Source organism: Thunnus thynnus, chromosome 9, assembly GCF_963924715.1.
Source record: "Thunnus thynnus chromosome 9, fThuThy2.1, whole genome shotgun sequence".
Lineage (NCBI taxonomy): Eukaryota > Metazoa > Chordata > Actinopteri > Scombriformes > Scombridae > Thunnus > Thunnus thynnus.
In genome coordinates, this window is record NC_089525.1 from 25,175,096 (window position 1) to 25,227,415 (window position 52,320).

The 52,320-nt window shown below is 39.7% G+C and overlaps 2 protein-coding genes across 6 annotated transcripts; one reads left to right on the plus strand and one right to left on the minus strand.

The window, feature by feature from the left end:
- Positions 1-1,183: 1,183 nt before the first annotated feature.
- On the minus strand, positions 1,184-38,509 carry LOC137189788 (C-terminal-binding protein 1). 4 transcript variants are annotated; one of them, XM_067599851.1, is made up of 14 exons: positions 38,409-38,509; positions 36,298-36,385; positions 35,920-35,953; positions 34,724-34,920; positions 14,895-15,049; positions 12,558-12,702; positions 9,665-9,768; positions 9,144-9,246; positions 8,470-8,594; positions 7,401-7,490; positions 6,659-6,789; positions 5,923-6,050; positions 5,233-5,347; positions 1,184-4,246 (listed from the first exon to the last, which is right to left on the minus strand). In XM_067599851.1, exons 4-14 carry the CDS (start codon positions 34,728-34,730, stop codon positions 4,051-4,053), a joined length of 1,299 nt encoding a protein of 432 aa, XP_067455952.1. In that variant the 5' UTR covers positions 34,731-34,920; positions 35,920-35,953; positions 36,298-36,385; positions 38,409-38,509; the 3' UTR covers positions 1,184-4,050. The 4 variants fall into 4 exon arrangements, with proteins under 4 accessions (XP_067455952.1, XP_067455953.1, XP_067455951.1 ...); XM_067599852.1 differs by lacking the exon at positions 36,298-36,385 and having other exon boundaries at positions 38,409-38,504; XM_067599853.1 differs by lacking the exons at positions 34,724-34,920; positions 35,920-35,953; positions 36,298-36,385; positions 38,409-38,509 and adding exons at positions 4,936-4,988; positions 26,327-26,587 and having other exon boundaries at positions 4,110-4,246.
- Positions 37,577-52,076, plus strand: maea (macrophage erythroblast attacher, E3 ubiquitin ligase). Of its 2 annotated transcripts, none has more exons than XM_067599854.1 (9): positions 37,577-37,708; positions 43,127-43,309; positions 45,641-45,844; positions 46,059-46,181; positions 47,011-47,087; positions 47,265-47,373; positions 49,281-49,414; positions 49,747-49,942; positions 50,071-52,076. In XM_067599854.1, the coding sequence occupies exons 1-9, from the start codon at positions 37,640-37,642 to the stop codon at positions 50,164-50,166; spliced, it is 1,191 nt and encodes a 396-aa protein (XP_067455955.1). In that variant the 5' UTR covers positions 37,577-37,639; the 3' UTR covers positions 50,167-52,076. The 2 variants fall into 2 exon arrangements, with proteins under 2 accessions (XP_067455955.1, XP_067455956.1); XM_067599855.1 differs by lacking the exon at positions 37,577-37,708 and adding an exon at positions 38,603-38,745.
- Positions 52,077-52,320: the final 244 nt, after the last annotated feature.

Below are 52,320 nucleotides of genomic sequence, written 5' to 3' on the forward strand. Positions count from 1 at the left end.
ATAAATTGGAAGAAAACCTGAGTTCTCAGTTGCTCAGTCCAACTACTTGAGTGTTTTGGATTACCTTTGATTCATCTTAATGGCTTTAAATCAGTGCCAAAGTCAGCACAGTACTGGTATTGTTTCTGATGTTCAGCTCTACTGTGCATAATCCACAGCACAAACATAGAAGACAAAAACAGTGTAAAAGGTGTTTCGCACATTATAATTGCATTCCACACTTTATGAATTTATATTCTAGATTAATTCAGTATGAATATTTTGCTTATTGTATGAGATTGGATACATGTGGTCTTATTTAACAGATAAATTAAACCAGAAAATAGATACAAGTAGCAGAGCCATTGTAGATTCAGATGTTACAGCTGGGTTGCAGTAACTGTTTCCACAGTATCAGAGTCACAGCTGTGCTAGTGACATCTAGTGGAATTAAGTGGTAACTTCACATCCAATGTTAAGGGATTCAAACTTTGGGCAAAAGGACTTCAATCAATTGATCTCAAGTAAATGTGGAGCACATCATTTTTTCACAGACAAAGATTTGGGATCTTTAGTAGTCCGTCTAATAAGTAATAGAATAAGAGAGCATTTAGAGCGGTTTCACACTGAGAAATGAACAGCCTGCCAACCGTTTTAAACTCTTATGTTAGTGTGAGCCCAGAATGTGAAACAAGACTATTGCTCAAAAATTACTTAAATGTTTAATTGCTGATCAAAATAGCTGCAGATTAATTTTGTGCAAACTTCCAATCAATTAATTTCAGCTCTATTATTCACAGCTAGAAAAAAAACATAAACAAATTGCGGACAATGGTGAAACAGGAACATAAGCAAAACCTGCATAGAGAAATATCTTGTTTTGTCTTTGTTAAATTTCCAATGTTTAAATTTGCTGTAGTCACAGTTTGATATTTGTGTGCTTATGTCTTGTATCATTTTCTGTTAGTACAAAACCGTTTCCTGTATACTAATTACCAAAATAGTATGCAGTATTATAAGGATTAATACACAGTGCATACACACTGTGTATTAATCCTCAGTGCATAGAATGATTTTATAGTGTGCAAATTGACATACAGCACATTAACCTCTGGTAAAAGAGAGATATCACTGAAGCCGTATTGTTCGAAACTAAACATCTACAACAAACTAATCAAGATGACAGATGAAAAAGACACAAAAATCACCTTTCCACAGTTTATTTCCTTTTAAAATAATTCATACAAATGCATACAGTCACAAACATATCTTTGTCAGGTTGTCAGTTTTGACCAAAAATAATGATATTTACTGTAGAATATAGAATATGTGTACTGTATATTGCTACGCCTACTACTTTACCATAAAGGGGACCAAGGTAGGCAACAGTGGACTGTGTGTTACTACCAGGGATGGAATTTCAAGGAGCACCTCAATACTTAAAAAGCTGTTTCTTCTTGTGGCACCCATCTGTTTGACTGAGGAATGCTTACAGTTTATATTAAGTTGCTCTGGAGATATCAGCAAAGTGTTTCCCCCCCACGTGGCGACAGGCATCTTGTGAGGAAAGCTTAAGAGTAAAGTTCAAAATATTCCAGCATTCCTTTAAGGATTTTGGGGCTCTAGCCTGACAGTGATATTTAAATGTCACCTCAGTACCATTTGTACCAGACACCCCATTAAGATTCTGGCCAGTGAGAACTTGGCACAAGCTCAGGTTGTAAAATACTCACCAGTGGCTAGTGAAATTTCCATCCCTGATTGCTACGCTTACTACCTCACCATGAATAAGAACAGGTAGGCAACAGTGAACTGTTTTTACTACTCAGCTGCTGGTAGAAGGGGATCCAGAAAGCACCGTCACTTAGCTGGCCTGCTAACATCAACAACACATGAACTGGAATCAGTAATTAATCTTCCAGAGAGAAAAAGAGTCTCGGATATTTTAACACTGGTATAAATATATCAGCATCTTGTTTACATTGTGAGAGTGTGGCCAGTAAGTCTAGTCTCAAGTTTGGTTCCACACGTTTTTTTGTTTTTAGCTTGTGCGTAGTGTTTTGTTGTGTATTTAGATGGCAGTCTTTGTAATGATGCCTTGTGGAGAGTACTAGCCACCACCCCTCCTCCCAGTGCTGCTTTTTTAGACACAGATACAACCAAGTCACATTGACACAGGCAGGCAGAACACCATATGTACACATAGACACGGAGGCCATGGAGGGTGGCTAAATGGTATACTCGGGAAGGACCCATCATGAAATGTTAAAGGGATACTAGACTGGAGAACAAATCAGCACATTCTGACATGCTACCATGTACGTCGAACATCTTTATGTTATTGTGCATATATGCTGTCCCTCACACTAGTAAAACACCATAGTTTTAGCTCTCAGTTGCAGGTTGTTCCTCTTTCGGAAAGCTGATCTAACTGAGCATTCTTATCTATAGTATTAAAAACAGATTAAAAGTTGCAATATGGGAGGCGATCTGAAATATGAAAGATCTGTTTGGCTTGACTTGAAGCATAGAAGTATTCCTCATCTGTCCTTAACTTGATGTCACATCTGCACAAGTGAGTTAAACTTCAACTAGGAGTCTAAAATGGTTTTGGTAGGCACTAAAGAGTTGATTAACTGATCGGATCATTTCAGGGGTCTGTAGGCTGATTTGGCAAATCATTTGCTATAAGTGAAGTGACACACTTTTTCATCAGTGCTGTGCATCATTTGTAAACCTTGGTGTGCTGAACTGTTCATGCTCCACAACTATACAGTTACTATATGTAATAGTGGAAGCAATGGATCATGAAGACATGAAGGAAATGAAGATATTTTCCTTTTATGAGACAGTTTCCTAAACCGTAAGCTGCTGCAGTACAAACTCTCAGTGCATCACCTTGTGGACAACCTGCTTCGTCTTTCAGATAAATAATCCCAACATCTTTATTTTGTAATAAAAACAATCAGGACTAGCGATGAAGTCCATCATCCCAGCCAACCATACCATTTTGCCACCTCCCTACAGCCTTCCCTCCCACAACCCCCTCGATTTGGGTCAAACATTTACACACAAGTCCCAAGAGCAAAATCACATGCCCCTTAAACATAACAAACAAAAGCAAACATTAGATCAACTTTAGCTCTTGTTAAAGTTCTTCTTCTAATGTAGCGGGACACGAAAAGGCAAGCAGGTAGAAAAACAAAAGCACTAAGTGGCATAAAAAGGAATTTTTAAAATAAAAATTTAAAAAATAATATACCAACTGCGGAAACTTAATTTCCTGAGATGGTGTGCAAAAAGCTGCCTCTTTTTTTTTTTTTTTCTTTTTTTAGGGGGCTTGTTAATTTGGGAACACAAAAAAAACAGATATTGTATTCTCAAACCAGTTCAGCTACATAGAGAGATCACATAACCCTTGTTCTGTTAAGACTGGAATACAAATATCAGTATCTTCTTGCCGTAACTCTAAAAACTGTACACAGACAGGTTACATTCATTTCATAACCTACTACTTTTGCTTGTACATCAAACTAAGGAAAGGACACAGAAAAAGAGACATGAAACCCGCCCCTCTAACTTTGGACACACTACAGTCTAAGACAGCAGAATTTGAATCAGTATTTTTTCTTCCCAAATCAACAGATAGTTATTGTTATTTTTTCAATGTCTGGCAGAGAAAACAGTTTAAAACTCAACTATAGTTGTTATGAAGATCAACCTGCGGACTCTTGAGCTCAACAGTCTTTCTCAGGACTTCTAGTTGGAGCAGAGGACAACTGTCTTGCTCTTTGATTAGAGCATCCAACAGCTATCCACTCCTCCTCCTCCTCTTTATCATCATCATCATCATCCTCTTCTTCTTCCTCTTTGGAGTGTGAACTGGCTGCCGGGAACCAACTGCCAGCGAGTTGTGAATCGATTGTTATTGGGACCTCAACCTGTCGATCTGACACTCTGTGAACCTGTCTGATAACAACTTGTCACTAGGGGACTTATCGCTATGACACTGGTTGTCACGCCAACCGCCTCCGGTCACCAGACAACTCGTGCGTTTGTGTGTGTGTGTTGCTACAGTTGGTCATTCGGATGCTGCTCTCTGTCGCCCTCTGGTGGCTTCACTGTGTTTTGTCCAGGCGATGGGGCATGTGGAGGGTGTGTGACAGCGGGCGGGAGGGTGTGTGTGATGGGCACGGCGCTGGGCACTATGCCTTCAATTGGAGGCGGAAGGCCGCCGGCTGGCAAGCTCACCACTCCTTGCGGGTACCTGTATGGGAGGGAAATAAACATGAGTCATCAAAGTAGGATTGAAAATATGTGACCTTGTTTAGTAGTAATTGTTACTCAACACCTGCAAAGCAGTAGAACTCCATTAAAATGAGTAAAATCCAATTAAACTTTGATATTTTTAAAAACTAAATAGTTATATTAAAAGAGTACTTGAGTGACTTAGTAGTGCACATTCATAAAGTCAGGAGAGAGAGAGAGAGAGATACTGACTTAAATTCCCTTATATGGGTCAAGTTCCAAAAATGCCAGATCCTACACCTCCCATAATTCATCACAATAACATGCCTGCCTGGTAAATGCTGACATCTTTCAAACCCACTGGCCCCCAGTTTGTATCACAGGGTTTCCAATCCAAGGCTGATATAACCCTGATGATATCAGGTTATTTCTTCAGACTTGACAAAGCCTCTCCACAGTTGTAGAAAATGTTATACAACTATTTCCACATGATGAACTACACCTCATAGCAACTAAACTAATCTCGATGTGTAAAATTAGAGCACTACCCCGTTAAGAAAAATGGGTTTACATATAGTTTCATTGTTATAGCAGAGTGCAGTGGAGCTTTTCTGACAGTTGGCACCTGGAACACAATAAGTTAGAATAAACAAATGATCAGCAATGTATCAGGTTTCATTTCACCAATACTGATTTATTAGAAAATACCTTGAACAGCCCTCATACTGGCCCTGCAGATATGGTGTTGGCATCCCTAGTGACTGATTGAGGGATGAAAGAACAAATAGTTTATGCAAGCTTTGTTTTCTATTTTAGCCATTGAGGTATCGGTAGATGCTAGCAGGTTGTATCCCAGCCCACTGTTCCAATGATATTCGACAATCTACCTAATAGTTACATTTGAGAAAGAAATGTCATTTGTACATTTCTAACCCTGGAAGTTCAAATTCTATATTTTCAAGATATTTGGCAAACATTTGTTTTTATCCTGATGTCAGTTATTACCTATAAGCCCCGTTGAGTTCAGGGTGGACGGTAGCTGGGTCAACTCCTGTCCAGTGGTTGTTCTGGGTGAGGAACTCCTTATTCACACAATTCTTCAGACTGTCTGGTATGCGACCTGGAAAACAAAGTGATGGAGCAAGAGAAAAAAGAAACGGAGACAGAGATAAATATAAAGTGCTAAGATTTTTCAAAAAAAATAAAAAAGATTTTAAAAAAGACAAGATTTAAAAAACACAACTCAAATTAATAGTCCACTGACACAATTTACACAGGAAAACAAGTTTTCAAAGCAGGTTTTTTTCAAAATCTCACTAACCTACTTTCTGTACAGACACACAAAGTTGGACAACACTGTTATAGAGGAAGATTAATAAACAGGCCAATGGAAAAAAGACTGAGCCCAAAGGGGAAACCACAAGGCGACAGAGACGGAAAGAGAGAAAGAATAACATGAAAGAGAGAGAGAAAGAAAGGGTGGGAGAGGAAAAAGAAGAGACCTTTAAATATCTCTTTGATGAAAGAGTGGGAAAGATGCTTTACGCTTGACTGCAGCAGAAAACCTAAAAGTATCTCTTTTTAGACTTTTTGTTTACATTTTTCAGCAGGGGGAATGTTTTGTGTCTGCATAACTGTGTGTATCTGTGTGTGTGTGTGTGTGTGTGTGTGTGTGTGTGTGTGTGTGTGTATTACCTGTGATAGCCCTTCGAATCTCCCTGGCTGCCTCCTCTCTCATCTCCAGCGAGGCTTGTTCGCTGTACCAGGCAGCATGTGGAGTGCAGATCAGATTGGGTGCATCCTTCAGTGGGCCCTGACTGAAACTGATACATGTACACACAGTAATCAGTTAGGACTGCAACAAATAATTCTACTTATCAGTTAATCTCTAATTAAGTTTTAGATGAATAGATTAATTGCTCAGTCTATAAAAGTGTCAAAAAAAATCCCATTTCAAATCCAATTTACTCAAATTACTTGTTTAGTCTGTTCAATGGTCCAAAACAGATATTTTACAATTATATAAAACACGCAAAAGAAAAGCAGCAATGGAACCGCTGAATGTTTACATTTTTACTTGATAAAATCTAAGCAGTTGATGGATTTTGTTGTCATTTAATCTTCCGTCTTCCATTTGTTTATCAGTAAACTTTATTGTGTTTGAGTATACCATTATTTAAAATTAAAATCAAACTGAAACTGTTCAGTCCCCTCTAATTCACATTTTATTTAGCAACAATAAATTAGAAAGAAAGTAATATAGTAATTTATATAGTAATGGAGAAACAACATTTTTATTTTCTAACCGCAAAAACTGGAATTAAATGTCAAATGTTATGTCATCTATATGCTCAACATTCACATGCACTGACAGTTATAATGACCAGATACTTGTCGGTGGTGTCACAACAGAAGAATGTTTGTGTTTTACCTGAAAGGCTCCGTCTCATGAACGTCCAGAGCAGCTCCGCGTATCCTCCCCTCCTTCAGGGCCTGAGCGAGGGCCTTCTCATCCACCAAACCCCCCCTGGCTGTGTTCACCAGAAACGCACCCTGACGCATCTTTAACACACAAACACACACAAACACACACACACACACACACACACACACACACACACGTACAGTCAGTTTTTTATATTGGTCTACTAAGATAAAGCTTTACACCAGATTCTAATTTTAGATTGGTCCGACTTGGTTCACGTCATTAGCTAATCCCCTTAAAACAAACAACAGTGACAAGAAATGCAGCTGTAGACACACACACACTCATCCACTGACAAACAAATGTTAACAAATCAAAACTAAGATTTAAAAATTACACACAGGGATTACTTCTGCATACATTTACCTCATTATTTGACACTTTTAACATGAACAACTGACATTATAACATTATATATATGTCTGAAAATAAATAAAAGCATAATAGGCCCCCTTTAATAAATATGTGAAGCTCAGAATTACTTAATAGCTAAAGTCCTTTGTGTCTCAGGATGAATATTAGTTTTAGGCTGTACTGTTGTCATATGCGGCGCACGCAGCAGAGAAACTCATTTATCTGTAGGCAGTGGGCTCCCCCGGGTATTCGCCTCTTTAATATTTATGGTCATGTGATGTAGTAGTTGATGTAGGGATAAATAAATCATTCAAGCGTGCAGCTGTCTGTCCACCTGTTTGATGGTGAAGTCGTTGATCAGGTGGTGGTTGTGTTCGTTCAGGCTGCAGTGCAGAGACACGCAGTCAGAGTGGAAGAGCAGGTCCTGCGTAGAAAGAGACAAAGAGATGAGTGTTTATGCTGCTGCACATAATAGATTCAACTCTTATTGATTTCCAACAAAATCACGTTTAAAATCGTCTGTATACCAAGAATAAGCATTTGTTTGTTTGTCAATAACTGGTATGAATTATATATCTTTAGAAAGAACACTGATTTTACTGTATATTTTCGTTTTTTTTATTACAGATATTGTCACATTATCTGGTAGTGAGCACTAGAGGGCGCTCTCCTTTCTCCATACATTTTGAGTAGGAACCGCAGAGAAATGTAAATACACATTTGTCATGGTGGAGGGTGAAGAAGGCAGTGTTTTGTCAGCAGAGGGAAAAGGAGACAATGGATTTTTTTTTTACCACATTACAAAGTAGATTTGGTCCAAATTGGTTTAAATGCTAAGCTAGTGTTGTGTTCTTATTGGCCAAAATCCTAATGGGAATCTACTGGCAGCGATACTGAAGTGGAAAATATCACTGTCATGGTTTTGGATTCGCTGATATTTGCATTATTTGCAGAGCAACAACATATAAACTGTCAGCATCCGTGACTCGGTCAACCAGTGAGTGTCAGGAGGAAAATCAGCTGACTGGCTTTTAAAATGTCAAAGTGCTCCTTGAACATCCATTCCTGGTTGTAATACACAGTTCACTGTTGCCTGCATCTGTCAGCTTTATGATAAAATAGAGCTGTTCATAAAAACCAACTATTGAAATCAGTAAACTTTCAGGTCTTATTTGGTCTCATATTCATGTTAGTATTTGTTAGCTATGTGTGTGCGTGAAAGTCAGTGGAAATTATCACTCTGCAAACTGGACTTGAAGGTATGAAAGGGCTGCTTGTGAGTTAAAAGTGTTTTTTCAACACACATAAGTGCTGGAAACCATCCGTAGCTTTCCAACATCTCAACAAAATGGCCCCAGTCATAACCCACTGTATGTGTGTGTGTGTGTGTGTGTGTGTGCTACCTGTAGTGTGGTGACCCTTTGTAGTCCCAGGGATCTCTCTACGCCGTCAGCCAAATAAGGGTCATAGAAAATCACATTAAAGCCAAAGGCCTTGGCTCGCAGGGCTACAGCCTGGCCAACCCGACCTGGAAATACACAAATACACACAGACATGGAGACACACACACACACACACACACACACACACACACACGCAAGCATGAAGACAAACTCCACACACGTGAAAACACATTCAAACGGAGCACAAAAAACACAATAGTTAACATTTTCGTACGCCTCAAATTCCCTTTTTTCAACTTCTTACTTTCACAAATTGCATAATGCTCTGGCTACACACGTCCGCTCATTAAGACTGAAAAAGTTCCCAGACTGAACAGAGAGGAGATTTGCATTCTGCCTCTGGTTAATCCTCTTATATTTTATTGGCAGTAACTCCTTGGGAAGCCAATTTAGCTGAGCTAAGGACAAAACTTCCCAAAATGAAAATGGAAAAGAGAAGAGAAAAATGCTGGATGATTAAATACTCTGGCAGTATTCCTCAGCGGCGACCTTGCCGACAGTAAATCAGTCTGACCACCACTCAACTGCTGGCTCCATACGAGTTCAAATTAAAACAGTAAAAAGCTTGACTCTAGAGGCGTAATGTCCTGTATACTATATGTGTGTTTACTCACCGAGCCCTATGAGTCCCAGCGTCTCTCCTCTGATCCTCGCGGCTCCTGATGCCACTTCCCTGATCTGCTCCACGCTCTGAACCCGCGTGCCTTCCCGGAGAGCCTAGCGTGAATAGCGATACATTCTTATATGCAAATATCACACAGACAACAACAAAAACAGTCCAACATGATCCATCACTAAGGTTTATCACATATTATCAGGACTTCAAACGTAGCTAAAGTCTAAATCCTGATTAGTTCATTAGATACTGTGATCGTGATTGTTACTAATAACTGATTTGAGGAACAAATCATTTACTGTACCTTCTACATCTTACATCAACGTCTCGACTATTTTCAAATACAGCGACATTCTAAAGAAAATGAAATGTTTTAATATTGCTGATATGCCAGTAGTCCAATAATTAGTAATCGTGGAAACTAAAATCATGATAACCGAATGTACACGTCTAACCATTAGTTCATTTCAATCCAGTTTTATTAAAGTCACTTTTTATCAGCCATACAAGGCTACAAACCTGGTGCAGCCAGGTGGTACGTCGGTACAAGGTGAGGATGTGACACAGCGTGGAGTCCGCCGTCTCCTCCACTGAGGCGGCTGGCATATTACACACAGCTATGCCTGTTAGACCACAGAGCAGATAAGGATTAGTAATTGCTTTTGTGCCCATTTGAGGAGGAAGATGAAGATTGTTGAAAGCTATTTTGGTGGAGAAGCACGAGCCGAAAGTGTGATGTCAGCGCTTTTAGACACCGCTGTCGAGCTTTAAATAGCAGAGACTCTCTTGGTGGAAGGAGATAGGGGATGTTAGGAAAGCTCTGGCTGTTGCAGGAGGGAGATGAGGTTTTACTGACTTCACTTTTTTTTTCTAAAAATATTACAGACTTGTTGCAAACATGGAGATGCCTTTTTGGTTGCTAGGAAAATATTTTTGTGAGGGTGGCTGTTTCCTTTTCTTTGTCAGCTTATGAAACCTATGTTATATCATAAATGATACTACTGAGAAACTATCATTATTAAAAGAGTTAGAATATGAGAACTGTTGGCAGCTGAGAAATTGAAAATACATTTAATTCATTATTAATTCATACATGGGTGTTCACATAAAATAGTGCTGAGTTTAAACATGATGACGAAACCTGGATTTAGTTAATATTGTCATTTTTTCTCTTACTTTTGAATCCGTAGGCCACACAATAAAAACATGTATATTCTGGTAACCCATCACTTACTGTGTACACTACGGCTGCGTTCAGACAGACAACAGCACATCATGAAAAAATGCATCCCTCTCATCATTTGAGCAGAACAGAGAGCTCAGACAAAAAAACAACCCATCACCGTCCGACAACACAATGCAGCGTCACCCAGCAGGGTGCTGTGTTAGCTAGTCAAATATGTGCAAGCTCACATTCCTGGTGGATTACGTTTTTACGTGAACGCTTTATATGGGCAAAAATACAACATGTGTCACTAGAGACTGAATATGAATCGTTTATGTATGAACTTGAATTGCTCAACTTGAATGATTTTATTAAAAACTGAATCTGTATAGCATGATTTGAAATTGTTTGGAACTGAACCTGAATGTAATATTATGAAATTGAATTTGGTTGCTCTGAAACTATTTCAGCTCTCTATATACTTCCACACTCACAATTCAAATTTAGTTTCACAATTCAATTTCAGTTCATTGAGACTTACGACCGGTCGTTGAGGAAGAGCAATCGAGTGCAGATTCACAGAATTCCTTTTCACGTACTGCGATGACGGGTGCTTTTCTTTTGGCTAACGTGTCTCCTCGCTTCCCTCGCTTGCGACTCTTCCTCGTGTCTCAGCTCCTCCCAGCGAGGGTGCGAGAGAGAGAGACACGAGGACGGAGGAATTTAATTCATCAAAACGGGACGCTCACTCCAGCCTCATTTTGAGGAGACGGCATCTAGTCATGATTCACAGCAACGTCAGCTATCAATGTGTAGAAATTATTAATTAACAGTTTAAACTCTAAAGTTTAAACTTAAAATTCATGCATAATTAATTAACTCTTTAAACTCTTAATAATTTCTAGGCTACATATTGATAGCTGGCAGGAAAACACCTGATAACTGCTCCGATGTTTTATTATTTGATTATAAATCTATAGCAGCGTCTGGCTGTGACAGAATAAGACACAAATAGACAATTTAAATCCATTAATGACTGAGAGAACAGAACAGATGAAAAGGAGCAATAAAAACAGCTGTAGCCTTATTTTGTGACGGTCTGACGTCCTTTGCAGGCTCAGGATATTAAAAGAGACACGCAGCTGTGTAGCGTCATATTTTCCTGAAGGAGCTGAGATGTACTTAAAACAAAAAAGAAGAAAGGAGAAACGTTTTGGCTTATGAAGGAAAAATAATAAGGTTACAAGAATGTTTTTTTATGATTGATTCAGGATTGAGTCATTTTTATTTTATGAATAAATATGAAAAGCTGCTGTTGGTGCCGTCATTCTTGTTCCAAAGGGTGTTTTCCTGATCTGCTGTATTACAGCAACAGCCCGACTGTTTACCGTCCCATCGGATCAGCTGACTAATCAATAAACACATTTAATTAAAGGGGTGTTGCCGTCCGGTAAAAAGATTTCACAGAGGATACGCCTGTCGTTCCTCGCTCTAAGCTTCTCCAGGAGCCTCCTCTCTCCTCTCTCCTCATCTCCTTTGAGGTGCATTTAAAGGATTGGAAGATCCTCCATGATGGCGGAGGGAGATCGGTTTCTGGGTCACGGAGGAGAGAGGACGTAACAAGGAAGCATAAATTAGCATCCCATGGATGAATGGGAGTGAAAGAAATGGTCAAAAGCGTAGGTGCTGATTGGCCGAAAAGGAATTCTGCGAAACTGCACTGGATGGCTCTTCCTCAACGACCGGATGTGAGTCTCAGTGACCTGAAATTGAGATGTGAGAGCTGAAAGTGAAAGTATATAGAGAGTTGAATTTTCAATGAGGATCAAACACAGTTTCAGAGCAACTGAATTCAATTTCATAACATCACATTCAGTTAAAAGTTTATTAGAATTCACTTCCAAACTAAATAGATTCAAATCATCAAATCAGATTCAGTTTTTAATGCAATTAATCAAGTTGAACAATTCAAATTCAGATAGAAATGATTGAAATTCAGCTTCTGGTGACATATTTCTGCACACAGCTGTAATTCTACTGTGTTTGTCACCGTCGCCACTACAAAAGATACAATGATGATAAATTTGGTCACTTAAAGTATGGTGAGGATATTACCATAGTAACAGTAAAGCAGTGAAGTGCAGTACAGCGTTTCTACTACAGACTCTTCTTCATCTATATGTGTGTGTATGTGTGTGTATGTGTGTGTATGTGTGTGTATGTGTGTGTGTGTGTGTGTGTTCTCACCCAATTCGCCAGCAGATTTGATGTCAATGTTGTCATAGCCGCTGCCGATGCGGACGATGATGCGCAGAGCTTTAAACTTCTCTAGATCTTCTCTCATCAGAGTGATGGTGTGGTACATCAGCGCTCCTACAGCTTCATTCAGCACCTGGACACACACACACACACACACACACAAACACACACACACACACATACACAGTTTGAATTAGCTAAATTATAAAGAGAGGCATATTTGATAGTATGTGCTTATACAGTTGACTGTTTTCAGAGCAATAAGGTGCTTCATTTGAATACAAACAGTACATATGGAGAAAGTGTGAAGGTAAAGTCATCAGCGTTTCTCTCTGTAGATGTGAGCACAAGTCAAGTGTGTCTTTGCGGAAATCACTTTTTGAGAGATTGTCAACAACCACAGTTCACCGAGTACACGCTCACAGCGTTTCCATGAACTCCATTTCTTGGTTAAAGTCTTTTTCTAGATGTGCTGTTTATATCATTCTCATATCCTGTTTTTGAATACTCTGCCTGCATTTCCTGAATATTACCATGGGAACAAACCTTTTATAGCCACAGGAGTGGAGATAAGGTGTCTCTGCATTTGACTAAAACTGACTAATAATCAGCAGGATTCTTCTTCTCATGGGATTCTCAGTGGCTTCTACTTAGGATGACGGCTTATTGTCTTAATTGAAAATGAAATAATCTGACTTGAAAGCAGATAACTTGATTATCATATAGAATGGGGATATATAGCCGTGTGAGAAAAAACAGTTCTGCATCTGCCGTCACCTTTTAATTAGTTCTCAGTTAATCATACGATCTTTTTCTAACGTTTGCCAGCCCTCCTAGTCATGCGTGCGAGAAAGGATGAAAATGACATGTGGTTCAATTACAATAAAAAAGCCCTTTTAATTACACAATGAGGTGGCTGCTTACTAGAGAGCAAGAGAGAGAGAGAGAGAGAGAGAGAGAGAGAGAGAGAGAGCAAGAGATAGTTAGTGAGCGAGGGAAAGCCATCTGTTTCTCCCACGCTGTGGCCTACTGAGCACGCTCACAGAGAGAGTGTGCCTGGCAGTCACCCAGAACGAGACGTAACCCTGCCAGACATACAAACCCATTTACAATCCATAGTGGCGGTGGCAAGATCTGAGCCTGACCCACATTTTAGGGTTTGCTCTCTGTCCTTGTCTTTATTCTTCTTAACTTCATTTTTCTATCTGAAATTTTACTCTTTTTCTTCTTCTGTACTTCTCTTTTTTGTTTCTGAAACCAGTAAGCATTGGAGCGTTCATTGTAAACAGCCAATCCTTTTTTTTTTGCCAATTTAATGTGGTTACTTCAGATCCTCCCTTTCTGATGATAGTCAGAAAGGGAGGATCTTCTCAATTAACAGAAATCACAGTCTACAGCCGTGCTTGCAGCTTTGTGAGACTGTACTTAAGCACGCTGGCACTTTAAACTTGATCACATGATGTTTAACAGATAGCTTACAAATCAACCTGAGGGCAACATGAACATCTGTACTACATTTTATGCAAATTCATCCAGAGGAAATGTCAGAGGATCAGTAGGATTTCCTCCTCTTAGGACCATGAATGTCTGAACAAAATTTCATGTAATTTTTTAAATATGCATTTTATAATTATTAAGATTCTGGACCAAAGTGTTGAACTGACCAACAAAAAGGCCGACATTGTTATCCGTAGACCTACATCGCTACAACATAGAGCATCTGTGACATCGTACATTTCTGAAGGGATGTTTTGAAGTGAATAAATGAATAAAAAGTGGAGCAAACTGTAAACACCATGACTGTGTGGTCTATGCTGATTTGTCAATCAAGGCAAACATGTCCCAAAATTAACCCCAGAGAGATTTCTAGGACTGATAGTTATTATTTTGTTGCTGTATTTCTAATTTAAATAAAAATATGATTGAACTATATCCATTTTTCCACGTAATCTAACACTGCAGCTGCTCCCACGTTATAAACAAACATACAAACTGCCTCTTTCTGTGATGGTTTCAATATTCGGCTCTAAATGTTGCTGCTTAAGTCAGTTTTAGATTTTCTGTTTTCTATAAAAAATATACACACATAGAAACAAAACAGAAAATGTTAAAGCTGTATTGAGCTGGTTGTACACTGCTGAATCACAGACATCAGTTTATATGAAAATGCTGAATTGCTATGAACTTTGTCCTTCTTACTGTGACGCCTTTCTTTAAACTTCAGGTTAGATATTTTTACATCACTTCTGGATATTAAAATTTGAATTCTCTCAAGAAAATGATGATTATATGATGTCTGTTACGTTATGTGGTTAAATGTCTTACCTTCTCGTGGATCTCCTGTGTGGACTGCGCGTCACAGAAGGCCACAGTTGCTACATCTTTCAGGATGGGCATCTCCACAGTGCAGTCGCGCCCGTCCAGCAACGCCACCAGAGGGCGCGGGTGCATGGGCCCGTTCATGATGGGTGGCCTGATGCCTGCAAACACACACATGAAAAGAGAGAGAAAGTGTCAGGTTGGCAGAACAAAAGTGGGAACGGAGGAAACAGTAACATGAGCAGAAAGTAGTCTTGATCGTCAGAGGTAATGTAGACATTAAATCACTATAATTTATATTGTGGAGTTGTAACACCTACATAACTGCAAATTCCTATATTATTAAACCTCTCGCTTTCATTTTCCGGGTCGCATCTTCCAGCGTTTCTTAAACTTGTCAGCAGATTTCAGTTGTTTGTCATTCATGAAATCTAAAACTGAAGATATGCAGTTGCTTCTGGGCACAGACGAGGTCCCGCTTAATCTGCATCCCATAATTTTTCCGCTCTGGACTGATGCAATTGCTATGACAACTGTGACAGTAAGCGTGAAGAAAAGAAAGAAAAAAAAAAGAAGAAGAATTTCCCAGAGCAGCTGTCTATCTGCTGCAGAGTTAATTCCCGTCGTGAAAGGTCATGTTTCACAGCTGTTTTTCCCCTTATTACGTTTAAGGATTTTTATTGTTTTGGTTTCATTATTACAGCCTTTCTAATTAAGTTTATCGATTCTTTGAAACATGTAGTAACTGGGAAGATGGAGGTGGTAGGTAGGTAGTGTGGTAGAAAACTTGAACGTTCAGAATATCCCTGTGGAATTAAAAATTGTGGGGCAAAAACACTATGATAATTAGAGGTACTCTTTTGTATTTTATCCTGTTCATAGTTCTCATATATTCATAGTCTAAGACCCTCATGAACCACTGAAAGTCACTCTTAGGCAATAACGTCCAGCTGTGTCCTGTAGAAGTAGATACTCCTTAAGTCACAAACACTACTGACTACCAAAAAACAAAAGTATTTGGATGACTCAGTGTCTATTGTGTCATTAAAGTTTTTAAGTAGTAGGTGACACATCAGGGGGATGTAATAGCCAAGCTTGGCTGGTTTCAGTGTCTGACATTTCTCATTTAACTCTACATTGACTGGTATTGATTAAAGGGCTTCTTCCAAAAACCATAGCTCAACTCTCTGTTTTAGAAGTTCAGAGCTCATACTTTGGCCTAGAGTGAAGTGATTACAAAATAAATCAAACAATGACTGTTTCAACATATGAATAAATTTGTTTTTATTTGTTGTGGTTCATGTTCATTCTTTTTTTTTGAACTCATTCATTCATTCAGCACATAATTTGCAGAATTCACGTCATGTTCCAACTTTGTACATGACTTTGTCTGTTTGTTGTAAGTGATTTTAAAGTGGACGTTAAGTAACACTACAAAAACTGGTTATTATTACAATGATTTTTCATACAATTAAATGGTCAGTGTTTAGGTCAGTTTGGTCAAGTTTGCATTCCTACTACATCTGGATCTTTCATCCGTATATACACACTACTTTTAGCTGATTATTTCAACTGTTTATCTACTACTTTATGCTAATTATTCTAAATGTTCATCCTCCCTATGCAAATTATTAAAACCATTTATCAACTACTTTTACTTTTACTCTTACTTAGACTTAACTACTAGCTTCCTACCCAGATTTAATGCACTCTCAGTGGCTGTAATATTTGGATGTATTTTTTTAATCAAATCATAATTTAAATTTATTTGATTTGTACTCCACAATCTTTCCATGTACCTCTTTGCAACTACAGAAGTACCCGCTGGGGTACAAGTACCCCTGGTTGGGAAACACTGCCCTAGATTATGTCACAATTGCATTTTATCTAGCATATCTTGGGGTTTGTGCACATATATGCAACACGAATGTGATACTTCATAGCTCAAAAGGGCTTAATGAATCTGAAAATCAGGGAAAAGTCAGTAGACAGAGGTTAGAAGGTACAGCAGTTCATATGAGGGAGTGATATCCGTCATGAGAGACAGCCACTAAGTGAAATCTGTCCGAAATCTGTCAATAACTGAGTAGAGTGAGCCTCCTCTGCGATTTTCCACAGGATGTTTTATTAAATCATCTCCTCAGATTAAACCATTACCCTCAAAGTGCTGCGAAGCCTTGCAGTTGCATCTAACAAGGCAGATATGCATGACAACCCCACTAGTGGGCCGTTTTTCCGGAGAGCAGTGGTCGATGGAAGTTGCATATATTAGTTTTCCTCAACTACCCCCCCCCCCCCCCCCCCTCCACTGCAATCAGCCTGGATCTCTCAGTTTGTCTCTCTACAGATGACTTAAGGGTCAATCATTCCAGATCACTGATGGACATATTGACTGAGACCCAAGACATCTGAGGGAAAGATAGATTCAGAGGAGCGTCTAAGACAGCGTATGTAATTGGGTCTCTTTGACATGTAAAGTTTTGACAGCCCTCTTAAACACTGTTGATGAAATAAGTGCAGAGTTATGCCTCTTTCTGCTGATGCCGACTGTACCCATCACTCATTTCTGACTTTTTTCCATACGAGATGTTCAGGCTGACATCTCAAATAAGTGACCTCCTCTGTCATTTCACTCAAAATATTCCAGGACCTCCTAAAACATTTTTCTGACCTCCAGATGGATACACAATTGGCACTTGCTCATTTTCTAACTGTTTTACAGTTGCATGAGCTCACATCATGAGAAAGTAGCTGAATTATTAAACCAGTCAGTTCAAAATCCGCATTCTATAGTCCATACCATGTTTGGATGCCAAGGATCCCTGAGAAATTGTGGACTTGTAGACAGAAGTTTGGCAGCTTCAATCCCACAAATTAGTTTGGAAAATCCGGGCAGAGAAACTGAGTAACACTCTTCCCATAACAGCTATCATCAAGTGAGTAAATGAGCAAAATAAATTAAGGAAGGAAAAATCCCTGCTGGAACATTTTTATAGCAGTATGCATCAGTAATAGCTTTTTGTATTTAGCTTGCATTTAGCTTTTTGTAAAATACAACCTGTCAACATGAAAGCTCCTGTTGTTTGGGTTGTTGTGTCAGTGTAACGCTGTTAAGAAACGCCACGCTTAATGATTTTTAAACAGCAACGCTTTTTACCGGTAATAATAATCATTGTTGCTGCACTGGAAATTATTTGGCTGGTTAACATTCACTGCTCCTGGTGTTTATTTCACCTCCATCTGCTCCAGTAGAGCAGCTCAGTGACCAGAAGGTGAGGGCTGTGTTGTACTGGGCAGCTCCCAGGAGTGAATAAGTATAACTGTATGAATAATATGAATAAAAAGCAGACGGGCACTGGAAAAAAACATGCAATGAACCTCCCTGGACAAATGTAGCTGGATGATCTTCCTGTTTCTCATGGAACATGCAGTTCTAGGAAATAAATGTACTGTTTAAGATTTGAACTCTTTCTCTCTCTTTTTCAGAAGACTCAGTGAGCTTCTCTGGTTGTCGAGTGAGCCAGTGTGCAAGCATGGAGAAATAATGTAAACAGTGATTGCATGCATTTCTGGTTCATGCTCCAGTGTGCTGCAGTGTTCAAGGTTCAGCTGTAACAGGATACAAGTATTCAGAATCTGTATTTATAGAACAGAAATCAGAAGAGAAAAACATTTTGAAAAAGCAGTATTGAAATTTGAAGAGGACGCTTTTTCTCTAACAAAAACATACTTATGGTCTATTTTTAAACTAGCGTGCACAGTACTTTGTCTTGCGTGCATCATGCAGTAGAAGAGCAGAGCATGGGAGAATATACTCAGATCCATGTCGCTGTAACCATGGTTGGATGTTGTGGTTGCGTTTAGATTTGGTTTGATCTGAACATACTTACTATAAGTGCCTATATTGAATTATAGTTCAGCTCAGCTACAGTTTCAATTTAATTAGATTTTTATTTTATTTAACTCGATTGCTGTGTGCTGGTCGGTGCTGTCGTGACACTTAAATTTCCCTTGAGATTAATCAAGTATTTCTTATTCTTAAACGTCTAAAATCTGTATCACTTAAATTTTGCTTACAGTATATTGCAGCACCAACAGCTCGCTTTCATCTCTGTCAAGATGAAAGCACTTTCTGCCTGCTTTCACTGTTAAAACAAAGTTGAGGGATGATAAGCTGCCTTGATGCTGCACTCAGAAGCTACATAGAAGCAAAGATAGCTCACAACTCCCATCACTCAATTTCCATATTGTCTTCATATCTCCATCGTCAGATTACAGCATGAAACTTGATCTGATGAAGCTGCCCGCAGCGCAGTGAGACCAATAAGGTGTAACTCAAATCCTGCTCACAGTGCCTTATGTTGCCCGGTAAAACATTAGCTTTTCCATAATAGGATTTGCCTGGAGGCCATTGCACTTACGCGTCAATACAAAATCAATGGTGCATGGCTGAGAAATTGGAATTCATCAACGGCAAAAAGTACTCGAGCTTTGACACCTCTGTAGCACACTTGCTTGTAGGTGCTGCACTTTACGGTATTTTTGGCCCACGGACTCGTTTTTCATAAGGTTTAATGTGAGAATTGAGCAGAGACACTGGGAAACAAAAGGCGATTCAGAGATGCGTTCACCAGCACGCAACAACGAAAACTGGTCCTTCCGATCGGTTGTGCAGCAGAATGGCGTTTTTAAGAGAGTAACAGAAATTCCAGACATTTCTACGGCTCACACTTGGTCACAGTGAGGGAGGAAATAGCTCTCATTCCAGCGCCAAGCATGACCTTGGGAGGACCAGCACTACTGACTGCTGAGTAGTACTATAATGATAAAACACTTTCTATCTCTCCCACACACACAAACCTCAGAACTGTAAATATAAATCCACTCTCTGTCTTTGAATTCTTAAATCAAACTCAAATGGCCGTTATCTCTCTCTATCTTCATTTAATATATTTTCTTGCTTTCCCGTCATATTAAACATTCATTAAATTCTTCATTATAATAAATAATTGCCCAGACTTTCCTCTCACTCTGCTCAGTCTCTAAATTCTAAAACCTCATCCATCTCTACTCCCTCTCATTATATTCAACACTCCAGTACATATTCTCTCCCTCTCAGCCCCCATAACCCTGGGTTGGGTGACTGCTGGGAGCTTTCACAGTGCAAACAGGCCTTTTGACAGCCAAGGGGGGCCGCAGCCCCAGCTCTGCTCTTACCATCCATCCAGGGTTTTTTTTTTCTGCAAGTAAGCTTAGATTCAGATTAATTACTGTATTTGCTAAACATTTCAAGGCAACGCAGCAATGCGATGGCAGTGATTTGCGACCGAGGCAACGTCAAAAATGGAGGAACAGAAGGTTTTGTTGGTGATAATTGTTCACTAAAAACAATAACCATCTGCATAGTAATGACTCTGCCTGTGTACTTTGTGCTTGAGGGGCTGGGACACTAAATTACATCCCCCAATATTAAAATTGTGTCCCTTGGAAGATTTGTAATCAGACAGAAATTGCGCTAATGCCGTTTGACTGACATTTCAAGATGGAAAAAGCATCTGCCAATGACTGCTGGGACTGCAGAAAGTGAGCCAGTGGGAAAGCCCTGCAGCCTGCCCAAATCCAGCTGTCACTGACCAGCTCACAAGAACAGCTGGATTTTTGTCCCGGGGGAACAAGACAATGTTTTCATACTGTCAGTCAACAAAGACAATGTGTAAGATCAGCGTTTTGCATGTGCAGGGCACCGGGAAATCCGCCAACCTCGATAGAGAGTGATCTGCCGAAACAGGCTGGAAGTCCCTGGTTTTGACCTACACAAGAGAATCACAGCAACAGTGTGTTATTACACTCTTAAAGGGGACGTATCGTGCATATTTCTAGGTCTATATTTATATTCTGGGGCTCTACTTGAATATCTTTGCATGATTTACAGTCATCTTATACTGGCCCTTTATTCAGCCCCTCAGTTCGGCCTCTGTCTGAAACAAGTCGTATCGGCTCCTATCTCTTTAAGACCCCCCCTCCTGATGAGCCGACTCTATTCTGATTGGCCAGTTGCCCCTCGGCAGACTTCCAGCGGCTCGGGACGCTAAACAAACAGTAGTAGTAGAATATAACTTCTTTTTCTCATTCTTTACTCGAAATGGAAACTTCTCAAATACATCCGTACGTGTTCAAGTCGGAATCTGATCTGAAATATGAGAGTGGACAACGTGAGCGACCTTAGCAACAAAGGCTACTGATGGATGGCCGTGGCTTTTGACTTGCAGGGACCGTTTTTAATATAGACGTCCTAAAACAAAAATAACAGAAAATCACAAAAAGCATAATATATCCATTTAAAACAAGAGGTTTCATTTCCAGAGCATCTGTGTGTAGTTTAATATACAAACATTTAACTATAAAAAAGACTTCGTACATGAATCTAGAGCTGAAATAATTGGTCGATTAATCAATCACTCAAGGGACATAAAAAGCAATCCATCATTCCAGCTTCTCAGCTGTGAAGAGTGGTTGTTTTTTTCAGTTTTTTTTAATCATCATAAACTGAATAGTTTTATTCGGTTTTGGTCTGTTGGTCACAAGATATTTGAAGACATCTCCTGGGCTTTAAGACATTGTGATGAACATTTTTCACTATGAGACTAAACAATAATGAAAATATGAAACTCATATATGCTCCTCATATTCACAGCCATGACACACTGACCTCTCATGTACATTATGAACAAATAAAGCATCTGTTGTCGTTCATTTCAGTCTATTCAAACATCCATTCGCACACCTCTACAAAACATTTCTGTTTGTTGCCAAAGACACCTACACGACTAGCTGCTGTTAAGTGCTTTCTTTGGTTTTTCAGTTCTGAAATAAGGTCAGACTTCCTCAATTAAATCTCCTCTCAGTCCCTCTCCAACTGAACTGAAAATGAACCCCTGGCAGATAACGCATCCGCATTTCAGATACAGTGTTTGAATTTTTCACCGTGTAACCACAGAGAAGAGAGGAGAGTGTTGCTGTCGGCACCTGTGATCAGTCAGTCGCCTGCGACTGTAGCGACCAACCATTGAGCCACAGCACGGGTGATTTATAATGTTAGTGGCTCTTGTGGCATGCAGCAACATGGCGTGGTTTAAAAGCCCCTATATTCCCGTCTCTCACCCCCTCAGTGTTGATCTCACCATCCCTTCATCTCTTGTTGCCTCTTTTTCAGATCTCCATCTCTCATTTCAGTCTCTCTTCCCCGGGCTTTCTTTATTTCTCTTGCCTTTTCCTTTTTCCCCCCAGTCCCGTTCATCTCTCTAGCTGTGAGAAAAGCCGTGTTTTATATCTTCACTGTATTTATATTCTTAAAAATGCCGGAATATCCAGGTACAAAGTGTCCCGGCAGCTTCACATTGTCTGCAGTCTTTGATTTTCTCTTTCTTTCTTTCTCCTTTCTCTCTCTCTGCTCACATTTTAGTTCCCAGGGAGGTAAGAGGAGAAGACAGACATATCCCCCCACCACCAATCCTCCCTCCTCCAAACACACACACACACACATGAACACACACACACCTCCTGCCCCACCCACACATACAGAAATACAGGTGCACACTCAGCACACCGATCCATGCTGGTCGACATGACTAATATGCAGTGATATATCATAGAAACAAGTGCTTACACATAGAAACGGTCACCATGCAGGCGCTCTCTTTCGCTCTCCAACAAACAAACACAACCAAGAGCCTAATTTGCAGGTAAAGTATCAGCATGTCAGTTCAGGTTTGTCAGCTTTGTGTTCCCATCACTAAGACACCAGCAGCAAAACAGACAAGGAAACACAACAGCAATGTTTGGCAGCAGCTTGGCTTTAGTGACCAATTCAGGGTTTGATGATGGCGATAATAGTTCCAGCTGTACTGTTATTGCACTCTTGAGCGAGAGCAGGGCTAACTTCTACACATATTTACTGATTTCTCAATTTTATAGCGGTTCCACTTGCTTTTCGATGCAGATAAATGCTGAGCCGAGATCAGTTATTGTTTGAAAGGAGGCTTTCAGTATGACTAAGGCATAGGTTGAAATAAAAACGATCAATAATGCTATACAGCCACAGTAGCAGCCTCCCACACATCCCTGTATTGAATCAGAGACCAGCAGATCACAGAAGAAATGACAGCATTGCAGGCTGGATATGCAACCTTTTAATGGGCTCGGACAAACACATCATGTTTTTTGATAAATATGTTAATTTCATTTTAATTTTGCAGCAGTCAAATCAATAATTTTCAACTTGTAGGTCTCTGAGGACACAGAAACCTCTACATCCACTCTGTGATGGGGGGGGGGTACCAATAGGCTCTGCTGATTTATAAATTGTCAAGAACCCAAAACAGTGAGGAAGTAAAGGAAGCTTTAAGAATATTTGGACGACAGGAACTACTGCATTTAAATACAAGCTGTAACTGGATTATTGTACAGTAGTCTGGCTGCACAATAACAAAGACTGGCAGTCGGACCATTATATTGGATTAACTGTTAATGTGCAAAAATGAAGTCACAATTACTTTGAAGTTTCAATTGGATTGGGGTCCGTTTTGATACTCTGGAGTATATGTGCCTTATTAATGGATTATTAGGGTTATGAGGCATTCACTGTATTCAGATTAGAGGTTTCAAAACTAAACTCCCTAGCAGAATTTTTAAAAAAAGAAACGTTAATTTTACATATTTACTTCCACTTATTAAGAGTTGTCATGTTGTTATTAAGAGTCAGTATGACTGTGACTGTTACTGACTCACAGAGTATGAATAGTTGTATTCAGTATATCTAGATGAGATTTATTTTATACTCAGTTTTCTATAAATGCTCATTTTGTCCACCACATTTTTACTTTACTGTTAGATCTTTGATGCAAAATAAGCTGATAATTTTAAATAATATGACAACCAAAGTTACTGTATATTTTGTATTCTTTTAAGTTATAGTCACCTAGTAAAAATACTGCTGTACAAACCTTCTGGCACAGACAACAGGCATAAATTTGCATGTGATGACATCAATAGCAAATCTGTGGCAGCTTGCTGGCAGCTGTTTCTGAGCGTTTACAGTAGATACCAGCTGAGCAAGTTGTTTAATCTGCAGATCTCACTCTAAACAGACTCACCTGACTGCTGACATTTAAATTAATAACAATAATAAGCACACAGTCCTGAGTAATTACCCATTTTCATCAAGGTCTCATAAGTTGAATTATAGCTTACCAACTAATTGTTGTTTTGGGTTGTCACATTGTAGGCCTGTTATTTTGTCACCTGTCTAGAATGTTATGCCTTTTAATTGTATTTCCCTTTTTGTAAAAGTATTTCGCAATAAAACACACAACTTTGTTTCCAAGTTGTTAAATACAAAACATGATTTTGGTGTGAAGTGAGTGTGTGGTTGAGGTGTTTTCTCAGCTTTCAGTAGCTGATAGATCTTTCACTGTCGCTTCCTCTTTTTAACTCAGGCTTTACATATATATAGTCTATATATACAGGCTTTATACAGTAGATGTGTAAGTGCTGTCAAGTACGCCTGCTTTGGTGTCTTCTTTTTTTTACACTAGTCATATTTATGAGTCTCTACTTAAATGTCAGTGAAATCTGTCAAAATGCTCATCCAGTGGTGGTGCAGCTCAAATTAAAATGTGAAGCAGTTGAAGCTAGTTTGAAACGCAGTATTTACCATTTGACTCCTACAGTTAGAGGGTTGTACAAAATACACGCTGTACTGTTTCCAAAATAGGACACCTTAACATATGAGCGGTTTGATCTTGAGATGAGTTGTCAGTTCTGTCTTTACATTTTAATTAGTCTGCATTGTGCAGGTGTGCTTTCACTTAATGTTTGATATTACCAAGGCGGAAACATGTCACAACTTGAGCACTTCCCTTGTTTTTGTCATAGATGTAATCAGGTGTCTATATGGAACATCCTGACTGGAAACAGCCTGGAGTTAAAAATAAAGCACAATGACGTGAATCGTGATAATTTCATACATTCAAATACACCAATCAAATGAACTAAAAAAGCCTTCCACTGATTAATAAGATAACACTCATGTCTTTAACCAGAAATCTGATTTTACAAGGTGTTGGGGGTGTGTGGCGTGTGTTTGTGTCACTGATGTGAGCCTTTATGATCAGATCAGAAATGACTCCACACTCATGGATCCAAAACATGAATCAGCACAACCATCAATCAACAGGGACGACGAAACCGATTTTAAAGCAGCCTTCAAAAAGGTTGAACGATCTTCACCGTGCACCGAAACAGATCCAACGACCATATCAGTGTCATGATTATTGACCGGTGGTGATTTGTGCGTGAGCATCTGAAAAAAGGGCAGTCCTCCCTGAACCGTAATTGACAGTCGTTATTCCCGTGACCTTGGACTCTCGAGCTGTTAGGCGTAGTTGGGGCGGATATGGAGGGGTCTCACCCGAAGCGAGGGGAGAAAAGGGGAAGGGAAAAGATCAGAGCTGTAACTTTAATCTTTGATGTCATCAAGAGACACAGCCCGCAGCCTGTTGATGACATCACAGATTACAATCTCTGGTTTCTTTTTTGAAGAGGTGGCTGCACAAATTTCAGATTTAAAAGATAACAATAATTCAGCTTAAGGGTTGGATGATCATTTATCCTCACACCCTCCTTCTCCTCCTCCTCCTCCTCCTCCTTCCACACCCAAAAACCTCCACTCCCCCCTCCTGTTTATTCCCTACCTTGATCCAATTTTTTCGAGAACAGTCTTTTCCAGCCCCTATCATAAGATGCATCTGTCACCTGTGTGTGAATCCGGTTGAGTGCATGCATGTGTATACTTGTGTGTCAGTTGACTTCCTATGTGTGTGTGTAGGTGTGCGTGTGCACGCGTTTGATTTATTAGTGTGCGTGCCTCAGTGAAGGAAACCGCTCTCCAGAAAAGAAACACAATGAAAGGGAAATATGTGTCATGTCCTTGCTAGCCCTCGAAGGAGAGGGAGATCTATTTCTGTTGCCACAAATGGAGGTGTTCAAACAGCCTTCAATGGCAGAGATTTGCCTCTTCACACACACAGACACACACACACACACACACACACACACACACACATACATACAGAGAGAGAGCGAGAGCTAGAGAAAAGGCTAATCATTCTTGTGAGGCGAAAGAGACTGAGCGAAACGCACAGATGAAAAAGATAATAGAGTGAGAGAGAATTAAGAGAAGGAGGAGGAGGAGACGGAAAAAGAGAGAGAAGGGGGAGGGGAGGAGGAAGGCAGAATAATGTACACTGAGTTCACAAATATTGGCACACAGACACACACGCACTCACACAGACACACACACACACACACACACACACAGACACACACACACACACACACACACACAGTTCCCACATAAAAGCAGAGTGCTAGTTGTTTACCTAGAGGCATGCCTTTGTTGAGGAGATGTGAGCTTCCCATGGCGTGTTCCCCAGCCGGCCAGCACAGAACAGAAACCTACAGTCTTCACACAGCAGACATGAACAGGAATCCAGTCAGCATATGGCGGCTGTGGCCAGCTACCTCGCTTCCCTTAGTCCTTCTCCCAGCCCCTTAGTGACAAGCATACACATGTGCTCCCCCTCTTTTCTCTCTCTCTCTCTCTCTCTCTCTCTCTCCCCTCCCTTCCGTCCCCTTCGCTTGCCGGCACTCTATCTGTCTTACCCCCCCCCCCCCCCCCCCCCCACCTCCCTCCCTGCCTCCCTCCTTCCCTTTCGTCTCTAGCTCCCTCCCTCCCCTCCCTTTCTCACTTTCTATTACAGAAAATCTCTCTGTCTTTCTGTCTTTCTGTCTCTGTCACCAAAAAAAAAACAAAAAAAACAAAAACATGCGCACACACACACTGAATGCAAGCACCGCTACGTTTATGAGAGCAGGAGGACAAGTAAGTGTAAAAGAGATGGCGGGAGGGAAGAGTGTGTGTGTGTGTGTGTGTGTGTGTGTGTGTGTGTTTGAGAATGTTTGTGTGAGAGAGAGCAGGAATGGGGAGGAGCTAACGCCAGCCAAAATTCATCTTTTGTTTCCTTAAAGACGACGGAGGAAAAAAAAAAAAAGAAAAGAAAAGAAAGAAGAGTTATGCAATTACAAGGCTGTAGCTTGTAGAGAGGAAAAACTTGTTCTCTCTATTATAAGGGAAACAATTATGAACCTCATGAAAACTTCATTGTAATTAGAAATAAAATGTTTGGACTTCATAAGCTGCTTCTGTGTGTATAATAAATAATTACAAACCCTGCACAAGAGTTTCCCAGACCCAATTTAATTGCTGGTTTTGTTCTAATAATTTCACTTTATAAGCTTATTTTTGTAATTATACAAAGTATGGTCGCCTTTTTCAGAACATTCGAACTTGTCATTTCAGTTAGTAATGACCATTAAAATTCACACTTAGAACTAAATAATACATTGTACTCAAACATTTCCATGAATAATCCACAATTTCTGCAGATGTGTGAGTGAGTGTGCTTTACTTGTACCCCATTTTCATATCATATCATATATCATATCATCAAGGTTAGCATGAAAATGCCAAGCATGAACACAGGTGCATTACATATGTTTTTCTTTCAAGTAAGGTGGGTCAAAAGCATCAAATTAGATACTCTGCACAAACAAAACTGATGTGATGTGTATGCTGATTATTTGCAGGATAAACAACATGAAGAGTCCTTGATGTGTTATCTTGTAAAATACTGTCAAGGACATTTAAACTGATGAAAATAATCCTCACATAGCTAAAATATCCAAATCCTATTCAGAGTGTTCAGTATATTTTATATGGGGAGGGATAGGAAGCTCTTAAACTGTTATTTAATTATAGAATTACTAATTATAGAAGTACTGCAGTTGGCCTAAATATTGTAAATATGAATTAGTCCATACTCCAAATAGACAAAAACAAATGAATGAATATCTACAACTGTGCTGTTTTCCATTCACATACGTTTATCTGTGATACAACTAGTAAAACTTTTCTATTATATGATAATATTATATCATAAGTACAAGTATTGCCAAAACTTGAGATAAGGCAATAGTTTAATTATCCAATTTATGATGAGGTTTTATTGCTACAACACACACAGTCAAATGGATGGAGTTTATGATTTATTGTGGCTTTTTACTTTTTAGCTCTAAGCTGACTTTTTTTGTTTTATCGGACAACCCAAGTTCAAATTTTCTGATTCTTGTTTCCTCCAAAAACATATAATATCCGTATATTGCAAAATGTAGAATATGACTGCCAACAGATTATATTTTTGATGAGATACTTTTACTCCTGTGTAACATAATACCTTTACGTTGTGCTTTTGTGCTCCGGTTGACACCTTTACACCTACTCAGACCCTTTCTATTCCTGCAGTGGTGATGTTGGAGTCACTCTTATCCACACTTGGCCACTTAATAACCACAGTGATATAAGCAGCCTCAGATGCCCCCCTAACTGCCAGGCACTAACCTAGTTTAACAGCAATGATGGTTACATCACATCCTCACTATTGGTAAATGTCACATGCAGCCAGTGGGCAAGTTGTTCAAATTCAAAATGAGGCGGATGGTGAGGGAAACAGTTGTTTTCAACACTGTCGGTAGGCTGACTCATGACCTTTATCATATACTATCAACCCCCACTTGTCTCATCAACTCCTCCTGTCATTCACCGCTGGCTTCATGCTAAACAGAATGATAAAACTATCTTCACAGGAGAATGAACTTGTTATCCGCAGATAGGAAATATGGCTCCCCGTGATGAGCAGAGCTCTGAACCCCAGCTTTTTGTTTCATAAAATAATTCAACAGGGATTTAGTCAGCCCTCTCCAGCTGTTAGATTCGTCATCATCTCTTTCCACACCAGCGACAGCAATGAGTCAGAGACCAGAAGAGGTCTGATGGGAATTATGCCTAATCATAAGCCAGCAAGAGGACATGTTATTTAGGCTCAAAATAAAACTGTATTTGCTGCCTTCTACAGCGCTTCTACCACTGTGACTCTAGGTGTGTTCATTAGATCATGTCTACACCAGATGGAGCAGTCAAGGTAGAAGAGGGCATGTCTCAGTAGTTCCTCAAAACAAGAAGTAAATACTTAAACTAACAAAGCTATGAAGGTAAAGCAAAAGTATGCAGTTGAAAAAAAACAAAACAGCTTTTTTCCAGCAGCTGCAGGTGACAGCATACTGGGAGCCAGTAAAAGAGGCATGATCAGTTACCAGTCTAAACAAATGAGGCGCTTCTTGTGGTTGCAGAGTCACCACTCTTTGTGCAAGAATGTACCAACTTCAACTGTGTTCAGTATTCCCTATTGGCCTGACCCTTGACACCATCTCTAGATGCTCATTGCACGTAGAACCATTGATTAGTGGCAAAGGGTAAAGTTTCAGATGTGCGATGGTGGCAAAATCCCTTCTGTTTGTCATACAAAAGTTGACTTGCCTTTTGAACTGCAGTCGAATGGCAGCCACTGTGAACAGAGTTGAGCCTGTCCCTGACTTTCAGACTTGAAGAACAGGGCCCCTCAACAATATAAAGATTCCAACTAAATCTGATTTTATGAACATTTGAGGTAAGAAAAAAGGCAACGTGCTGAATTATGAATAATGTTCAAATTATGACAATTATTTTAACAGTTTGTTTACAGGCTTTAAGAGCTTAGTGAGAGTGTATGACATCATATTACACCAACAGATCAATATCCAGCTTGAATCAGCCCAATTCATGCCCACAAAGTTTGCCTGAAACTTAGGTGTCATGATTGATGACCAACTAACCTTTAAGGTTCATGTGGCCTCGATTGCTCGGTCGTGTCAATTTGCCCTGTACAACATCAGGAAGATCAGACCCTTTCTGTCTGAGCATGCAGCACGACTCCTGGTGCAGGCTCTCATAATATCAGGCATTGACTACTGCAACTTCTTACTGTCAGGCCTCTTCGCATGCAGGTTCAAACCTCTGCAGATGATCCAGAACACAGCGGTGCATCTGGTCTTCAACCAGCCCAAAACAGCACGTCATCCCACTGTCGATATCCATCCACTGGCTCCAAGTTGCTGCCCGCATCAAATTCAAAACCCTGACACTTGCTAACAAAACAGCAACTAAAACAGCTCCCACCTACCTGAACTCCCTCATTCAGGTCTATGCTCCCTACCACTCACTACGCTCTGCCAATATAAGGCACCTGGTATCACCACCACAGCAGAGTCACTAGCCAGACTCTTCTCTTCTGTAGTTCCCCGGTGGTGGAACGAGTTACCAAACTCTTTTCAATCCACAGAGTCCCTCTTGATCTTCCCTCAGAAATGCTAGAGACCAAGCTCTTTCCTGAACAACTCTGCACCTGATGGACTTATAAAATAAAATAAAAAAATAAAGCATCTTCATCCTATCAGACCTGAACTTAGCTTTATGGCACTTACTTGTGTTGTTCTCTCCTGACTCTCCTGTGATGTATTAACTCTCATGTGTACGTTACTTTGGATAAAAGCGTCTCCTAAATGATATTGTAACACTGTAACATTAAGCTCCACACTGGAGAAACTACAGATGAGTGTCAAATTAAAGGAAAAACCAACTTAAAGTGTCTTAGTAATGTTGTTAGGCCACCACATGCTGCCAGGACAGCTTCAGTGCGTCTCAGCATTCATTCTATAAGTCTCTGAACTCTTCTGGAGGAATGAACACCATTCTTCCAAAAGATATTCCTTCATTGGTGTTTTTTATGATGATGGTGGAGAGCGCTGTCTTAACACGTCAGTCTAAAATCTCCCATTGGTGTTCAACTGGGTTGAGATCTGGTGACTGCAAAGGCCATAGCCTATGATTCACATCATTTTCATACTCATCAAACCATTCAGTGACCCCTCATGCCCTATGAATTGGGGCATTGTCATCCTGGAAGAGACCGCTCCCATCAGGATAGAAATGTTTCATCATAGGATAAAGGTGATCACTGAGAACAACTTTGTATTGGTTTGCAGTGACCCTTCCCTTTAAGAGGACAAGTGGACCCAAACCATGCCAGAAAAATGCCCCCCACAACATAACAGAGATCCCCTAACTGTAGGGGTCAAGCATTCAGACCTGGACCAGTTTTTCCTTTAATTTGTCACCCATCTATATCAGCCACTCAATATTGGAATCAGGTGCACTAACTCTAAAACCCAGACGCACTTGAGCTGCCAAAGGTCTCGCCATAACCGCTGTGATATATTAAACTCAACCAATTATGCTAATTAAATCGCTAAAATGATTACTTTGTTAATTGGAAACATTTCTATGACTTCCGCCATCATCACACATAGATGATATTGCTATAAAGTCCATGCATTCAAGCATTAAAGGCTGCAACACATTTCTGTATGACAAGGAATGGATAAGGTAGGCAGGTCCAGCTTTGCCTCTTACACCAAATTCAAACTGACAACCTGGAGTCAACAAACGTGAGAAGCTACAGACACATTTGTGATGTTGACAAGGCCGACGGCAACTTCACTCGGACCAACTCTTACACGCTAGACACAAACGTTCCCCGGGAGGTAGAAGAAACATGAAACATATTCTGTGCTTCTAAATTAGGATGGAGAGGGGAGAAAACAGTGCAGGGAGAAGATTATCTGAACTCCCCTTGCTACAGTACACAGGGAAGAAAGAACAAATGCTCCTTAGAAGGAAAGAACAAGTAATGATTGGTAGAATATTTAATGCTTCTCATGAGGGAAAAGAAGAGTGAGGGGAGGAAAGAGATGAGAGAGGATAGATAGAAAGAAGTTTTCATGTGTGCAAACCAAGCAGTGATATTCACACATACAGTATATTGTGTAGGGTGGGCATCAACAGTTACGCCCTTTCCTCTCTTTATCACTCCACACCCACTGTTTTCCTCCTCTTCAGTTTCTCTCCTCCTCCATCCCCTCTACCTCTCAGCTCCTCACCCTCTATCCACCTCCCCTCTGTCTGCCTTTCCCCTCCCCTCTTCCTTCTCTGTCTCTTTACCTCCTGCTCTTGCTTTCTGTCTTCTATCCCTCACAATTTCTCTCTCAATCTCATTCGCACTTCATCACCCCCCCCCCCCCTCCCCTCCCACTCCTCATTCCCACATCTCTTTCACTCTATTTTCCATCTCTGGATTTCTCACCATACATCCCACCCCCCCCCCCCACCCCCCCCCCACACACACACACACACACCCACCTCCCACCCCTTCTCCCTCTCTCTGTAGTCACTGCAGCGTGTCTAATGGTTCAGCTCCTTCTCAGCAGATCCACCAAGCGGAGGCCGGGCGAGCGGCAGCCCCGACTAACGCCTCCCAACCGCTGGCCTTATCAAGACTGACAGCCAGCCAGACATTGAGCTATCACTAACACACACACAGACACACACATTTATTTATACAAGCTCATGCACAGACAAATGTATCCACACTCACACCAGCAGTTGCGTGCAAAACAAGTATACTAACATACTGTGGTACAGGTTCAAACGCAGATACACAAGAAGCAAAAAAAAAATGCAACTGCAACCAAGTGTGCACATGTACAAACAGAAAAAAAGAGATTAATGAGACACATGGATGCACTCTTACATTATTTCTCTAAATATGTGGCCTTGCTACAACACAATATCCATCACACAAGCTGCAAACGTGCAGATGGATGCGGGGACACACAAACACACACACAGCAAATTTGATTTATGGATACTGACAGTGAGCTGCAGAGTAGTGTGAATGCCACTACAGAGGAGAGTGCAGATACTGGAGAAACCGGCAATCTGATCTACTACAGGAGCAGACGGGTACCGCAGGCATGAAGCATCTAACCCATAGATGCTATGTGTAGAGGAGGAGGAGGGGGGGAGGAGGGGGAGGAAGAGGGAGGGCAGAGGAGGAGAATGAAAGGAAGTAGAAGAACAGGCAGGAGAGATGAAGGTTGTTTGAAAGGAAAAGTGAAGGGAAGCAGGATGAAAAGAAAAGGGGGATAGGAAGAGGTGAGCGGTAAAAAAGGAAAGAGCAGATTAGGGAGAAAAGGGGGTGGAGGATGAGATTTGTAGGAAAGGAATCATTAATATCACAGAGAGTTGGATGTTGAGAATTAACTGACAGCTGAAAGTCCTCAATAAATTGTAACTGTAACTGTACGAGGTCTCCAGATTAGAGAAACTGCTTTATGGCAGTTTAAATCTTTGGTCAAGCTGAGAAGATCATGGCCAGCAGAGGAAAATCCATTTAAAAGCACTTAAAAATCCAATATCGCTGGTAATATAGGGGTCTCATTGATGTGACATGCTCTTGACTTTTTTACAGCGTAATCACATCGTTTCCCATCGTATACTTATGTGTGTATGTATGCAGTTGTTAAAAAAGTAGCATAAGGATGCTTAAAGAGTGATCACTGTATCTTAGAAACCTGTGATGTATGAATGTCATTTTAAAGGATGGGTTCACAATTTTTCAAGTACGTATTAAAACAACAGTCAGGTGACCAAATTGAAACATGTTTTTCTTATCATAATGATTCTTCCTGTTCATACTGACCATCAGAGGATCCCTTCATAACTGTACTCATAACACACACACTGTAAGTGATGATAGGGGACAAAATCCACAATCCTGCTTCTGTGCAAAAATGTAATTTAAAAAGTTTATTTGAAGTTAATATGAAACTTCAGCTGTCCACTTAGTCAAATCAAGTAGATATCTTTCAATGTTAGTCTTTTTAGTGCCAAAGTCCCTCTTTATGTTACTATACTTCCACCGCAGCTCAACAGGGAAACGCTATCTGAGGAAACACAAAGAGGGAATTTTATGCTAAAAAGACTGTAAATGTGGCAGATATCCACTTGATATGACTAACTCAGACTGCTGAAGCCTTATATAAGCTTCAGATAATCTTTTAAATGAGAAAACTTGAAAGCACATATAAAGGGGATCTTTTAATAGCCAGTATGAACAGGAGGAACGATTACAGCGAGAGGAAAACCTCTTTCAGTGCTTATACGGGCACCTGACTGTTGAACACACTTGAAAAATTGTGAACCTGTCCTTTAACAGCATATTTCTGTCACAGAACATGGAAAGTTTTGGAGTAATTGTGAACATTAACTCTGAAACGTTAATAAACATTTGAGGGGTTAACAGTGGGTTATGTTATTATTTCTTCACACATATAACAGCTTATTCTGATGCCTCAGATGCTACCTTAAAGCCTGTATTACCTTAGTATACTATATATAAACACCAAGAAACTGAAGGTCTAAAATCTGCAAGATATGGTCATTTTTCACATCAGAGTAAATTTTCATTCATGTGATGGTGAGACCTTTTTATAAACGAGTCCTCAGGTTTTGGTGTCAGTCCGTTAGAAATAAAGACCAACAGCTTCTTTCTATTGCACCAACATTCAACAACCACTCAGGGCAAAATTCATTCAGAGTTTAAAAGATACCAATTCACAGCTGATTCCTTCATCATCAATAAACAATAATCCTCCGGTCACACATACTGTACACACAAAAAAAACAAAAATAAACACTCACATATTTATATATTCATACAGACGCATATAAGCAAGCCTCCATAATTACACGCAAATACAGAGACATTTTCCCCCCTATTTGGCTTGGCACAGAGATATCTCCTAACACAGTACAGAGCCAGGCTGAACGGCCGGCAGCTAGAATCACATAAACCAACACGTTCACACACACACACACACACACACGCTACACACAAATTACACACAGGAAGCACTCAATACGGGGCCTAAAATACATCACAAACCTTGCATCACCTTCCTCTCTGCGTGTCCACTGTTCCACTTTGTTCCAAGGCTGGGTGGGGGTGTGGGGGTGGGGCATGCAGCAGATAATGTGCCAATTGTAAGCGACTACAGTTTGTGCCAGCCAATCAGCACGGCCTGGCACTGGACAGCAGCCAATGGCAATATGTTCACTCCAGCTGGGGGGAGGGTGCTCTCACTAACACAGGAAAAGAAGATATGGAAGGGGTGTAAACGCGGATTGTAACCTGTATTTTGAAGATCTAAAAAGACTAGAAATTATACAGTATGTGCCCTATTTTCTATGTAATGATGCCTTCACTTCTTAGGGGTTGACCTGTTTTTTTTAATGATCACATTTCAGTATTATTGGGATAAAATATTGTGTTTTACACACTATTAAACACACATGGGTGCACTTGAACTAAACTCAAGATTAGGTTCCAAATGGACAATCTTCTTCTTCTTCATCCCCACTAACTTCAGGCTTTTTCCCACTCAGATTTTTATATTTTTTTCTTACATCTCTCAAATATCTAATAAGTTTTATTGCTTTTAATGATGGTCTTCATGTCCTCTTTCTTGATATCTTGTTTAAAAATGCAGCCCTTGCCAGGCAATATGAGGTTTTATTGACTATAGTGTCTTGTGGTTTGCATTATATTTACCATGTGCACAATACCAAGGTTGAAAAAATGATTATTTTCATTATTGATTATTAATCTGATTATTTTTTCTGATTAATTGTTGAATATAAAATGTCAGAAAATAATCTTGATGAGGTTTTGATCACAGTTTCCCAGAACTTAATGTGACATCTTCAGATTGATTGTTTTGACCAACAGTCCAAACCTCCAAAAATATTCACTTTATAATTATACAAAACAGAGAAAAACAGCAAATCCTCACATTTGAGAAGCTTGAAACTGGATTTTTGTCATTTTTGCTTGATAATGACTTGAATCTACTGATTATCAAAAATGGTTGCTTATTCATTTTGTGTTGATCAATAAATTCAGCTATTAGTTTCAACATTACACTACACACCGCTGTCATCTGTTCTGTCTGTAACTGGTAGCCAAAACGCTGTAGTTTCACATCTATCAGATGTTTTGTATTTGAATATCAGGAATCTGATCTTGTTAGATTACAGTTAACAATGTAAATGTAATGAGTGATAGATAAGGCATCGACTCACCTCTGCTTCAAGTAGATGATCAAATACAGCAACCCTGAGGAATACAAGAGCACAAAGCTGACTGATGTTTATCAAGCCTTGATTTAATTACAGAAACATTTTATAGTAAATTTTGATGCTCTCACTCTGAGCCACATTGTTAATGGACATGAAATGGCAGGTAGAATTGCCAAATATCTCTCAGATTGTTGTCATTCTAGCATATTTTACATGTAAATGAAGGAAATTCACATTACTCAGTCCTGGTACAATAAATATGCAATATATAAAAAGTATGGGAGTAAAATACTGAAAATACCAGATAATAATAATAATAATAAATACTATAAATATTTTTTAAAGTATAAATCTTAAAAAACAACTAAATTATGAAAGTACCAAGTTATAATAGCAGTGAAAGAAGGCTGAGTGTATGGCAGGGATGAGAAGTCCTTGAAGTGATCAGGAAAAATGGGAATTTGAACATCTAACATCATAAGGAAAAGAAAAAAGCAGTTATAAAATAATAACTTTATATACATGTTTTGCATCACTGATGTTTTGCTGAATGACAATAAAAGGATCTTGAATCTTGAAACTCAACTAAATGGATACAAAGAAATGGTGGTTAGAGCTGTAGGCAATGTAATAAGATTCATAGTAGTGACAAGGGTACATAAGTCTTAAATTCACACAGTAGGTGAAAGGTTAAGAAAAACTGTTTAAGGAGCAGCGAGCAGCTGGATTTTCATTTATACATTTACAGTTCCTTAACAACTGGGAAAACTCCATCTGCTCATGAAGAGCATGTGATGTGATTGAGAGATGAAGAACAGCTATAAATGGATCTTGTGGTTAGATTGTTTTTGACTGTATGTGAACAAGATGCTGCATCTCACCTTAAATCAACGAGTACTTAGAATTCAACCCTAACCCTACCTGTACAAAAGAGAAGAGTTTTGTTTGCAGGATTAACAGCAACAAAAAAAAATCCTGGTTATGAGATTAAAACCTCCCAACAAACTTAGCATATTTCAATGGAAACTCATTTTACAAAGTATTATCATTTGAATCTTCTTGTGCTTGGTCACAAGGAGCTAAAATAGAATCTATGCAAGCATTGATGAAGGCCGCTCATGAGCTCAAACTGCTCCTTTAATCTTTTTTGGGTAAACAGATTTGGAGGCCAAAGGAGGGGAGGAGGGTACAGTTTGTTTAATATGCTGTTTTTCTATCTGGGTGATTGGACTGTTGATCCTATATAGTCTGCAGCAGTAGACATACGCTATGTACAGTATATTTAAATATGTGTGTACGAATAGATTAAAGTGTAAGTTTGGCAGTTACAGTCTATGCTTTTTTTTCATTTGCTTCTGTTTCTATTTTTGTTTTTGCTTTTTCTCTTTGCAAGGGGTATAGGGTAAACGGTGCAGGAGGGTACAGGCTTGACTGAGTTTTTGATTCACATGGAGTTTGTATTATTTGCATGACAGTTAATTTTGTGTTGTGTGCCCTGCACCCTTACCAGACTACATGGGATAAAAAGCAATAAAAAAAAAAATACTTTCAGCTTTTTAAGACAATTTAGATAAGAAAATCATCTTCCATAAAGCCCCAAACACAGAGTCAGTGCTGGCACCGTGTCACCAGATGGCGGTAATGAGCACCGAGGTTTAATCTGAACTGATAGAAAGAAAAAAAAAACACAAACAACCACAAGAGAAAAACCCACAAAACCAAGATGGCGGTGCAAGAGACAGCATCCCAACTGTCCATGGCTCTCAAAGTCCAAGAATATCCCACCCTGAAGGTAAACAACAACAACAACCGGCATATATTGATCCTCTAATGTGTCTGCCGTTGCTAAAGAAACATGCGGTGCGTTTGGTGTTATTTGTAAAATGGGAAATATTAGTTCATCAGAAGCGAGAGCAGCGAGCATGACAGGGAGGCTAACGGTTAGCTTAGCCAGGTAGCTCGCGTCCATTAACTACCTTGTCTCTCCAAAGCAAAACAGCAAAAAAACGTGTAGTTGGTTAAATAGCTTTAGCTGGTGTCTGTTAATTAACCACCTGTTTGAGCTCTTATTGTTATCATTGACGTTAAGCTGGTTGAAGGCCTCAGTGCTGCTAGCTTAAGTTAAAGTGTTTTTTGACACGATGCTCATTTCTCGTTTGTTATATCTTGGCAGTTAATGTTACATATCAAACTGTTGTTGCATTTATTTCATGCTTGTCAGGAAATTATTGATTTATACACACGAATGAATTTAACAGACACGCTAATTTTTACCGTTTGACACCAGTTAAACGATGACAAAAGCTTGTAATACTCATGAACACTGACAGGACATGAAACAACATGGTTGCTCATCCCTTTAACAACCAGGTCACAAAAAAACAGACATGCAGACGTGATCGGCCTGCTAGCTTGCTTTCTGTGGTTTAAAAAAAAAAAAGAAAGAAAAAGTATTAGCACATTTTGATCGTCGCAAAAGATGAATATCCTACCAGACACGTAACGTCGAGCATGCAAATTGTAGGTAGATCGGGGTGAAATCGGTGTGGGGGGGTGGGGGGAAAGCCAGTGCTGCTGCTCCGCTGTCAGGCAGGGGGAAGCAGCCCTCCGAGGCAGCGCAGTGTCATCACATTGCCTCTCTGCACTTCAAAATGGCCAGCGAGAGAAATAACAGCCTGCCGCCGCACACACGCACTGTTCCTCCATTGCACATACTGCGACACCGCTGCTAAAAAACAGACGAGCCGAAACAAGTCCGGGCTGCTTCCTGTCTGTGTCTTCAAGCCGCCTCAGAGAGCAAAAGAAAGCGTCGTCTTATAAAGCTCAGCTGTGAGTAGCAATGTATTGGCAGCTTTTGTGTGTCATGATGAATGCAAGGAGACGTTTAGTGTTGGCTTGCGGTGTTTAAAAAAAAAAAAAAAAAAAAAAAAAGCCTCTGTGTGAAGAGAAAAAAGGGGGCTCGCTGTTTGTGTCTGTCTTTGCTTTGGATGCTGCAGTGTAAGGATGATGGTACGTGATGGGCACCATTTTAAGACAGGAGTGATGGTTTTTAATTGGCATCAAATGGGAGTGGGAGCAGTGTTGATCACATTTCGAGCTATATTGAGGGGAATAATTATGTCATTACGTTGCCTGATATGGACACTGGACAAGCTGCTAATCTGCATTGCTAACAAATACAGTGTGAGCTGGAGATTATGTCCTTGAGGACGTTATTGGACATTTCTTCAGAGTCAGTGTAATGTTAACCTCAAGCATTGTTAAAGGGGGTGGTAGCCCTGATATGAAAAGACTATATACTAATTTACATGTGCAGATGTAAAGGCTTTGTGACTAACATCCCATTCTGGCCTGTGGTTGATTAGCCACCAACCTGAATGCTGAAAATACAGGCCCATTAGAGTCAAATGATATTTTAAAGCTGCATATTGTAAGATAATGTATCTGTACACAGTGTAAGTCAGAATTATCATTCAGACTTATTAAAATTACTTGAGCCATGTAATATTTCTTGTTATTTGAATAATCATTAATGAGTAATGTGCACACTTGGTGGTTGTGTGGTTCGGGCCTGTATCTATCCAACATCTGTCTCTCACACTGAGCCATCTACCATCAAATGATCAAATTTTGAAAGACAGCGTCTCATACACAGTTGTCAGTAAATGGCTGTCTGACATGTGCTCATTATGACACAGTTACGTGTCCACTGTCAAGTAAATCATCTCCATATGAAAAATGGTTATATCATATACAGTGTAAGATTTAGAAGTTACATTTTAAAAAAGGGAATTATTTCTATTATCTTATTCTGTTCACTTTTTAGTCGGATGAGAGATAAAATCTTCTGTCACTGTATATGTGATTTTTATATAACAGTACAAACTGTTGGCTCAGTGGTTTAAGATGCATACCAGACAACCACAATGTTCCCTGTTCTATACTGGTCCTATACTGGGACCTTTTGTTACATGTCAAACTCCTTTCTCTCCATGTATTTGCAGACTGCATCTCCTGTGAAAACTATCTCCTTCAGGCAAAAGACAATTTATATACAGTATATTGTGAGAAAGTATTTTCATTTTGGAAACAGTTAATAGATAAAATATCCAGGTTTGAGCGTCTGTTTCTGGCTAATCCAGTGAATTAATTACTTGGGGAAATCAAGGTATTTCATCACATTGATGCAAAGTCTTGTCCGTTTAGGCTAATATCATCATAAAACAGTCCTGCTGATGGATTTGAAACATTCGCTGCCATGGCCTCATACAGCCAGACATATCAAAGGAAAAGCTGCTTCAGTAGAAGGAGTATAGCAAAATCTCTCCTCATTCACATAACCTCCATGTTCTCAAGATCTACAACGTTATACTGCCCAAGTCATGTTTTAATAAATTAATTAGGCTTTCTTTACATCTTGTTGTAATCATCACCATCTGTCTGGCTACTGAAAACTACGTTTCATGACCCACAAGTAATGTGTTGATCTGCAGCCAAGTCTGTCACTAAAAATCAATATTTGCTGGACTGGTCAAACACTGACCATTCGTATGTGTCAGTGTCAACTTCTGATGTTGATGTAGCTATCAGGGGGAATAAACACTGGAGACTGATGTATTCATACGTAACGGCAAGACCTTTCCATATCGTCCCTCTCGTGCAGTGTTTGTGCCCCGTGTCCTGCCGACAGGACACTAATGAATATTTACTAATGCATACGAAACTGCTTTGTGGTTCAATTAAATATCAGAGACATAGAGTCTCATTCTGGGTTTTATGTTTGAAAAATTCGAGTTGGATTCCTTCTGTGTTTCGTGGCACACTTGCATAACTTTCCTCCTCAGTCTTAGTGATCTGTGAAATTAACTTGGCTCCAACTTAAAATAAGTTCCTCTCAATGGATTAAAGCCACGCAATATCTCAGAAGGAACCACAACAGACAAATTAATCTCATTTACAGGTATCTGCAAAGTCATCTTGGTAATATTGTAACACAAGGAGGGGAAAATCACTGCGTTGTTTAGTTTGATCTAAGATAAAGACGATGGATAAATGTTTTCAGATTATGTTGAATACAAACATTATTCATAGTTCTCTGTGAGGACCATTAAGTACACAAACTGTAGCTGGAGTGTTTAGTCTCTGTGGTGATGTCTGGGGGAGGTTTTTGAATCATTTGTTGATAGATACTTTTTAGGTCATTCAGATAAGATTATGCATAAATCATTGAATTTATAGTCAATGAAACAACTACATTTTACCGGATTTGTTACTACTTCACTAGAGCCGAATATACCAGCCCTGTTTAAACTGGGATAATGTAGGATAATGGTGGAAGATAAGAGGAGCTTGTAAGACTCAAAAACTGTGTTTAGATTTAAAAGTCAGTTTTAAGATGATGAATGGAGAAAAGGTTGATATATTAGAAGTATCACAAGCAATAGATCGTCACTGAAAGGATCATGTTGAATATTAACTTTTATACTGTGCAGAACGGATCTAGAGATGTACTAAATTAACTTAAAAATTACATACATTACCTATTTATCATACTATTTCAGATTAAATGAATTGAATAATCTGTAGACTGTAGTAGCAAGGAAGAAGGAAAACACCAGGAAACAGTTCCTGCTTCAAGTTTTAATTTTTATCTACTGAGTAGTTGCTTGATTCAACTGGCTGCAGAAATGTCGTGAAATTAGGCTAGAATACAGTTCACAGGGCATCATGGAGCACAGTGTTAATCTTAATCTCATTCCAACTATTTATGACATTGAAAAGACACATTAATCACGGGTGAAAAAGTTGAAGAGTCTCAACACTGTTCTTTCCTAGTTTGTGTCTTTTTGTTTGTGTTTAGGTCTTTTAACAAGATTATTGATGCAGTCTATGTGTGACAGCTTTTTGTATGTTTGTTTGTTTGTTTACAAGGTCTATTACAACTCAGGCACCTAAACAAACCTTTTGCAGAATATGAACTTGAACTCTCAGGCAACTAGAGATCATTTTCTCATTCATTCGTTGAGCTACTTTCTTGATGAGACTGTTATGGTAATTTTGCAATTCTACTCTGACAAAAAGGAACGAGACAAAATCTCATACAGTTTTGTCACACTTTAATATTGCTCAGCGCATCAGATGCATATGGACTCAATGTCTGTGTCAGACAAAGAGTGAAAAGGCAAAGTGAGTCGCAGATATATATATATATATATATATATATATATATATATATATATATATATATATATGTCAGCTGTCAAGAAAGTTACAAACATGCCAATCCTAGAACCAAGTAAAATTCAACAGCAAGCCCATTGTTTATTTATCATGTTTCTTTCCTGGGGAGCCTCTGCCTCTGTGTTCATCTGCTGAGAGGCCTTTGATACATTTAACACCCGCTGGGAACAGTGGGCCAAACAGGTTCTCACAATTTCTTATCTGCACTTGAGCTTCATCCTCTCTAAACAATTATTCTCTCAGAGACTAATGCCAAGTTTGCACTGCACGATTTTAACCCTGATTTTCCACTGGCCGACAGTTTTTGGAGATTGCTCGACTGACAAAAGCCCCAGATCAGAGGCAAACTGACGTTTGCTCGGCGCTCGCAAATCGGCTCTCGGTCGCTATGTGTGAACTATTCGAAGACGCTTACCGAGAGCTCGCCAATGCCTCGCAGACGCCCAAAAGATATCAAGCAGGCTAAATATCTGGACCTGTCAGGGAGTCTAAAGTGAAGTGTTATGACTGGCAATGAGCTACAGCCAATGAGACCACAAGACACGGGAGACACTGACGAGCTTTTCAGGATATGTAATCTTGTCGTCCTTATCAAACGACAATAAGAGCAGGAAGCTACCTCCGTTTTCATTGCATAAATATTTATTTACGCGCACGGTATCGCATCATTTCCTGTGTCACTTCTTGCGTGTTTTTTTGTGACAAAAGGTAGTTTGGAGACCAGACAGAGTCATCGGGGATTCCTCCTGGTGAAAGATTTTGTAATGTGTGACATAAACATAGTGGAAATTAAACATGGTTATATGTGCAGTAACTGTATTAACAAACATGCAAATTCAAACTTGATTATATGTGTAGTATGTGTAATTTAGACCCTGTGCAATAGTTAGCTGCATGCTTGCTCTTTACCACTGATTAACCTGAGTGCCTGATGCACCTTGGTTAATATCCCATTGTATTTTCTTTGCAGGTGCCCTACGAGACTCTGAACAAACGTTTCAGGGCAGCTCAGAAGAACATCGACAGGGAGACGAGTCACGTGACGATGGTGGTTGCGGAGCTGGAGAAGACGCTTAGCAGCTTCCCGGTGGTCGACTCCGTGGTGTCACTGCTGGATGGAGTGGTGGAAAAACTCAGCGCCCTGAAGAGGAAGGTGAGGGACACAGATGTACACACACATGAGGTGATTAGTTAGTATCTCTTTCTAGACCCTGTCTCTAGGTAAGGTTTGGACAGTCTTCAATAATCCAATCTTTACACTGATTATTTGGATTAATTTGAAAATTTTATGTCAGAAGCTAAATTTTCAAATTATTCTGTCAAAGTTTGACATTCACACTGAAATGTAAAACAAAACACTTTTCTCTTTTAGTTCAGTTATGGTTGGCAAACAAGAAAATGGTGCGTTACCACCACCTTCTGTCAGGAAGTGTTGCTGGATAGAAAAGTAAAACTCAGTTTTGCTCATTTCACAATAGAAGTTTTGTCATCGTCATTTCTGTTTTCAGAGGACCACTCCTGTGTAAGATAGTGATTACAGAGATAGTCAGAGGCAGCAGAAAGTTGGCTTAAAGGCCCAGTGTGTAAAATTTAGTGGCATCTAGTGGAACAGACTTGGCAGAAATGGAATATCATATTCATAAGTATGTTTTAATTAGTGTATAATCACCTTAAAATAAGTTACCTTGTTACCTTAGAATGAGCCTTTTATATCTACATAGCGAGCGGGTCCTCTTCCACGGAGCCCACCATGTTGTACTGCCATGTTTCTACAGTAGCCCAGCATGGACAAGCCAAACACTGACTCTAGAGAAGGCCCCTCGTGTTTTTCGCGAGTTTAGTGGCCACCGTAGGTTGTCCTACAAGCTTGGAAGAGGAGGGGGAGGGGTATTCAGTTGGTTGCAATCTGCAACCTCACTGCTAGATGCCACTAAATCCTCCACACTGGTCCTTTAACATTTCTGGCAGCTGCAACTATGCCAGCTATGTTTGTGGATGGTTTATTGGCAGAAATGTTGTCAGTGTTTTCAAGCTCTGTTCTCTCCTTTGATGCTACACTTTTAGGCCAGTGTTTTCATACAAACCAACTTTAGAGGTCATTTTTGAAATCTGGCCCTGGGTGGATGGAGATCAAACAGACTTTTCTTTTAATTATATTATTTCTAATTTTAAGTCTATCCTCATTAGTGTGCACAAGGCCCAAGAAACCTCCATTGTACATGGAAACCCATTGAGAGGGTCTGACCAAGGCAAAGATTTGCACTTGAGAGGAAATATGAAATACATGTAGAAAACCCCTGCACTCACCCAGGCTTTAGTAGTAAGATAAAGCAAGCACTGGTGTTGGCCCTGGTGTTGTTTACACCACAAGCAGTATCACATCTACAAGCTAGAGCAAACTGTTAAAAGCCACATCACTCACCCCTTTTGACAAAATCACCTTATTGTGGCTGTGGTTTCTTTATAACGGTATAATTGTGGCCTTGAGGATTTTGTTTTCCAGTGGTGAAACGCTGCCTGTCTGCTTCTTGTATCAAGCTGACAGAATTACTGAAAACAAGTGATCAAAACATACTTGTGCAGTATTTTTTTCCATGGTGCCAACATATTTTCCAGCAGTTTTTATTATTATGTATAAACCCGCATGAACATGCTAACGGCCAAACCACACTAGACACTACACTGATTTGCTAGAGGGGCAGGGAGGCATTTCTCCCCCAAAACATGTTATTCTCTTCTGCCAAATCTGGTCCAGCTGGTGTAGAGTGAAGTGGTCCAAAAGTCAAGATTGAAATCTGACAGCGAGAGAATGAGTTGAGTTCAAGACCTAAAAAGGAGACACTGACCAAGAAGAGGTTGTTTAAGAATAAACAAAGTCATGTTGCCATGTAATTATTTTTGGGATAAATCTCATCTAATATGGAAGTGGCATGGAACAGTACACCTAGGAATGTATTTCTGTACTGCAGGATGTTTCTAATAAATACCAAAAGTTTAATACTGTTTCCTTTCTGCTACGTACATTTGTGATAAACATGTAACGTGTATCAATCGGAGCACATTTTTGAATGTTTGTGATCCTTTGTCTTCCCGCTTATGACACCCAGTTTACCTCCGTCATGTAACAGTTTATCCACAGAACAGGAAGCAGCTGTTTAGTCTGGCCTGACCGCAACAATGCTCATTTTAGTCCAACTTCAGAGGGCAGCCAAGTTATCGGTTTACAGTCATCGCCGGTATTACAAAACGTTTATAAAAAGCAAATATGAAACCAGCTTTATTACATATAATTTGAGTCTTTTGTAGGTAATTTCCTGACCATAAATTCTGATGTAGAAGAACACTTGAGCTCTTTCTGTTATGAAATCCAAGAATGCCAAGTGTTTTAACACAAGGTTATAATATAATAATTTGTATTTTTGATTTACATGATGCACATTTTATAAACATCTTTATTGTGTGTGTGTGTGTGTGTTTGCTTTAGGCTGCCGAGTCCATCCAAGCAGAAGACGAGAGTGCCAAGCTGTGTAAGCGTCGTATCGAGCACTTGAAAGAGCACAGCAGCGACCAGCCAGCCTCGGTCAACCTGTGGAAGAAGAAACGCATGGACCGCATGATGGTGGAGCACCTGCTGCGCTGCGGCTACTACAACACAGCTGTTAAACTGGCCAGACAGAGCGGTATAGAGGTAATTGTGCATGTGTTTTATTGCTCTGTGTGGTCATTCAGATGTGTTGGGAGTTCTTGGAGTTCATAGAAAACAAATGCACACATACAAAGAAATCCAACCCAACCGAATGACACAGCCAAGAAACAACCACTTCTTGCTCTTCCCTCCATTGATAGTATGAGGAGATGCCCTTCCTGCCTGTTAACATGTCCACACTCTTGTATTTTTTTAGGATCTGGTGAACATTGAGATGTTCCTCACAGCTAAAGAGGTGGAGGAGTCCCTGGAGAGGCAGGAGACAGCCACTTGCCTAGCCTGGTGCCACGACAATAAGTCCCGCCTCCGCAAGATGAAGGTAGTTAATATACGAAAATCAAATTTTAGCCTCATAAATTAAAAAAGAAAAGGTTTAAAAAGAGTGAGAATTCCTTAAATCATGCCCATGACCAAAAAAACAAAACAATTCATAGTTTGAGTCAAGCTTTTGAAAGTCAAGCATGTAAAGAAGCAGAAACAGTATAGAAGGACAAACGCTTATCAGTCTGTCACATATTTCTGCTCTCAACAAGAATCAGTAATGTATCGCTGTTTGTGCTCAGACACAGACCTGTTGAGATTTAATTACTCCTCCTGGGTGGTTTGCCCTGCTGGCAGCGACGGCAAGTTAAAGTGTTAATCCCCAAGATTATCCTATTAAACCAGAAAGTACTCAGTGGAGTGCAGACCTCCACCAAAGCATAATAATCTTCCCTCTTAGCTGTGACTTTGAGAGTCAACCTTGTACTCTGTGAATGGCAGAATATTTAAGAGGGTATTCAAAGACTGGTATGATAGTAATACTGAGGGGAATTTCTTTTTTCTTGCTGTTGAGAACATTTTTGAAATGTTCAAATTAAACATCAATGTTGGTTTGGTCACAAGACCGATTGGGAAATAAACAACAGCTATCTGCAGGTAAAACTTTTGTACTTTTTTAAGCTCTATCAGCCACAGTGGTAGGATGTTTGTTTTTTATTTCCAATTGGTTTGTAACACATGGAAAGTCATTTTTTTTAATCCACCAGCACTGAAGCAGTCATACAAAAAGATCAGTTTCCTGCCAGCTTTGTTTCAGGTTCATGAAGGGTGAAATAGGAACTCTGTGGTTTAAACTGAATAACAACTTTTGTTTGTTTCTTTTGCAGAGTTGTCTTGAATTCAGTCTGAGAATCCAGGAGTTCATTGAGCTCATCAGACAAAACAAACGAATGGATGCAGTAAGGTATGACACATAGAACCACAACACACACACACACACACACACACACTGTTTCACCCTAAACCCTTAATGTTTTTCTCATTTTAACTATTATTGGAGCCAATAAAACATTAAATCAGTTCCAGATTGCAGCATATAACCCACTGATCTTGTGGTTATCTGTCTCCGTGTCTATGTCAGACATGCAAGGAAACATTTCAGCCAAGCAGAAGGTGGACAGTTGGATGAGGTTCGACAGGTGATGGGCATGCTGGCCTTCCCATCAGATACACACATCTCCCCATACAAGGTATCATTTGTGTTCTTGACCAGTGTAAATATGTACATGTATATAATTTTTTTGTTGTTGTTGGTCAGACCACTTTCACACACATACAACCATGCAACATTGTGGTATACTCATTTGGGTTTCTGCCATTTCGACGGTAATTCTCGCAAAACATCATACACGGAATTGACAAAACAACTGACTGAGCTGAGAGAGACTTCTCTTATTCCTTCTGTGCTCAACATGATGAACAACATGGTATTGCAGACTGTGGACAAATGAAAGAGACAATCACTGTGATCAACTTGTTTTTCTTTAGTAAGAATACATCACTGAAATTATTTAAGTGTGGAGTTTAATAGAGATCTAGCAGAGGATGTGCTATAGCTACAAACAGCCACTAGAGGGCCTCCGCTGTCTGTATCTTAAAAAAAAAACTCCCTTTCCTCATGTGATACTTCAGATTTGTCCTTAGATGACTTGTTTCAGTAGCTGTTGTTATTGTTAATTATTAGTTCCTATCAGAAGTCCCCTGAGGAAGAGTTGCAGCAATGCTTAATCTCAAAAAAGCATTTGGCTATTGAAGCAAGTAACCAAGATGGGCCAAGCCAAAGTAGTGTCTCAACATGTTTTCCAGCTTTTTGTGCCAGCGTGACAGAAGCAGAACTGAGAATTTCTGTGATCTGCCAACATGTTTGTAAGACTGCACATTTATAGCTAAAATGATTTCACTATTGAAATCATGATCATTTATGTATTTGTCTTTTGGAGAAAAAAAACTGCCCTCACTTTTCTTTTACATGAGATCAGTGTGAAAGTGTAAATGATGTGACCACAAACCCCTACAGCCAAACAAAAAGGATTTAACTTTAACATTTAGAAAATGTTTTAGGCTATATTTGTAAAATGCCTTTGAAGTGAAAACACACTCAGCTGAGGAAGCAGAGAGACATTAATCACAATTTGCTATAAACGAGCGCCTGTGATTGGGTAGCAGGTGTGATGTGAATAGGCAGATGCAGTAGAGCAGGTATTTTAAACACAAAGCCCAGGTACCACATTTAATTAATTGTGGAAATGATTATAAGTTGATTAATCGTGCAGCTTGTGATGGGTATAAATGTGTGACCAGTGATGACAGTGGAGCAGATTGTATTCCACATGTCGGGGCTCATGGTTAGAAAAAAGTTTTGTTTGCCAAGTAATATGATTCTCCTTGTATGTAATTAACTACTTTTGCTTTTGTACGTTATGCACTGAAGGGTTGACTTGTCCGGTTTTGTTCTAGAATTATTCAGGTTAGACTGGTCTCACTGGTTGTTGATACAAGTTTCCTGGAACTTGAGTTTAACAAAATCATATTAAAAACAAGTTGCCCAACTCTTCTCCAGTACACCATGTGTATTAGCAAAACACTGTTGTCTACATGTCTTTATCATGATGTTGCATGAGGTTATATCAACTTTCTGGAGGTCTCTGAAATAATACACTAATAAGGGTGTTGCCAGTTTCCAGAAGAACGTTCAAACAACCGTTAATGAACAACATATGATACGCTGGCTGTGTTTGAGTGTCAAAATTTGCTCCCAGGATTAGAACATTCTGGCTACGGTACAATTATTACTATATATGGGACGACATCTGATGTGTGCTACACAGTCAAATGATTCAGCGCTATGTGACGGGGCTGGTACGTGTTGCAGTTTACACCACCTCGATGAAGGCAATGTAGTCAAACATGTTGGGTAATAATCTGTGAAGGAATGAAAATAATACTGCATGTTGGAGAAGAGTCATATGACGCACTGCTCTGTACTTACTGTAGGTGGATCCTCAGAAAACAGAAGTGACTACACCTGGTGTCTGTCTCAAGATGGCTGTAAGTGTAAAACTGTCTCCTCTGTCTCTTGTTTTCTCTGTTCCATCAGGATCTTTTGGATCCAGCTCGCTGGAAGATGCTGATCCAGCAGTTCCGATATGACAACTACAGACTGCACCAACTGGGAAACAACTCTGTCTTCACTATCACCTTACAGGCTGGTCTGTCTGCCATCAAGACACCGTATCCTACCAAACTCTGTTGCCAATAATAAATTGCTTCTGTCTTGATGCTTTTAACTCAGTTAAACTTTTGACAAAGTATGCAAACATGATGTTTTTTTTCATTTATTTACAAGGTAAATGAAGCAAAAATGATTAAAACAAACAGTATGTGGGATTTTATCATACATATTTATAACTTCTCTGCTCTTTACTGTCTAATAAAAGTGAAAATGCTGCCTAATAAACTTGAAAACCAATTCTTTTGAATTATGACCCATAATAACATCGCATAATGACATTTTACTTCACTGAAAGACAAATTTTTGTCCTTAACCTCCGTGCCATTTCCAGTCAGTGCTACAAGGAGGATGGTACCTCTAAGAACCCAGACTGCCCAGTGTGCAGTAAATCCCTAAACAAGTTGGCCCAGCCGCTACCCATGGCCCACTGCGCCAACTCCAGACTAGTCTGTAAGATCTCTGGGGAGGTCATGAATGAAAACAATCCACCAATGATGCTGCCTAATGGATATGTGTACGGCTACAATGTGAGTACACCACAATAAAAAAACAAACTTTAAGCAAAGATAACAGTGATTTGTGAGCTAAAGCTATTTCTGTTGAAATGGAAGCCAGAAACACTCATGTCCAACCCTGTTTTTTATATCTCTTCCAGTCCCTTCTGTCTATTCGCCAAGATGACAAAGTGGTATGCCCCAGAACCAAAGAAGTCTTCAACTTCTCTCAGGCTGAGAAGGTCTACATCATGTGATCGCTCAGATGATCTGAGGGTTAACATGATCGAATATGGCCCGTCGTCCATCAGCGCTGACCTGGCCTATTCAAGGGAGCCACCTGTGGAGCTGTGATCCAGTGCCCTTCCTCCCCGCACAAACACACCTCACATGCCCTACAACCCCCCCCCCCCCCCCCCCCCCCCCCCCCCCTCCAATACATAATCAGCTCTAGTTCGCCAGTTCCCTTACTCCACCCATTTTTATCACACAGAAACTGGGCTCTTCTCTTTTCAGACTCTGTTTTAGATGTGGCTAGAAAACAAGAAGTTGTTTGATCTGATCCATTCAAGCACATGGACTATCGACATTGTCATTATCTTACAGGCCTTCACTCTGAAGATTATAGACTAGAAAAAAAAAGGACTGATGGGGTGAAAAACTTCTAGGTAGATGTTTGATTTTACTACAACAAATAAAAAACTTGTTGAGGTTACTTTGACTTTTTCCTTTCACTAGTGGTGTTCCTTTGTTACTAAAATAATGTGGCAGGACTGTGTTAACTCAGTATCGCTCTATTAACCACATTAACACATGAGATTTGGGCCTTTTCGAAAACAGAACATGGCTTCCAGGTCATGTGGTAGCATCTCATTATGTGATGCATGCTGTTGACATTCTTTGTCTTCTAGCTGTGTGTTTTGGTGGGTTGTTGGGGTGGGGGTAAATGTTAAAGGTCTCCTTTAAACTGCCTACCATTTTGCATTTCTTCCCCCCCTTGACTGTGAAGCTGGAGCCTGATTTGGACTGCAATAGGCTCCTTTTGAGATGTAAATATTAGATAGGAATTGTTCAACCTCATGTATACATTCGGGTGTTTTGGGGGACAAGTAATGACAATGAAGATGAACGTTATAAGAAGACTGCTGTGTGAACTGAACAAGTCTTTTCTTGGGTGTTGTAAACCTGATACAACCCGCGGATACCTGGTTGTTCAGTATAGCTTCTCATTTCCGAAGAAGTTTTTAGTTTTCCTCATGAACTTGGTAATATTAATTACAATGTACTAACCACCATAGCGAGATTTACGCAATATCCAAATATGACAACCATCTCTGATGATGCTTTTTCTCAATGAACAAATTGTCTTCCTTGGTTGTGTGTGAAGTTGGCATTTTCGGTTCCCTTCAATCAATTTCTCTCCTTTTGTTCAGCTAAAAGAATTAGCTCATTTCAGTCAACTTTGGATATTTATTCTGTTTAAAAAGGAAACTCTGGGTGATTTTAGTTCATTCAACATTGCCCAAATATTTTTAATTTCATAACTATTTTTCCAACGATGAACGGTACAATAAAGAGAAGGATTGTGCAGATCTTTTCAGTCTGAAGATTCTGCTTATTTTAAGTTTGCCTGCAGCACCAACACTACAAGGTTTATGTAGCATAAAAGTACACTAACTGCTTCAACATTTCATGTAGTTTCACATACGACAGCCTGTATTTGCATAATGCATTGAGATGCAGGGTTAAACCCTTGGCTACGTTGGCGGTAGAACATCTTGCATTTTCTTGCAAACTCAAAGGGAAAAACTTAGTCACCTGAAAACTTGACTCACTCTCATGTTCATGTAGATAAACGGAGGAGAAAGTTTGACTTCAATGTCAACTAAGGCACAAATAACTCTCAAATTGTACAAATACAACCCTAAACAACCGTACAAGGCAATCCAGAAATGCAGTTTTATGTTCAACACGATCAGTCTTGTGGTCAATCATTTCTTCCATCTGTTGTTTATTGACAAACCACAAGTTGCCTCATTTGTGTCCATTCATAAGTTTGGAAGTGTACCTGTAAAGACACAGACTGTCCTGTGTGTTTGTGTTGATAGAATAGATGAAGGGATTGTTTCATGAGCAATATGCCTCATAAAGATTTAGTGAACTTTGATTTCAGTGTTTCTTTATTTGCTATGTCTGCTTTTGCTCTGTGGGCTCTAAATCGTCATCGTTACCATAGGCGGGGAGAGGTCGTTGATTACTGTGTTGACATGGAAATTAAACCAAGTGTTGTGTCTTTCACCTGAAACTACATCTCCATGTTCTGAAGAGGTCAGTACTCTGTGTGGTCGGTTTTTGGTCTAGTAGTGAAAAGCATCCATACAGATGGTAATATAGGATTAATGTAAATTTCA

What these genes read in the sequence shown, in the direction of transcription:
- maea (XM_067599854.1), top strand. Translation starts at nt 37,640, where the DNA reads ATGGCGGTGCAAGAGACAGCATCCCAACTGTCCATGGCTCTCAAAGTC. An exon ending in TCAGCGCCCTGAAGAGGAAG is followed by an intron (nt 43,310 to 45,640) that starts GTGAGGGACACA and finishes TGTTTGCTTTAG; the next exon opens with GCTGCCGAGTCCATCCAAGC. An exon ending in AAACGAATGGATGCAGTAAG is followed by an intron (nt 47,088 to 47,264) that starts GTATGACACATA and finishes TGTCTATGTCAG; the next exon opens with ACATGCAAGGAAACATTTCA.
- LOC137189788 (XM_067599850.1), bottom strand. Translation starts at nt 26,366, where the DNA reads ATGGGAAGCTCACATCTCCTCAACAAAGGCATGCCTCTAG. An exon ending in CAACAAAGGCATGCCTCTAG is followed by an intron (nt 15,050 to 26,326) that starts GTAAACAACTAG and finishes GTGTGTTTGCAG; the next exon opens with GCATCAGGCCACCCATCATG. An exon ending in GAACTCAACGGGGCTTATAG is followed by an intron (nt 4,247 to 5,232) that starts GTAATAACTGAC and finishes CCTCCCATACAG; the next exon opens with GTACCCGCAAGGAGTGGTGA.